General features: G+C 35.0%; 4 protein-coding genes and 1 long non-coding RNA gene across 11 annotated transcripts; 2 read left to right on the forward strand and 3 right to left on the reverse strand.

Moving 5' to 3' along the window:
• Positions 1 to 10,461: 10,461 nt before the first annotated feature.
• On the reverse strand, positions 10,462 to 14,278 carry LOC117908893. 5 transcript variants are annotated; one of them, XR_004650298.1, is made up of 5 exons: positions 13,862 to 14,261; positions 12,577 to 12,700; positions 11,234 to 11,305; positions 11,068 to 11,104; positions 10,462 to 10,951 (listed from the first exon to the last, which is right to left on the reverse strand). XR_004650298.1 is itself a non-coding variant. In XM_034822913.1 (2 exons), the coding sequence occupies exon 1, from the start codon at positions 14,026 to 14,028 to the stop codon at positions 13,876 to 13,878; it is 153 nt and encodes a 50-aa protein (XP_034678804.1). In that variant the 5' UTR covers positions 14,029 to 14,259; the 3' UTR covers positions 10,462 to 10,951; positions 13,862 to 13,875. The 5 variants fall into 5 exon arrangements, 1 of the variants encoding a protein (XP_034678804.1); XR_004650294.1 differs by lacking the exons at positions 11,234 to 11,305; positions 12,577 to 12,700 and having other exon boundaries at positions 13,862 to 14,095; positions 14,198 to 14,278; XR_004650300.1 differs by lacking the exon at positions 12,577 to 12,700.
• Positions 14,279 to 27,667: 13,389 nt separating this feature from the next.
• LOC117922730 (protein S-acyltransferase 11) lies at positions 27,668 to 44,218 on the forward strand. Its single transcript, XM_034840942.1, has 4 exons — positions 27,668 to 28,042; positions 32,644 to 32,866; positions 39,506 to 39,804; positions 43,512 to 44,218. The coding sequence occupies exons 1-4, from the start codon at positions 28,037 to 28,039 to the stop codon at positions 43,992 to 43,994; spliced, it is 1,011 nt and encodes a 336-aa protein (XP_034696833.1). The 5' UTR covers positions 27,668 to 28,036; the 3' UTR covers positions 43,995 to 44,218.
• An 887-nt stretch (positions 44,219 to 45,105) lies between these two features.
• Positions 45,106 to 47,328, forward strand: LOC117922760. The gene is made up of 2 exons (XM_034840974.1): positions 45,106 to 45,295; positions 46,714 to 47,328. Exons 1-2 carry the CDS (start codon positions 45,161 to 45,163, stop codon positions 47,200 to 47,202), a joined length of 624 nt encoding a protein of 207 aa, XP_034696865.1. The 5' UTR covers positions 45,106 to 45,160; the 3' UTR covers positions 47,203 to 47,328.
• Positions 47,329 to 47,666: 338 nt separating this feature from the next.
• On the reverse strand, positions 47,667 to 57,064 carry LOC117922740 (anamorsin homolog). 3 transcript variants are annotated; one of them, XM_034840951.1, is made up of 9 exons: positions 56,951 to 57,064; positions 56,603 to 56,709; positions 52,216 to 52,363; positions 49,381 to 49,547; positions 49,207 to 49,308; positions 48,776 to 48,935; positions 48,536 to 48,672; positions 48,094 to 48,168; positions 47,667 to 48,007 (listed from the first exon to the last, which is right to left on the reverse strand). In XM_034840951.1, the coding sequence occupies exons 2-9, from the start codon at positions 56,603 to 56,605 to the stop codon at positions 47,969 to 47,971; spliced, it is 831 nt and encodes a 276-aa protein (XP_034696842.1). In that variant the 5' UTR covers positions 56,606 to 56,709; positions 56,951 to 57,064; the 3' UTR covers positions 47,667 to 47,968. The 3 variants fall into 3 exon arrangements, with proteins under 3 accessions (XP_034696842.1, XP_034696853.1, XP_034696848.1); XM_034840962.1 differs by having other exon boundaries at positions 56,956 to 57,042; XM_034840957.1 differs by lacking the exons at positions 56,603 to 56,709; positions 56,951 to 57,064 and adding an exon at positions 53,778 to 53,891.
• Positions 57,065 to 58,752: 1,688 nt separating this feature from the next.
• LOC117924626 lies at positions 58,753 to 59,288 on the reverse strand. The gene is made up of 2 exons (XR_004652834.1): positions 58,990 to 59,288; positions 58,753 to 58,896 (listed from the first exon to the last, which is right to left on the reverse strand). It is a non-coding gene; the product is annotated as an uncharacterized LOC117924626 (long non-coding RNA).
• Between the last annotated feature and the right edge of the window lie 1,660 nt (positions 59,289 to 60,948).

Below are 60,948 nucleotides of genomic sequence, written 5' to 3' on the forward strand. Positions count from 1 at the left end.
AATCCGGTAGTGAAAAAGGGAGATATTTTTTAGGTATCCGGGGCTTTAGGAAGGTGGCAGAGGGAGCTTTAGAGGGAGGACCTTTGGTTTGGTTATTTTTGGTGAGAAAGAGCATGATTCTAGTAGGGAGGAGCGTATGAGAGAGGGAGAGGATACTTTTTTCCAGCTGTAGAGAGTTGGAGGGAAGAAAGAGGTTGCCGTTAGGGATATTTTGAGAGATGGGATATTCTGCAGAAAGTAAGGTTGCTTTCAGGAGGCTGCTGATTACTACTCAAAAAGTGCTATTTGATAGCTTATAATTAATCCTTTTAAACACTTTTGAGTAGTAGTTAGAGCCTTTTAACCCAATTAGCATGTTAAGGCTCCTTGCAATCAATTATAATCAAATTGCCTTAAGTTTTGGTGTTTTGATAGCATTTTGACCACCAAAGCATTATGTAATTGAGGAGAGTTATATGGAATCCTTGGCAAGCAATGGGAAGCTAAGAGGAATGAAGAAGCCAAGCTTTGAAGCACTTTTGCCATAAGCAAAGTGGGAATGCAAGGAAAAGCAAAAGAGAAATCAGCCATGGAGCACTCTTGATGACAGTCACTGCAGCCACTTTTGGAGTACTTCCTGGAGTCCAAATTATGCATACAATATGTCATTTGAAAGCTTAGGAAGTCAACAATCCAATGCTTCAAACCGTGTGCAATTTGGATTTGAAATGAGGAAGTTACATCCTTTGGAAGATAACTGCTCCAAGTTGAAGGAAGGAAGGCTTCAGAAAAGTGCTGCGAAATCACCATTTTTGTTGCAAAGTGATTTCGCAGCCTTTTTGCACAGTGCTATGGAGTTCCCCTGAAGCTTCACGCCGCGATGGAAGCCAAGCACCACAAGATGGAAGTCAACTTTGTGAAGGTGTTGAAGCAGCTGGTTGCTATGAAGAAATTTCGCAACCCTTCTTGTGCACCTGCGAAATTTCGCAGACCTCACTTTTCTCCTGCGAAGTGGTCCTGAGTGCTTCCCGATATTTGTAACCGACACTTGGAGATATTTTTCACTAGATTTTTGTTGCCTAAATGCCTAAATTCTCCTTGTAGGTCACCAATGATAGATTTCCTTAGCTTTTAAGTTAGGAATTTGGCAAAATATCATGTAATAGCTGTAATTGCATTTTTGGTTTAAAGAGAGCCCGAGGAGCCTGTTTTGAGGGTGTTCTGGTTGTTGAACCTTTTGTAAGTTTTGAAAAGAAAGAAATACAGAGAGCTTTAGCTCTTTTCTACCTTACCTTCTCACTTTGTATTTTAATATTTTTACCAAGTTATGCACTCTCTGAGGAGCTTTCCCCAGAGAATGAGTAGCTAAGCTTTTTAGTTCCTTGGAGTTAAGGTTGCCGGGAAAGGTTCCAAGTGCTTCAATCAGAAGCTTTGTGGTTTCAGCTATGAATGAAGAGTAAGTGTGTCCCGTGAATGGTTTCTAATGTTTTTAGTTAACTTAAAACACCTTGGAGTCACCTGGGCCAACACTTGGTAAGGCAAGTGATCTCTAACCGTGGAGATGCACTAGTTTACCCCTTGCGAGCCTCTGGTAGGTGACTTGAAGGTAGGATTTTCTAGAATAGCCAACACTTGGTAAGCTTTTGGACTCTTAGGAGACATCCATTAGTTACCTCTTGCGAGCTTTTGACGGGTAATCCAAGGTTAAAGATCACCTTGAATGGTAAAGGCTAGTGAGAGGCTCAAACCATTGCAAGTTGCATCAGTGAGAGAATTAAAGCTGAAATCCAATTGAGGGATGCATTTATGCAGCACCTGTTAGAGAATTGACTTTATGTTAATTCTCTAATATGAGGAATTGAACCAAGTGACCGGAGCTATGCATTTGCATGAGGAATCTCCCCTGTATACCTGAATCTCCAAGGAATGTTTTTCTTCTTAAGTTATTTTCATCACTTGTTGTGTTGTTAATCTAAGTCCAAACCTTTTTCAACCAAAGTTTGTGTTTTATTTCTTAAGCTAACCTTGAAATGGAACAGCACCAATTCACTTTGAATAGGTATCACCTTCAACTTGAGTACCCTTCCCAGTGGAATGATCCTAGAGCCACTATGCTATAGTAGCTTTGTATTTGCTACCCTAGTTCATGGTGTTATAGGTTATAAATATTGTTGATTACTCTCGCCATCAAGGAGCACCAGCTGGACACGAACCAACTGAGACACCAATTAGGCATGAATCAGCTGCGGAGCTGGGATTTTGGAGAGATAGTTTGAGACTGTGAAAGAAATGATAAGAGAGGTTTTAGAGAGACATCTTGAGGGTTGTTGGAGGGAGATTTCTGGAGAAGGCAGCTGCTAGAGAGAAGGTAGTAAGGGTGAAGCTTGGAGAAGGAGGAGAAGAGGGCAGCTGCAGGTAAGTTCGAGGCAATTTTCTTGCTTACTTTGATTCATATTCTTCTCATCTTGGTTTGCTTTACATTACTCATCAGTTTGGGTTCGATTATATGCTGGAATCTCTTGATTTTCTGGGTCATTCCCTTCTTGTTGTTATTGATCTTGCTGATTATCCTTGTGGTTTGGCTTGGAGTTAATGGAGTTATGTTTCTCATATATTTTGTAACTCTAGCTTGAGATCCCCTCACCCGTATTAGCCTATGGATGTCACCTGAAATGAGGCTCTAATACGTTCATGTTTTTACTTCTTTCCTCGTCTATCTTTCCCCTGTTTTTGTTTTGGCTCCTTTTTCTTCCATTTTGTTTCCCTGTTACTGGTACGTTGATGAGGCTGAATATCAGAGCTGGGGGTTCAGTTTATGAGGATTTCTGATTGGCAATACGATGTTCACATATTGAGAGAGCCATGCATTATTATCCTGTACGGTCTGCATCTCCAAAGCATTGTTACTAGAGTGAGTAGATAAGAGGTTATACAGGTTGAAGGGGTGCCCAGTTTTGGTTATTAAAAGGAGAATATGAGATGATGCAACAAGTAAATATGGCTGTTAGTCACAATAGGGCGATGAGAAGCATGTGATGGCAACTTTTTCACCCTACGCTCAAGGCATGATGGTGTGATGTCGTGCCGTTTTGGGGATCACTTCCGTGGTTGTTATTGTAGTTTACTACGGGTTCTCGCGGCAAATAAACGGAGAGGTTCCATTGCCCGAGATGACGTTCGTTTTACCGTTTAAAGCTGCTGCTGTGATTTTCAAGGCTATGGAAGGAATATTGGCATAAAATCATGAGGTTAATGTGATATGGACCATGACTTCACCCTCTGTTCATCAAACATTACCTCTGGATCTATTCTTTCAGGCCCATGAATTTCGCTTAATGCCCTTTCCCAGTAGTGGACTCGATTATCATATCCATCACTCTCAACCCCCTTCTATGTCTACTTTATCCATACATGGCCCCACGGTAGCGATGAGTAAGAGTAGTCTGGTGTTGGTTTTCGATCTGGTGGCTTCATCTGGTGTGGTCTCATCAGCTTTGGCTACTGCTTCTCCTGCAAATGTCGTTATTGGGTTAGTCTCAGATGTAGTTCCTTTTGTGACGAAATGGCCCTAGCCTCTTCAAGACATCACCAAAATAGTGCTTTCTAGCCGGTCGGTAATGAAGTTTGAGAGATGAGTGCGCCAATGTTTCCAATGTTTTCCCGCCTCAAATAGTTGGGTTGCAGTTCTTTGGGCAACCCAGATGTGAAAGAGATGGAAGCAAACGCCTTATCAACAACAATGGATACATCCCATGCCATGCATGCCGCCACCTACTTCTAAGCCCACAGGATCCTTTTCTTTCCCATTGACCATATCCATCATCACGACCATCTTCCTTCCGTCTTCACACCCACTGCTCACCTTTTCACATTCGTTTCATACCCCTCATGTCCACACTGATATTCATCCCTCTTGGTCTCACCACATTTTCTCTCACTAAACCACATCTCATACCTGTCACCCATTTTTCCCTTCCTCGGCACTCTCTCATACCCATAAAATCATTCCTGTTCATGCCCACAATGCCCACATGAGCTCCACTTCAATAACATTCACTATCACAGCCGATTGTGTGTCCTGGCGGATTGCATGCGCGTGCATTGGGTTAAATGTTGTATGGTGAAATATGTCATACGTCTTGGTTCATTGGTGGGTCAGCAAAGGCACGAAGATGTACTGTAAGGAGGTTAAGGTTGAACATGGCATACTGCCAGATGACCAATGGTTATTTGTTTTAGAGACGGTTTGGTCTGAAAAGTATCAAAGTGCAGTCATGGGTGTTTTCGTGTGACGAAGTGATGGGTTGACATAAGCTTTGTAAGTAATATACCAGTCAGTTGAGGCCCCATATGCACTGATTCCATTGGTGAACATGAACGTCTGGTCAGGACAATGAGAAGTTACTGTTGGCAGGGATTTAATGAAGCAGCCATGGGGTCTCACAAGGAAAGACTAAGACCCTTCGCGTACGCATTCGGTATTGAAGAACGTTGCTGACCTGGTACCTTTGCCCCCTCGAGACCGGTCCTAATAGCAATCCAGAAAATGCCAAGGTGTCGAAGTGAACATTCCCATGTGGCGAACTGTTTCGATCCATCATTTAGAACCTTCAAATCCTCGGCTTGGTGAATGGAATGCTACTGCCGCTGTATTTCCGGATCTACCTATTCTAAAGGTCACCGGGGAGCTAGTTGCCATGAATTCTGTGGACTACTTGGGGTATTCCCAAGAAGCTAAGAAGCATGGAATATTTCATAAAAGAAGTGAGAAAGCAAGGGAAGCTTCAATGTACCGAAATGTCATGAATTCTGATCAGCATAACAGAGATGGTTCCAGTCATCAATTAAAGGAATGTATGGATGCCTTAAAGTTATTGCGCATAAATGATGGGTTATTTGTGAATACGTGCTGCTGCTACTGTCGAGAATCAGATTTATGGCGGAAGTTATGGAAATCCTGAGACTGGATATGGAGGAAATCCTCATCCGACTGAATACAGCATGAGTCCATGGATAAGGCAGCCTAGGTTCCTGATCCGAAGTTTCCCAGCCATCAGAATAACAGTGAGTCAGAACTGTTGGAACTTGAAATACTAGAAGCTATTGGTGACATATTGAAGTTAAATCCAAGTTACAAAGCCTCGCCGGATCATAAACCGTTGTTGAAAGAAGCCAGAGTTCCCATCCTTGTGAAAGAATATCCTGAGTGCTCCAGCTTCAATGCAGTCACAGCTGCAGCTACTACTGGCCAAATCCGAAGAAATTGAACCCCTCACCAGATGAAGAGCTCGATCATCATGATGACGATGTAGATGAGTTGGAGCAGCGTTCAGATGGAGAGTTGTGAAAGCTAGGCCTGCAGATATAGTTGTTTCATGGCAGAATAGCGAAAGCTGTAGTGGAGTAAGCTAAGAGACTGCACCAGAAGTTCGGTCCTCAAACGGAACAAATGACGGATGTTAGGGAATTTGAGGTGTAACCAGCAACCAATGGTGAGCAGACCACACTTGAGGCTGATTTTGTTCCTGTCTCCGCTGGCGTCCGTGCTATTGATGATGCTATTCCAGGTTCCATGTTAACTCAGGCAGATGAGGCAGCCATTGGGTAGTGATGGGTCCCGAGTAGAAAAGATTCTTGGCATGGCTTCTACCATCTTCAACAAGAATTCAGTGCCTGGTGCCAAGAGTGCCTTAGCGCCTAGTGGCATTCACATTGGATCACCCGCCATGATCACCAAGGGATTCTCCGAGAAGGAGTTCATATCCACTACAGTTTTGATTCACGAGGGCGTGCAGTTATCTGTTGAAGTAAAGAAAATAGAAATCGATTTCAGGATCAAAGCTCCTAAACTTCATAAAGTTGGTAACATCCCCGGATTTCTCTTTAATAGACCGGGCGTCAGATTTGCAGAAGAGAGTCGAAATTCTCACAACCCAGTTCTCAACGCCGGGATTATATACATGCAACAACTGAGAATCTGACTGTGTTCTGGAGTTATGGAGCAAACCCCGTTTCGCAAAGGAATTCCAGCTTTTCTTACCGAATTGATCTGATGGATGTTTTACCTGAGTGGGTCGCCATTGATTTTTCAACTGCTGCAAGTCAGTATGGTGAGCGACATACGCTTCTATCATGAGAGTGCAATTCAAGTTTGGATATAAAAGAGGCAGATGTGAAGGGGAACCTATGCATGGCCACCCTTGGCCACGTGCCACCTTCCACTCTTTCTTTTTGGTTTTAAAAATAGCTTTCTAAATCCCTTTCTTTAAATAATCCAAGTTCTTCATCCTTAAGAGTCTTAGGTATCAAAAATCTCATTTTCAATAAAAGTGAATTTTGAGTGAAGTGTCATGCGTGCCTTTGATGATTTTGCACTCAATTTAGTGACATGTGAGCTATGTTTATGCTATTTATTGTGCACTAACCCTTTTTCTTGATAGCGCATGATGATTCGTTGCCCAGGTACGCGCTCACTCTCACTCTGGTTAATTCATATGCATTTTTCGACTCTCATACATGCATGATTGATTCGAGTATTCATTGATTTTCACATTGATTGCCACGTCAGCTTCATTTTATTAGTAGAGACCCGTCTTTAGGGACTTAGAGGGGTGCTACGGTCTTTACCGTACCTTCCCGATAAGTAAATCGACCCCCGAACCTGATCCGGTTTTTCACAGACCGCCTTTTCCAAAATAAGGAGTCACACTTAGGGTTTTTCTTTCTTATTTTGTTTACCCTTTAAAAATAAAACAAAAATAAGTGGCGACTCCAAGTCATTTTCAAATAATCAATAAAAATCAATTTTTTCAAAATAATAAATCGAGCTCGCCATCGAGTGGGAAACGCATTGAGCCGAAATACGGGGTCTACAGCTGCTCAAATTTTTACAATTTAATCATGAAATTCATGTTGTTAGAAATTTTTGTTTTTTGTCAATTCATTCATATTTTGCTTATATCAGGTTACATGAAAAAAAAAATATGAATCTCTATTGTTTAGGAGAGATGCTACTCAAATTTTTAAAATTTTAATCATGAAATTCATGTTGTTAGATATTGTTGTTTTTTTGTCAATTCATTCATATTTTGCTTATATCATGTATTGATGTACATGCAGACATGGATACTCGGTTGTTTCCTGCTCGTCCTAACCCTGAGGATACATTTATGCTTACTCTTCAGCATCGACATCGATCATCCACCATTCGTGTTGATTCAGATATAGGTCATGTTTTAACTTGTCAACACAGGTTTCGTCGAGAGTGGGTTTTGGATGATCGTGTTTGGCCATACATTATACAGTCAGGATTTTATGTCTTTCATCTAGTGGGCCATGTTAAGGTTGATTGGCCTTTGATTACTACACTAGTATAGAGATGGCACCCAAAGATGCACACATTCCACATACCAGTTGGTGAGATGACTATCACATTGCAGGACGTAGTCATCTTATTTGGATTACATGTATATAGTCATTTTGTCACTAGTTCTACAGATATTGATTGGCATGCACTCTGTGAGGAGTTATTGAGTGTTCGGCTGATAGAGACTGATATTCGTGGAGCATCCCTTAAAATTCATTTTATTACTACTCATTTCTCTCGCTTACCGCCAAGGGTTTTAGATGAGGTCACATTACAACACCATGCTAGAGCATATATTTTATTGTTAGTTGGTGGTTAATTATTTCCAGGTAAGGGAACCTACCTCCAATTAGCAATTATACCCATGTTAAGAGATTTTGGTAAGACTGCACAATATAGTTGGGGGAATGCAACACTAGCACATCTTTATCGAGAGTTATGTCGAGCTAGCTTAGATAGAGCAGAAACTATTGCAGGACCATTACAGTTGTTGCAAGTATAACTACAAAGTCTTATTAATTATGTAATTTTGTCATAATTATGTGCATTTAAACATAATTTTGTTTCATTTTTAGTTTTGGTCATGGAAGCGATTACATGTGGGTTGTCCTAGTAGATCACCTTCCCATGCCCCGGTGCCTATAGATGAGAGATTCCCTCCAAATGCACTAGAGAGTAGGTGGAGAGTTCCCTTATCTCATACAGACACTCCTCATCATGTGTTGGTCACATACAGAGATGAGTTTGATAGACAGCGATCTGATCAAGTTTAGGTTAAATATTAGTATTCTTTAACAAAATTATTAATATTAATATTATAATTTAAACTTTATTAAATACATATTAAGATTTGAATATATCAGGTATTATGACAGTTTTACATAGATGATATACTAGCATTGCTTCCAGACATTTGTTTAGCTTATCAGGATATTTAGCGAATGATGTCACCACTTTTTTTTTTCTTTTTTTTTTTGTTGAGTGGCATCGTCCTGAGCGTGTATTGCGACAATTTGGACTCATACAGGGTATTCCTTCGACATCCTATATAGATTCTGACCTTCACTCCATAGATCGACGTGGTTGGCCTTAGTTTGATTGGAGGTTGCATCATGGGCGCTAAGTGGCATTATGGAAGGCTATGGGGGACCACATTGTCACTACGGAGCCTATAGAGCCTCATATGGACTACCATGCTCTATACATGACATGGTATCGTCGTATTACACATCGTTTTATTGCACCTATGGATAATTTTGGACCTATGCGGTACCAAGCTACTTCCTTATCTGCCCACTTATTGGTTTGTATCACTTTAATATTAGGTACATATTGTGTATAATATTTATTCCAACAAATAATTATATATCATTTTATGTGACAGATTGAGACTATGACATCGATCATATCCCGAGGAGGTCATGCATTGGAGGACTTTAATAGTGATGCTTGCCACACTGGTATTGTTGATATTATTCGTATGGTCACTGATGTTATGTGCATTATTTGGGAGGATTATTGTATCTCACATGTAGAGCATAAAGGCGGTAGGTCACCAGCTCAGTCGACAGTTGCTCGACTACCACTTGTTCAAGGTCAATCGACATCTTGAGGGAGAGGTAGATATATTAGTTGTCAGTCCATCACCTCGTCAGTATCAACATCATTACAGCCCTTACCTTTTTATCCTCATGATTAGTACAACCACCCATCTCTTTAGAACTACCATCAGTGCAACCTCCTACATCTTCAAACCTACCATCAATGCAACCCCTTACCTCTTTAGACCCACCATCAATACAACCCCCTATTTCTTTAAACTTATCTTCAGTTCAGACCCCTACTTCTTCAGACCCACCATCAGCAAAACCCCTTACCTCTTCGAACCCACCATCAATACAACCCTCTACCTCTTTAGACCTATCTCCATTACAACCTCCTATCTCTTTAGACCCACCATTAGTGTAGTTTGACACATCTACTCAACTAGATTTATCGCCAACCATTCCGAGGGGTAGGCAGGGCTTATGTCGGTCTAGATTGCTACCTCCACCACCACCTCTATTTCCAACTCCATCACAAACAAGTGTTCTTCATGTGTCACATGCAATACCTGCTACAGTTAGAAATGAGAAACCAAAAAAAAAAAGAGTATCAGTTACACATAAGTTCTCTCCTTGTGGAGGCATGTGAGATTATATATGTTTTTTTTTTTCCACTATATTAATGTTTCTGTGTATTTTTTGTGACTTTGATTAAATTACTAAAAATTACATTTTGTAGTAGACTTTTTCTAATTAATTTCATTAACTAATTTTGTCAAAAAATCTATATATGGCAACTGCGGCTTAAGAGTATACTATTATTTCGATAAAGATAAATTTTTCATAATACAAATAATTTAATATCTTAAAAAATAAAAAATTAAATATCTTAAATTAATAAATTATACAATTTTATATATTATTTATATGTTATATAAGTTTATTATTTTAATATTATTAATTTATTAATAAATAAAATATTCATTTATAATGTCTTCTATTTATCAATTTATGTTTGTTGAAATAATACTAGATTTTTAAGTTTAAATATAAATAATTTATTATTTAAGTATATTTTTTTAATTTCAATAATAAATTGTAATTTAATCATTTTTAATTAAAAAATTATTTTTTAATGATATGGCTCCTACGTGGCACCAAAGAGATCAATTTGAATATAAATTTCATAACGTGGTTAGATCCTATATTTTTTTAATAAATGAGTCATTTTGACCCAAAACTCCCACATAAGACTTGTCACGGTTTGGTCGACCACATGTTGCTCAAACAAAACTAAGCAAGAAATATTTCATAATTTTTAATTATTTTAATAATAACTTTTAAAATTGAAACCATATAAATTATGTCCTATTAAAATAAGTATCCTTAAAGAATAGGCACTTGAATTCAACAAATGAAAAATTGATCACATTTATTCTAATTTTCCCTTGATTTTAAAGTTAGAATTGATGTGAGGGGATAGGGATGACTATATTTCTAGGCGTGTACTCCATGCGAAGCTAATATGAACTTATACATGAGGATGAAAGACAATTTCGAATCAGCATCGTATGAACAAGGAAGCTCAGTAATTAATGCAACTATAAATCTCATGGAGAGTTCGATCCTGTCTCAAGATGAACATTGGCAACATGCTTAAGTTTACCCAAACCCAAAATACATATCCCATCAAAATCTCCTCTACAAATTTGCTCCTTTACTACCCCACATCTTGGACTGCAAGGAAATGAGAATGGAAATCATCTCACCACTTTCTGAAGACCTCCCAAGAAATATTTGATACCTAAGACTAATAGTAGGATTGTAGCACCTGATATACCAAATCATACACAACAATATGAACTCAACACTACAACAAGAGTCTAATGTCTCCAAAGACTTTTATTAATTGTTGAACACTGCATGGTACATTCTCATTGATACAAGTGAGCGAGAGTTTCAGAGAGGGAACTCGGTCTATGTAGTGGTTAACATATTCTTGTAGCAATTGCAGAGAAGTACTGCATTTCAACATTTCATCTATGTACCTCCTTGGAAACACCTGAAACAATTAAATCAGATGCACAGTTATGTTTGCCTTTGAAGGGTGCCAAATCACATAGTCGAAAGCAGGTGAGAATCCACATGAGATTTAATACAAATGTAAAAACACATTACCATTTATTCAACTTAGCATTATAGTTGATATTGATTCCTACAATGACAAACAAGAATATCAAAATTAATAATCATTCACTTATTCCCTTTCACAAATTGGTTTAATGACACAACATGAGATGAACCTAACAATATATCAAATCACGAAGAGATAACTAGAACAGACTAGAACAGCTGTCACAGACATAATGCTGATTTTGCTGGAACTTCCATTTGGACAGCACATTTTGTAGTAAATCTGTAGTGATATCAATAGCCAAGAAATTAGTGTAGAAGAAATAACAGGGCGTTTTAAAGTCTAACATTCTGCATAATCCATATCATTATATTCTATTACGCCAGCTTTACCATAGGGCTTGCTCCTCACTATTGCATAATTTTAATCTGAGGATCTTAACACATGGGATATTAGGAAATATCACAGGCCATTGGAAATATGAACAACACTAGAATTAGTTTCTTTGGGACTGCAACTACTTGCTTGAGTGATCATCTAAATGATGCAAGCTCCTTCCAGACACTTCATCTTTCTTGGTTCATATTCATGCTGACTTCAAAGTTCAACCCACCCTCTAAAATATAAGTAGAAAGTGTATCAATTTTCTTCTTCCTTAATAGCTTTTACCCAAAATATAAAAGAGGAGACAAAATTCTCAACCATTTTCTTTTATCTTAGAATTCCAAAAGTGACAGTTTGACCCTTCTCCCCAAAAGATTTATCTATCATTTGTCAAATCTTTTTGCAACCATGGAACATCAAACCAAATCAGGATATTGAGATGGCATCTTTTCTTACATCCCTTGAACTGGTGAAGGGAACATGTAGCTAGTGCATATGAATTTCATCTAAATCATAGATGTTGTTTTCTCTAAACTAGAGCAGAAAAGGTTCAGTGACTTATGGAAACTCCTGTGGCCAAAGTCCCCCACCCCCTCATGTGCACAAAAACACTACCCACGAAAAAGCTAAAAGCTCTAGCAAATATAGTTAAAGACCTTTTCAGTTGGTTTAACTTTTGAAAGCTCAGTTTAAACTCTATCATCTGAATGAGGAACAGGTGGGAAAGAAATAAAGAATGATGGGGGAGACAGCAATATCCTAAAACATTGTTAGAAGGGACATCATTAAATGAATAAAAATGTAAAATAAATAACAGTGGACAGCATGGCTTTTGCCTTCACCTTACATCATTGGCATTTTAAAAATATGTTAACATGACCAGTGGTGGAGCCAGAAAATTAGTTTGCACAAGGGGCATGAGCGGCTCAATAATTTAGGAAATTATTTCAAGTGGAGTGGGGGGAAGGCAAAACTGCTCAGTGTAGCTTAATGGTAACTTATGAGTCCTTTTAGTAGGGTTTCAAATCCCCCATTATGCATATTTCTTATGCCGAATCTTTCCGATCAGACATTTCACTCGGGTGGGTGGAAGTGGCCCTTGGGCCTATCATAACTCTACCACTAAACACAATTGTATTTCATTGGCAAAGTAAGGCATAGCTGATTACTTGAAATGGAGACCTAGGAGTGGCGAGTTGAATGCGGTCCTTATTTTTGGAATTTTTGCTTGAATTGGCTGCTCTCAATACCAAAAGCTTCCCATTGACAGTTGACAACCTAAATCCTTTACCACTGCACCAGAGAATGGCCCAAGTAAGGCAACTGTAAGTTCATTGTCTCAGTTTACATGTTACCACAGTTCTCTTTTGAAGATTTAAATGATTACTAATTTTGAAGATCCATTAAACTTCCTCAGCATAAGAAGTTCTACCTCTTCCAATAATTTTCCTTTTCTTTTCCAAATTACAATACACAAGCAAAGCACATGCACGATTAGTTGTGGTGCTTTGGGGATGGTCACAGTTAAAGGAGGAAGGACGCTTGGGGATGACCTGCCACTGTGGTGGTGGTGGTGGTGGAAAATGAGACAAACAGGCGAGGCAATGATATAGGTGAAGCTACTTCGTCAGTCTTGGTGTTGGCCACTGTCAAGTGCAATGGTGGCAAGAGTGACACTTGGGAGGTGGACGAGAAGGTGTTGGTATTAATGGTGCCAGCTGACAGGAGGCAGTAAATTTTCATGGCTGTCAGTGGCCAGGTAGGTATGATCTTGTGGCAATGGTGCAGTTGTTGATGACCATGGCACTAGAGGTCATGGAACAGGTAGTATAAATTATCTTCTCCAGGTTAAATAATCAATGATGTGGATTAGGCTTTACTAAAATTGCAAAGCTGCAGTTTCAATATGTAAGACCAAATTTGACAATAAGACAAGAACTAATCCCTCAAGTGCCTCTTCATCTAGATAGAAAATGTTCAATACACTTGACTTTAATAATATTCTCTGGGAGTTAAAAAATAAATTCATGTCAGTTTGAGTAAACCAAATTTCAGCTATCAAACCCACAAAAATGGACGACAAGAAAATTGAAAAGCCAAAAGAACAAATGAATACAAATAAAAGGTCCAAAGGCTGATCTAACTCAAAAGGGTATCTCCCTAAAAACCAAACTATGATAATAACTCCAGGAAAATAAATCAAGTCTGAATCAATCCACTAACAACTGACAAACCCAGAAAACAGAAACACTTGAAAGTCCAACCACAGAAACACACATTCACAACAGAAATGTTCAATTAATAGAGAAACAAATGCATTGACCTTCAATTTTTCCTAAAACCCACCATGAAAGGCCTCATGACTCAAGAACCCTATGATAAAATTACTATGGAGGTAGCAACAAAAAAGCACGATTCTGATATGATTTGGGTAAATTTGAAGAAAGAATATACCTCGGATGCATGGATCAAGAGACCTCCTTGGCATGGTGAAAGAAAGCAGCAGAGCAAAGAATAGAAGCAATGAATGCAAAAATTCCCAAACAAATCATCAAAGAAATCCCTGCTACCACTAAATCAATCAAGCCTTGCACACTAGCAACACCAATCATCATCATCATCTCTCCTTCTATACTTCAAAATTCGAAGAGGAAATACAAAACTCTGAAGTGGGTCTTGTGATTGAAGCTTGGATTAAACATTATAGAAGCAAATGAGATCCTTCTATGGTATAAATATCCAAGGGGCTGAGACAGACAAAGCACAAGGAGGCGAAGGTACAAAAGTTACCAGCACATATGTCTTGGGAAGATGAACAGGTAGTCATTTGGCTGCTCCTGGTAGGCCTGGCCCTCCTGCTCCTTAGCCCAAGCCTGTGGGCTTATATTCAAAGGGCAGTAAAAATATAGAATTATGTGTCTTCTTTTAATAAAAGGGATAAAGAAAAAAAATAAATAATTGGTTAATTGGGATGAAATACTCCCCACATTTGTGAATTTTTTCACTCTTATATTTTTATTTGAAAAGTAAAATATTTTGACATAAATGCTCTTTACTATTTCAAATGTGTATAGTATATTAAAAAAATATTATTTTTACCAAAATAATAATAATAATATTAATAAGGGCATTTTTGTCAAAATCGAATAAAAAAATATGAAATGTTAAATTTTTAAAACTGGGTTTCCAAAGATCATTTTAATCAAATAATCCGAAGAAAATTTCCATCCTACCTAAGGTCTACATTATTGAATTTTTGTATCATATCCCATTATTTATATATTGGTTATATTATTCCTCTATTAATCATTTTTTTACTCTTGCTAAATTATTTATATTTCATCATATTTTTTGTATTATGATTTTTTATTCCTTAAATATAATACATCACAATCAATAGATGTGTCACATATGCATTTAAGTTTTATTTCTTTAAACTCATTTTTTTTTATACTCATTTCATTCATTTGTACTTTAATCTCATTTGTTATATTATAGTTTCATTTTTGTAAATTAAGTCCATTTATACACCTTCATCAAATGGTTTAGATTTTTTTCTATATTTTTTCAAGGGTGGAGATTGAGAGTTTAGTATGTACTAAATTAGTACTTTGAAATTTGTTTAAGAATTATTTTCCAAAAATATGTGTAGACAATTAAGATTTTTAAAAATATATATATATATTTTAATTATTTTTACTTTTTTAAAAATTATCTTAAAAATTAATTGTATAAATATTGAGAATAGTATAAAATAAGGTATTATAATTTGAAGTTAATTTTTAAAATACAAAAAATAGATTAGAATATTTCAACTTTTGGATCAAATTTTGTTTTAAAAAATATTATACTATTTTTTTTTAAAATAATTTGGAAAGAAACAAGTCTATCTCCTCGTTTAAAGTGATTTTATCTCTTCTCAGAATGTCCCTATTTCCTTGTGTTTCTTGGGCTTTGCTCACATTTTCTTGTCTAGGGACAAGTATCAAGTCTCACAACTCCCAACTTTATCCTTTCTTTTTTTTAAAAAAATAATAATAATAATAATTTATTAATAAATAAAAAAACAAAAATTTTGATTCATTTGATTATTTATTACATTGAATATCAATAATTTTTTTTTTTAATTTCTCTTTTGAATTTATTACGTTGAAACTTACATTTCAATTTATTTTTTATAATTATCTATAATTATCTATCTATCATTATCTCAAATAAATTCTTTTAACTTGGAATTTATTATAGTAATAATAACAAATCCGCAAAATATTATTTAATATTTGATAAAGATTTTTCATGATAAATTTTTTATCATTATGTTGGATAAAAGTAAAACCTCACAAGTGAATGTGCTATTTATGCTTATCTTAGTTTTAACTTTATTAAACACTATTGTAAAATCGAAATTTATTATAATAATTTTAAATATCAAATTTCTAAAATTTTAATAAGTTAATGTTTAAAAATTAATTTCTAATAGTTAATAATGAATGGTATCATATCTCCCTATCATCCCAATAAAAATGATTTTTTTAATAAGAATTTTGAATTCTCATTTTATTAATTATTAATAATTATTTGAAAAATTAAATTAACAAGTCATAAGGTGAAACCCTAATAATGGGAAGAGATAACATTGCTAAAAGTAATTAATGAGTGAATTATTTTTTATTAATAAAATAATTTAAATTAAATTTAGGAGTTGTCTTTACATATTCATTATTAAAAAAATAGTACAAGGATAATTTATTTGTTTTAAATAATTTATAAATAACTTAAAATTAATTAAAATAATATATAAAATGATAAATTAAAAATAAGATATTAATTAATAAATAATATTTATAAATAAATAAATTAAATATATTATAAGATGATATATTTAAATATAATATAATAATATAAGATTATCTTTTAAGTTTCTTTGAATTATTTATATTTTAATAATTAAGTAATTAACTTAATGGTTTTTTTATTTAATTCTAAATAGAACTTAAAACTAAATAGTGTTTAATAGTATTAAGTATTAAGTTGTTTGTTTTTATAATATTTTATTTCTATTAAATATTTATAAATAAATAAAAACCAACATGTTACATTTTCTATTAAAAAAAAATTAAATATTTAAAATTTTTCTATTCAGTTAAAAAATTATAATAAGTAATGAAAAAGTAAAAAAATAAACAATCTAAAGTCTTAAAACAAATTGCTTTAAGTAAAAAATTAAAAAAAAAAAAGCTAACACCGTAGTTTTTATGCTTATCATATATTTATTTTTTTAATCAATTAAACTTTTAATTGTATCACTATTTTATTTAAACTATTTAAAAATTAAAATTTATTATGATAATTTTACATATAGAAATAGCATGACATTGGTGGACAGAGTTTCAAAGTTGATTGTCCCACCCTACTCACGATTAGTTCTTTATATCAAAATATCATAGGTTTCAAGAAAATTGATCAAATAAAAAATTTTTTAAAAATGAAAAATCATTTTTTCAAAAACTGTATATCCAACTTATAAAAGCTTTGAAATTCAAATACACTATATCATGAAGATAAACACCAAGTCAATCCTTAATTATCAAATATTTTTAATATTAAAGAATCAAATTTACCTATTATCATGATTATAAAAAAAACTAATAATATTATTCATGTAAATACTAAAAAACCAACAAATATCCCAACAATTAATAAAATATCAACCATGATAAAGATTAATTATTATCATGAATGCAAAAAACCAATAATCTTATTCATATGAACCATCAATTTAAAGTTAAATTTTGTAAATAATTATTCAATAGATTAATAACAAATTTGTTTTTAATAAACTCATTTTTCACATAAAATTGATAATATTTTTTTTAATTCCAAAGTGAAAGAAACAAAAAATAATAGATAAATATTATTTATCTTATAAGTAAAAAACAATGTAAAACTAAATTAGTTTTATTAGTTATAATTAATTGAATTAATTTAAAGAAAAATTTGAAGATAAAGAACAAAATATTTTTTAAATCAATATCTAATTTAATATAAAAAATTTAAATATTTAATTTTAAACATAATTTATATTTTTATAAATATTATTGTTGATAAATATCTCAATAATTATAATTATTTTTATATATTAAATTTAGTAAATAAAATTAATCAATTTTATAATATATATTTATAATAATTATTATTGTATAAATATTTTTCATCCCAAAATTCATCTCTTACAGAGATGATGTTAGTTTATATTTTTTTTTTTAAAAAGGAATTTTAGAAATTATATATTGAAAAGATGATTTTTTTTTTTATTTCGAATGAAATAAATCGTCTTTTGAAGAGATGATTTTAAAAGAAAATAATGATTTTTTTTTCTCTTTCGCAAAAACTACAAAAACTATTATAGATTTGAAATTATTTTTTTTCATTAGGGTAGTAGTTTAAGAATTATTTTTTTTAAACTACCGTACTCTAGTAAAATATCCTGTGTAATCCCCCAAGTCTTGACACCTCATGTCCATAGACTAAACTTTTATCAATTAATTTTTAGGCTAAACTTTATGAATATGTCTTTTGAATAAATAATCATATACATATTTGCATACCATTTAAGCAATCAATTTCTCCACTAAAATTTTTGAAGAAGTTTAAACAGTCTAAATTGGTTATGTCCATAGTATCAAATCTATTAACCAAATGGATCTCTTCTTCATTCCTTTTATTTTCATTTCTTTTGTTTTTATAGAGGTTTAGTAAAAATTAATTAAAAGATGCCACCAAAGATGGGTATGCATCCAATGCATTTTCATGTCATATATGTAGGAATGGGTATTTACTTTGTATACTTTTCCCCATTTGAAACTACTTCTAGTGGTTTAAATGAGATTAATTTGCATAAGTGGCAACTTGAAAATAAATAAATAAAAATCATTTTTAAAATTAATTTATTAATTAATTAATTAATTAATCATTTTTTAAAAAATAAAATTTTACAATCTCATCGCGTGGATGAGGTACACAATCCCTCTTTTCTTTCTCTTTTGTTGTATTCTTCATGTAAATACATATATTAGTTTCAAAATTAAACTTCAGTTAAAATGATGAGATATTTGATTAAAAGAACTTAACTATTCTTAAAATTAAAAAAATGACCTCCCTTCATCATTCTTTAGAAAACTAACCTATTTTAGACTTTTTTTTTTTTTTTTTGAGAAATGATTCTCCCGATGTATTTATTTCATGGCTCAATCTATTTATGGGATGTTATTAATGTCCTACTTTTCTATTTTTTATATTAATGTTTAGGCACATTCAAAAATGTCTCACTTAGATACAAACTTATTAGAAATTATGATAAATAGTTTATTCTCTGTCCAAAAAGAGTGGGGAATGGGAAGCTTGCTATAGGTGCAAAAGAGAGATTTCAAGGAGAAAAATTTTGAATCTTAATGACATAATCTCCTCGAGATCACCGGTGCATGGAGTTAATATTTAACATTTACAAGCTTTATTGTTAAGGAGTCAACAATTCAAATAATGTTCTCATGTGCATAATGTGCTTCTACATCAAAGTCAAATAAGGAAATGAAGAAGTAATAATCTTGATTAATGCAACAACTAAAATCACGTACAAGGACAATTATTTGAAGAGAATTCTAAGGTTGATGGTATGAGTGATGTATCTCATGTGAAAATATATCAATCATTTACGACTGATGTGAGTGTAAATCAAGTTTTTTTATCTGTATTTGATCTACCCGAATTTGCTATTTTTTTTTTTAATAGAAAGCTTGTATAATGACATTTAATTTAGAATATTTGATTTTTTTAATTTAAATTAGTGATCTTACTAATAATATTTAATGTATATAACTTTCAAAAGTATTTCAACTTTAATGAGTATCGTAAACTTTATTTGTATTTGAATTTTATTTAGGAAATGTCGGTGGTAAGTTGGAAATAAATGGTCGATTCACTTGAATGTTAGAGCTTGTTTCAAAAGATTAAACTTAAAATAGTTTTAGAAGGTATTTCATAATGTTAGTCATGGAGTATTGATATTTGAGGTCCTTTTCATATTTATTTTTCTTCCCATTTTTTTCCAAATTAAAGGAAAGAGCATTGTTTAAAAATTTAATTTTCTTTTATTCATCTTTTCTACAAAGAATTTAAAAAGATAAGCCACCCCATAAGAGTCTCTTTCCCATATTCGACTTCTGTGTTTTGCTTCTCAATTCAACCTCTATAATCTCCATACTCCAATGACTACAGTACTTTACCATAGCCATTATCAACTAATCTCCTTTCTTGCTATTGCAGTCCTCTACTATTGCCACTACAGACTCATCTCCCTACTCCAATAACCGTAGTCCTCTACCATTGCCACTGCAAACTAATCTCCTTGCTCCAGTGATTGCAATCCTCTGCTATTGCCACTACTATAGTCCTCCACCTTAGTCCTTGTTGCAGTCCTTTGCCATAGCCACTATTGTAGTCCTTCACCATAGCCATTGTTGCAATCGACCTTCGTATAAAAATCTACAGCCCTTCTTGTTTAACTATATTTCTTCTCCTACTATTCTTAGTTGTATTATACCTTGTCCAAGTAATGCATCTTAAATGAGTCTTTTGGCTATTGAATCTCAGAGGTAGGATATTGGCATCTTGTTACATTGAGATTGATTTCGAAGGATGGTAGATCTACTTTAAGGATAGTGTTTGATCACACTTTAGCCACTTCAATCCATTAAGTGCATAAATTCTTCTTTTTTTTCCCCTCTTTTGCTTGTTAGTTTTGGGCTCGGTTTAGTTCTACATTAGTTCTTACCATCTAGTTTTTTTTTCCCAACACATTCTTTGATCTAAGGTGGTGCAAATGTTGAAAATTGAGGTGGGAGGTGAGGTATCTCCATTCTTTGGACATGCTTCTAAATTTGATTTTGTGTATCACATGTTGAGGGAGGGCTCTAATGGCCATATAGATATGTTGGATCTATCATTTTGTCTATATTATAGAATAATTAGATACAAATTCTACTCATAATCTCACATTGATTTTGATTATGTGGCTATGGATTAAAGAAAGATGTATTGAAAATAAACATGAATAATTGCAATAGAAAATGAATGATGACAATTTGTTGAAGAAAAAAAAAGGGAAAATTAAGTTCCTATTTCATGGTTGTTTTCGAAAACAGTTCTAAAAAATAGTTTTATAGAACTAATGTTTATTTGGAATTTTTTTTTTAACTTATTTTCTATATTTTTAAATATGTTCTAAAAATAACTTTTATATAGTGCTTTATTTTTAATTATTTTTCATATTTATATAATTATTTTTTAAAATAATACTCATAAAACAACTAAAAGATGTTTTCTAAAAACATCATTGTGGACCCTATATTTTGGCTTGATGTGTTCCCACTCAATGGTGAAACTCTCTTTTTATTTATTTATGAAAAATTGATTTTTTAGAAAAAAAAATTTGGAGTCGCCACTTATTTTTGTTTTATTTTTTTAAAGGGAAAACAAAATAAGAAAGAAAAACCCTAAATATGACTCCTTATTTGGAAAAGCAGGTTTGTGAAAAACCGAATCGGGGTTTAGGGGATCAGGTTACTTATCGGGAAGGTACAATAAAGACCGTGGTACCCCTCTAAGTCCCTAAAAACGGGTCTCTACTAATAAGATGAAGCAAGCATGACAATTGGTAAGGAAATCAATGGATACCAAAGTGATCACAAATTAGAAGCAAGTCATGATAATGAATAAATGAATAAAGTGAGAGCAATAGCGTACCTTGGTAGCAGGTAATAAAGCGTCATCATGAAATAGAGTTAGTGCGCAATAACAAATACAAAATATATCGCATGCATGTTAAAGATCAAACAATATTCATTAGGCATAACAATTAATAATCAGAAGAGAAATCTCATATGTAAGGCCCGTACCAAAGCCCAATTTATCTTACATGAATTGGTTTCACAAATTTCATTATTTTGAAATTATGAAAAATTCATTCTTACTTATGAAAAATCGAAAGAAACAGAAGATTATTTGAAAATTGGAATGGAATTAAAACTATTCGAGAAAAAACAGGATTTTTGAAATTTATTTGGAAATTGAAGTCTCGAGAATTATTTGAAAATTAGGGTCCTGGGAATTAAATTTAAGAATTGGAATTTTGGGAATTAAATTTGAAAGAAATTGAAAATTTTAAAATTATTTGAAAATTGGAACTATGAAAATTAAATTATGAATATTGGAATCTTGGAATCTTGGAAATTATTTGAAGATGGAATTTTTAAAAATAAATAAAATAATAATAAATAAATAAATAAATAAATGTGAAATTTGGAATTTTAGAAATTGGAAATTAAATTCGGAAATTGGAAATTTGGAATTTCGGAAATTGGGAGTTAAATTTGGAAATCGGAATTTTGAATATTAAATATGAAATAATAATAATAATGAAAATAATGATGATTAAACAAATGAATGTGAAAATTGGAATTTTGGAAATTGGAAATTAAATTCAAATATTGGGAATTAAATTTGGAAATCGAAAATTTGAAAAATTATTTAAAGATGGAATTTTACAAAATAAATAATAATAATAATAATAATAATAATAACAAAAATAATAATGATTAAATAAATAAATGTGAAAATTGGACTTTTGGAAATTGGAATTTAAATTTGGAGATAGAAGAATTATTTAAAGATGGAATTTTAAAAATAAATAAATAAATAATAACGAAAGTAATAATGATTAAATAAATAAATGTAAAAAAATGGGATTTTGGAAATTGAAAATTTAATTTGAAAATCGGAATTTTGAAGAATTGCTTAAAGATGAAATTTTAAATAAATAAATAAATAGAATAATAATAATAACAAAAATAATAATTAAATAAATAAACGTGAATATTAGAATTTTTTAAATGAGAAATTAAATTCGGTAGTCGGAACTTTGAAAAATTGTTTAAAGATGGAATTTTAAAATAAATAAATAAATAGAATAATGATAATAACGAAAATAATGATTAAATAAATGAACATGAATATTAGAATTTTTGAAATTGAAAATTAAATTTGGAAATCGGAATTTTGAAAAATCATTTAAAGATGGAATTTTAAAATAAATAAATAAAATAATAATAATAACTGAAATAATGATTAAATAAATAAACGTGAATATTAGAATTTTTGAAATTGAAAATTAAATTTGGAAGTCGAAACTTTGAAAAATTGTTTAAAGATGGAATTTTAAAATAAATAAACAAATAAATAAATAGAATAATAATAATAACAAAAATAATGATTAAATAAATGAACGTGAATATTAGAATTTTTGAAATTGAAAATTAAATTCAAAAGTCGGAATTTTGAAAAATCGCTTAAAGATAGAATTTTAAAATAAATAAACAAATAAATAAATAGAATAATAACAATAACGGAAATGTTAGAAAAATTAGGCTAATCCAACCTATGGTAATCACCCTAGAGGGGGGGTGAATAGGATGATGGTCTCTTTTTGCAAATTTAAACTATGTGAATGTAAGAGACAATTATATGTAAGTATATAATAAACAATATAAAGACAATTGCATATAAATTAAAAGAGTAGGGAAGAGATAATGCAAACACAAGATTTTATAGTAGTTCGGCGCAACCCGGCCTACATCCACTTTCTTCTAACTTCAATCCCAAGCTTGAGGTTCCACTAATTCAAGACTTCCAAACCAAGCATTCAAGCAATACAATTGAATTATGGTTCCAATTCAGCCTCTTGGACTTTTGGCTCCAAGCACCTTTTATAATTCTCAAGAGATATCCCACTCTTGAACAACCCCTCAAGTGATGCCCCACACTTGAGAAATTTCCTCTCAAAGATTTACAAATAAATGATCTCACAAAATCCTAGTACAAAAATTTTAAGCTCAAATGATACAAGAAAACTAGGATTGAATGGTGCACTAAAAATATGCAAGTTTTAGAACAATGATGCACTCAAAAACACTCTTCCAATGCTCAAATATATTCAAGAAAGGTTTGGGAAGGTTAAGCTTTTTAAACAATGAAGATTGAAACCTTTTTATAGAAGAGAAAAGTCAAACTAGCCGTTTGGGGGTTCGACCGGTCGAGCTAGGGTTCGACCGGTTAACTAGCCATTAGCATTTAATGTTTGGCAGGTGACCGTTGGGCCTCAACTGGACCTCAACCGGTTGAGGTTCAACCTTAATCGGTTAAACAACCGTTCTGGAAGAAAGAGAAAGTTTTTGCACCCTCAACCGGTTGAGCTGGGGGGTCTTCCCAGACCTCGACCGGTTGAGTTGGGGATCGACCCAGACCTCGACCGATTGAGCTTGCGGTCGACCGGTTCCTCATCTGGTTCAACTGGTTGAGCCGTTTTTTGGCTCAACAACCAACTTTTTCAACTTAAAACCTTTTAAAATAAGTTTGAAAAACATTTAACATAAGGTTTTAGTTGAAAACATGAAATCATCCAATTCTTAAAATATTTAAAACAAAATAACTCTTGGATGATTTTGGTGCATAAGTAAAGAATGTAATGCATGAAAATCCTAGTGCACCAACAACCTTACAAAGAGATCTTATGAAGCTTGAGTCTTGAAAAACACTTCTCTTTGAGGAAGTCTTCTTCTTCATGATTTCTCCTTAGCTTGATTTGTCTTTATGATTGCCACTTTGGAAATCATCTTGCTTAATCACACTTGAAATATAGTCATTAGTTCTAAACCTTGTTTTGTTATCATCAAAATCAAGATTAATCAAATCTTGTTTCATAGGAAATTAAATAAATGAATGTGAATATTAGAATTTTTGAAATTGAAAATTAAATTCGGAAGTCGGAATTTTAAAAAATTACTTAAAAGTGGAATTTAAAAAAATGAACTTGAGAATTAGAACTTTAAAAAAAATATTTGAGAAATGAGATTTCTTAAAGAATTAAATTTTGAAATTGGAAGTTTTTGGGAAATTATGTGAGATTGGAAGTGAGAATATGATTATTAAAAAGTCCGAAATTATTTAATGTTAGCCCAAGGGTTCTCCTAATCAGGTTTTGATGATAACAAACCATGGTTAAGTGACTAATTGTTTTAAACTGTTAAGAATCTCAGGCTTAATCTCAAAAATTCATCAAGGACCAAACGAATACGGGATCGAGATCATTTGGAAGACTTGTAATCATAGGAAATGAATGTAAGATGATAGCATGAGTGCACTTAGGATGTTCATACCTTTTCATGCATCTTAGAAAACTCGGTTTATTCTCTAAAACTTGTTTTTCTTTAAAACCCGAGTTTTATCAAATATACCTTAGGCAAATTGATTCAAAATTGACATATTAACTCACCTAAAGACTTTGCCTAAGTATTGGAAAAGAAAGAAATAAAAAAGGATAGGTTTTCGGGGCCAAAAGGCTCAACCGGTCGAGGCTATGGCCAACCGGCTCAACCGGTTGGGGAACCGATCGACCGGTTCCCTTTGTCCGGTCGAGGTCCGGTCGAGGGAGACACAAAATTTTCTCTCTCTCCCAGTAGCTTTCTCTTCCCGGTCGAGCCTCACCCTTATCCGGTCGAGGTCCGGTCGAGGCAACGGTAACCTGTCATGCATTAAATGCACCAACGGCTAGTGATCCGGTCGACCCTTTGCTCGTCCGGTCGAGGCTACTTTTCTGCTGTTTTTGTCTCCCGAGCTTAGAAACCTATAAATTGAGAGCTCCTCTTCATTTATGAGCAAGAGAACTATTGCATTCAAAGCCTACCTACCTGTTCTTGATCAAAAAGCTCTTCATTTCTTTCTAAGTGCATCAAACCATCACTTGCATATTCTTAGTGCACTCTTGCAATTCATCTTAGCCTTCTCTTGTACTTGAGTCATCCTGAAGCTAGGTTGAGAGTTTCATCATTGTGTAAACTAAGTGTGAAAGCCTTCAAGTGGTTCAAATCTTGAAGAGATTGTGTAAGAGCCCATTGGAGCCGGAATCCAAGTGTAAGACGATTGAAAGCTTGATTGAAGCTTCAAGTTAGTGGAACCCTCACTCAGTTAGGAGATTGAGGAGAGTGGACGTAGGCAAGGAAGGGCCGAACCACTATAAACCCGAGTTTGAATTCTCTAACTTTATCTCTTTCCTTTATTTATTTTGTGCATATATTATTGTGTGGAAAAAGATTTTGAAAAACCCAATTCACCCCCCCTTTTGGGTATTTTCCTTAATTAATTCATAGCCTTTGTTTTATCATTTAAGAAAGAAACTAATTTGTTAAAACATGTGAGTGTGTAGAATAAAAAAAAATATGGGTATGCTTAGGATTGCGTGCAAAGGTGGCTTGTCCATGTCTTGCCCATGCCCTTGGGCGAAATGCAAGAGGGCGTGGTGCTACAATAATGATAACCTGTATTGGTTGACCATGGAAAGCATTTTTCATGGTAGAGGTTCTACCATCAATAACCTCCTCACGGAAGCGCTTGCCACTATTGGATGCATCTTCAAGCTTTAGAAAGTTGCTCCTTCCATGCCCCAACCTCACCCCTAACGGAAACATGGTTCCTTGGTACCCACCGGCGAAGAAGCTGAAGCACCATGGAGCGGCCAAATGTGGGTCAGTTGCGGAGTAGGTGGGAGATGGAGGTATGGTAGTGAGAGAAGATGGTTTTTGTGGGTATGAAAGATAGGAAATGATGAGCTGAACGTGGTATGTCTGGAAGATGAGAAATGGGTAGTGAGGGATTCGGTGGGTGTGACGGTGGAGAGATGAGGGTCTGGGTGGTAATGGGCATTGGTGGGTATGAAAGTTGATTAGTTAGATGATTTATGGAGGACGTGTATACGGGTTTGTGCGCAATGGGGACGAATGGGTAGGCATGAATCTGGGATTTTGATGGAAGCCTTGGACGGACTATAAGAAATAGAGCATGCTCTAAAATTAAACTAAACCCTTTTTCATGATGTACTAAACTGACACAAGTTGGTGGAACAAACAATGAGCACTTGGAAGTTAAACAAATATCAAATTCTGAGAAAACAACCCAATATCTCACTCATTTATAGGAGAAATCGAAGAAACTAAAAAAAAAGAACAAAACAAAGCAAGTGTGAAGCAAGCTTAAATTCAACAAGATCTAATCCACAACAAATGATGTTCAAGATCAATAATAGCAAGGAAGGAAAAAAAAACGAGAAATACCAAAGCAAAGACACCCATAACAGCCATACCTAAGCTCCTCCAATGAAGCTCCTTCTGTCTCTCCACCTTTAGCTAGTTTTGCTCAAGCTGCTCAAAACCTCACTACCGGAGCTCACCTTTCTTCTGTAACCTCCCAAGCAAACTCAAAAACCAGCAAGCCTCCTTCACTCATAAAAACCAGCCTGCTCCTCTATTCCTTAGCTCAAAAATCCTCTTTCCTCTTTCTTCAGAATACACCCCCCCCTCTCTCTCCAAAAACCAGTTCTCTAGCTCGTTTTCTTCTCTACCAAGCCTCCAACTGCTCTACTGTGCATCATTCAGTAAATGTGTCACCCTCTCCAACCACCATCATGGGCGAGCTGCTAATGTCTGCCACACGTCGATGCATGGAGTTTCATGGGAGATGTCCCTCACTTCCAATGAAATGCTTTCCAACTCCTTAATAAAAGCAAATAAAAAAACTAAAAACATTTAGTTTGCAAAAATGGGGTCTGCAATCATATTTTGTATTTTTTAAAAATAAAAACCAGTTTTCTATTCTCTAATTCTTAAACGTATATTCTTATCTTTCTGTTCTAAAAAATAAAATAAAAATATTTTTAAAAATAATTACCAAACAAACCTTAAAATACTAGATAAATTGTAAATGATAATAACCGTACCGACTATATAAACACTCTTGCACCAAATATCTGCTGGGAAAGGCTTGTTGTAGGACAAAAAAATCTTATTGAGCTTGGGAAATTTTCTCTCATAGGCTTCCAAGCAGATTCCACAGAAATAGTAAAATATCTTAATTGAAAATAGAAACCAGCTAAAATACAATTTCAAAACAAAAATGTTTTCTTTTTCAAAAGTACTTTAAATAAAATAATCAAACAAACATAAAAAGTCGTATTGCATTTAAAAAATAATGTCTCTTATTTCAAAGAAATGGAAAAGACCTCTAACAATTCTAGCGCAAATTGTCAAGAAAAACTGGAGATAGGGTTGTAATTACATAGCAATTTGCCAATTTCATTCCAAACTTGCAATTTATCAAAAAAAAAAAAAAAATCAAATCAAAAGATTGAAGAATTGCAAAGGGAAGGCAGAAGATACAAGCCGCCCTTATAAATGAGTCTTTTCCTCTGGGTTTTATTTGGTGGGGTTCAGCTCTCTATGAAGAAAACACCCAGAACCTGCAAACTTCAGTTGACCGCAAAACCCAGGTAGAAAAGCTCTAATTGGCAATTGTAGGAAGCCCTGTTCCCCAAACTTGACCCGGGTTGGGTATTTGTGTGAAAAATCAATTAATGGGTGGTTCGCAATTGGGAGTCAAATCTTGGAGATTTGTATGCATTTTTGTAGCTGGATGGAGTTGAAGGGAGCCTTTTGCAGAAATCAATAGAGCCTGATTTTATCGGTCACTATGCAGGTATATGGGGTTTCTTCCTTTTTATTCAAAAGGGGGGGCGGGGGCGGGGGCGGGCGGTGTAAGGCATTGACCAAGAAAATTGGTTGCTGATAGTGTGTTATTGGGAGTGGGAGTTTTATCTTTTAATTTCATCTGCCAACATATTGCCGGATTGCATAGTAGTTTGTAGCTGATTTGTATGTTAATGATTGTAAAGTGGGTGAGCTTCATCATCAAAGAACAGGAACTTATCCATCTAAACTCATTAATTTTTTTTTTCTGTGTTTCTTTGTTCGAAGGTGTGTTACCCCCAATAAATTACTCTTCTGGGTATTCATTTTTCAATCAAGCTGGCGTTAGTGGGGTTGAATCTAGTTGGGAAAATAGTGTTTTATCAGGGACCTTAGATTGTGTTGGCGGTCAACTCTGCCCCAAAGGTTAAAATAATTCAGGGAACTCCATGCATCGTCCATAGTCATTCAGATGATATATGGAGATATATACTGTTATTGAGGGCTTTTTATTGAGTAAAATAATTCATGGAACTCCATGCATCAGCCTTAGTCGTTGAACTAAAGGGAGACAATGGCAGGTTCTGGTTTACTCCAACCTTAACCTAACCCCATCACAAGCTTAGTCATATATCTTCATAGATTAAGTGGGGGAGTAGAATAGAATAAGTTCACCTTTACTCTGAGGTGTCTCTTTGCAATATCATTACCCTGTAATTGTTGAGCTCCTTATGAAACTGCTATTTAACTGCACAGCTTACTAACTTTGTGAGTTGTTGAGTACTCTATGCAAATAAGCAAATTTTATATAGATATTTTTTGGTTATCAGCTGCTGATTAGAATTTAGACACGTTTTACCACCTGTAGACTGACTGCCAAAAACTTTGAGGCAGTAATGCTCCACTTATGGCGGCCAAATTGGATTAGTGCAATGGAAGCCAATGATTAAACCTTGAATAATATTATCCACAGTGTTTTTTGCTGGGCCAAGGTCTAGGAAAGGTTATAAGTACCAGTATTTTTTTTTCGATGGAAGCCAATTCAGAGATGAAGTAAAGGGGAAGGTATTTAAGGTTAGTGGTTACCAGAGCTGGAGCTGGAGAAACCAAGTCGCAGAAGTTTATGGATAGCCACAACATTTTTGTCTTTAAGGTGCTTAGGTAAAGGCTTAGGGAGGAAATAGGTTTAGGGTTATGAAAGTAGGACTTTTAGGTTAGAAAACTGAAGACAACAATGTCTAGTTGTGAGTAGGAAAAGGTGCACATCAATGCAAAAAAAATAGAGAAAAAAGAGGAGTGGGAAGAGTAGTTGGGAGAGCCATGGTTTGCTAATGAAGCTTTGTATGCTTTCTTGGATGTCAAAGGGATTAATGAGGGGGGAAAGCGGAAAGTTGTCAATGCACTGATCAGAGTGCAGATAGCTGACTTTTTTGCTTGCTAAAGGCCATTGTCCAGTAGATGTTGGTGTAAATGGTGAGGAGTTTGGGTGTGGTAGGTTCTTGGAATGAGGTGCTATGGAATCCAAGGGTTAAGCAAGGAAAATTTTGGTTTTTTGGGACAATAGGGTGTTGGGGCTTATTGAAATAGAGGTAATGGTGTTTAATCTCTTGTTAGTTTTAGAGCTATGAGGACAATTTCATGTGGATATTTTCAGGAGTGTATGGGCTGGTTAAAAATTAGGGTGGGGGGAGAGGATTTTTGGGGGGAATTTTGTGATATTGGAGGGCTTTGGAATGACCCTTGGTGTATCAAAGGAGACTTTAGTGTAGTTAAGAATGAATCCCTTTAGAAGCATATCATTACAAGGAAGTATGAGGAAGGGGCATGGTGCTCTAGAGGAGTGAGAGAAGGGTACAAGTGAGGCTATGGAAGGTAATCAAGAGCAGTTAGGAGGTTTTTAATTGTAGACTTGGATTTAAGATGGGATACGGTTGCAAGGTAAAATTTTGGAAGGATAGGTGGTGTGGTATGTATCCTTAGGAGAGGCCTTTCCTATGTTGTTCTTAATATGCACCACCAAAGATGCATGGGTAGCCAACATGTGAGATTGGGAGGGAGGGATTAGAACCCTAAGTTCATAAAGACAGATTCATGACTGGGAGATAGACGAGGTAAAGGCCCTTTTTAAGAGAATGCAAGCATAGATGATTAATAGAGTTATAGAGGATAAAATGGTTTGGTTGTATATGAAGTGTGACAAATTCATAATTAAATCATTATATTCTTCTATATCTAATGAGAGATGGAGGTGTTTTCCTCTTGCATTGTGCGGAATCCATGGATTCCCATGAGGGTTCTTTTTTGCTTGGGAAGCTATATGGGAAAGAAAATTTCCATTGGATCAACTCAGAATGAGGGATTGGAAGATGTTAAGCTGATGCTATCTATACAAAGGAAAAGAAATGGCTCATTACGTCCCCCTTCATTGCTTGAAAGTGGTCATTCTGTGGCAATTAGTTAATGCTCTCTTCGAAGTATAGTGGGTGATGCTCTCTTTAATTAGAGATTTCCTTTTGAGCAAGCATGGATCTTTTGTTGGGAAGAAGAGGAAGAAATCTTGGAGAGCATCTCTTTTATGCCTATTTTAGACCTTAGAAATAAAATGGTGTTTGAAAATGCCGAAAAATTGATCAAACAATTCTTTATGTATGACTTTTTGGAGTGGGCTAGAGTGTACATAGGATATCCTCGTTATCTATAACAAACTTTCTTGATTGGCTAGCCTCTAAGTAAGACAAAAGGGTTGTTTTTTGTGTATCCCTCCGCCATTATTTGGCCTTTTGGCGCCTTTGTATGCTATATACCATTTTATTAAGCATTATTAATATATTTGATCTTTGTCTATCAAAAATAAAATAAAATAACATTTATACCTGAGAGCTCAAAGATTAACTAAAAAGCTCTCAGATTTTCATTAACCAAACACTACTTTTTGTTTTGGATCCAAGAGTTATATTCATAGACTTAAAAACTCTTCAATAAGCAAAGAACTTTGAAAACAAGGCTAAGGGACTCAAATTCCCTAACCTCTTAGTAAGACAAAGGAGTTGTTTTTTGTGTATCCCTCCACCATTATTTGGCCTTTTGGCGCCTTTGTATGCTATATACCATTTTATTAAGCATTATTAATATATTTGATCTTTGTCTATCAAAAATAAAATAAAATAACATTTATACCTGAGAGCTCAAAGATTAACTAAAAAGCTCTCAGATTTTCATTAACCAAACACTACTTTTTGTTTTGGATCCAAGAGTTATATTCATAGACTTGAAAACTCTTCAATAAGCAAAGAACTTTGAAAATGAGGCTAAGGGACTCAAATTCCCTAATGTCAAAAGTTTTGAAACATGGGTTGGTTTGCTAACCAATAAAATGTCTTTTAATTGAACTCAGAACAGAAACCAAAATAAATAGGGCTCTTGGAAAATAGGTGGTTTCATGAAAAATGGAATTTCTTAGAAATAAGAAACTAGGAAGAAGACTTTCTTAATGTTATATATATTTTACAAAATCCAATTACAATGAATCCTATAGCTAAACTCCAACTATTTCTAATATGGAGACTTAGCAAAATAACCTTATATGAATTATGGCTTTCCAAATATCAAAAAAAAAAAAAAAAAAACACTAAAAAATAAATAAATAACTCAATTTTAATGCTATGTATCAAGATGCCTGGAGAGAACTGTTGGCAGCACTTCAATTGTTTGTAGTGCCTTTAGTAGAGAGTGGCCAAAGGTTTCCAAAGGAGGTAGATGTCCATTAAGGCTCACTCATTGGACAAAGATTCTTTTTCTTTCTAGAGACACTGTCCTCTATGTGGATATCTAGATTGGTCAACTAGTTGGCTGACTGTTTAGTTGAGACAAGTTCTATATCCTTAGATTGTGGGACACCCCTTGACTATTTTGAGAGATACAATGGCTGCTTCATGCTTTTTGCTTTCTTCTTTGCCATTTCTATTTTGCCTTTTTCAAGAGAGATCTCTATGTTCACATTCTTTTTCTATCTAATTAACAATTTTTATAAAATAATTTTCTTTAATTATCAGGAAATGCTTTTGAACATGTTGCTCCTTCATTCTCAGTGTCTCTACTATAAATCATAGGTGATCTTTATAAGCTTATCCATGAAGCCTAGTGAAACTGTATAAGAAAAATTGCGAATCATAACTTTCTTAGTGATTAAAAAAACCGTAAAAGAAAATATAAAAGAAATTAAAAGAATTGGAAGCTTGATTGTAAACTAATCCCTAGGAACATACATGAATCGATGTTCACTGTTGTTCGGATAGCTACATGGGATGGGATGAGTATTTTGTATGCCATTTACCATGAACATTGTAAATTGAGGTATTTATGTGAGATAACTATTTGTTTTTATTCATTAATTTGCTATTTTAAGTAATTTAGTTTAGATTAGACATTTTGAGACTCTTTAATCATAAATGTTACTTCAGATTCAAAAGCATTGACTCTAGCGTATATGTGGGTGCATCAATAACAAAAAGGAGAATATAGACTATCAGATTATCTTTTTCTTGCATTTTTATTAAATTTTAGATAATTTTGGTTGTTTCATCAGCTGCTCATGCATTTGTTCCCATTTAGGAGAATTTCGTGACAGTTGTCACTGAGGATCATGAAACAACATGTTGGGGTTGTGGGTTGCGCCTTCTTCTTGCATCTTACACTCCCATTTACAAGTGCGGATGGTGTGGAGCCATAACAAACCCAAACACATGCAAGCGTGAGAGCAAGTGCTTTCAATTGAGACGTTTACGAGATCGATCCTTTGTTTGTATTCTCATCATATTTATGCTCTTCTTGATATGTATGTCCCTTCAACTTCTATATTAATTATTAAAGAACTCTTCCTTAAAAAAAATATTAGCAAATTAATAACTATTTTTGGCTATTTCTCGCTCTAGGTTTATGTCAGTCTGATCTCTGTTTATTTCTTTTGATTATCATTTTATTAAAAAGCAGAATTATTAGTTCCACATCAGCAAATTTGTTTTATTTGTCAAAACTTCCACTATATGTTTGCAAAGTTGTGGTATATATGTAATGGAAACTTCTAGACAGCATGCTGTGTGCATTAGAGAAGCTACTCTTAGATGCTTCCCTTACACTAGTTGGACCATATATAATTGCCTTTTTCTTGGTGGGTTAATTACCGCACCTCCCTTGAGGTAAGCTATATCTACATAGATCCCCCCCACTGCTTTGGAATGTTACACTGACCTCCCTTGGGGTCTTGGTCAAACAGGACCATCTCGTGCTGCCTCAAAATGTTAACTGATGTAACCTATCAAAAAAAAAAAAATGTTAGCTGATGTAATTTGGCAATCTCATCAAAGCAACTTTTAAAAACCATATTTGGTATCCCTATGTAAAAACTCTCATTCTTACTCTTACATCCAGAGATCCCATTCTTTCCAAATAACTAAAATTAATTTTAAATAATGTTTACTTAATGTAAAAAAATCTCAAACAAATCACTAATTAATTTTAAATAATGTTTAATTAATGTTAAATAATCTCAAACAAATCAGTAATTAATCATAACTAATTCAAATCAATACACCTTCTTCTTCATCTTCACCAAACCATAATTCTCAATCTATTCATTTCCTAATTTCTCAAGCCTTAAACCTTGCAATGAAAAACCTTAATTCCTTCCCATCTCTTCGACTCTTCACTACTTCCTTTCACCCTTCATAAAAAAACAAGGAATAAAATGGGAAACGTAGTGAACTCCATGGGGGGCCCATTCCCTTTTCTTTTCCATTTTTCTTCTCCTTCTGCTCCCTTTTCTTCAAAAAATTAAATAAATAAATAAAAATAAACAAGCATAAAGCTGCCATGACAAGTAGGTACAAATGCACACCATGGTCACATGGGCAAAACTCCATTGATAGCCCTCCCGTTGCTTATCTTGTTTGTTTTCAGTGGTTTTTTTTTTTTTTTTTTTTTTCCTCCCAAGTTTTTGTTCATTCTCACTGTTTAATATGGACACAAGAAAATCCATGGATGGTGCAAACAACAAGTGGTAGAGAATAGAGACAAGGATGGGATGTAGAACTTTTTTAAAGAAGCAAAGAAGGAAATTTAGGGTTTCTTTTCATAGGAATGAGATGAACAGTAAAGAAGCAAAAATTGAAAAAATAAATAAGTGAAAAAAGATCTTCAAAATGACGTCATTTTACATCACTTAAAGAAGTGCATTTTATCTTTCTGCATTTTCGTCAATGGTATCAAGGGGAATAACATTTGATAGGAGAGGTCAATCTCATATTCTTTTTTTTTTTTTTTGATAAGTAAATAAAATTAGTATTCAAAGTGCCAAAAAGGGGTGCATCAAAGTACACACAATGTATACAACAACCGCTAATAAGTGCCAAAAAAAGGAAAGGGAAAACAAAAAATACTCCCTTTCTCAAACTGAACTCAACCAATCAATAAAATCAACTAAGGACATAGATGTTTTGCCTATAAACAAATTGATCCAAGATAACAAGTTGCATAAAAACAGAATTTCAACCTTTGAATAGATAACTCCACGTTCTAGAAAGATCTTCTATTTCGCTCTTTCCATATGGTCCAGAAAAGGCATAAAGGCGTTGCTCTCCAAACTTTTCTCCAATTTCTTCCAATAAAAGAGTCATGTCAACCTAAGAGAGTCTCTCTAACCGTGGAATGAATCACCCAATACAGTCCAAACAGGGAGAACAAGAGCTTCCACAACACCCATGCCTTTCCACAATGCAAAAGGATGTGGTCAATTGACTCCTCATGAGAATGACAAAGGAAGCATCTATTGGCCAATGACCAACCCCTCCTTTGTAGTTGGTCTAGTGTCAAAGCTTTCCCCCAAGTTGCCTCCCAAACAAACAAGATTGCCTTAGGAACCCACGCTTTCCACACAACACTTGCTAGGAATGGCTTTAGACTTCCTACCTCAAGGATAGGGTGAAGGGATTTAATAGAGAAGGATCCACTCTTTGTCTCCACCCAATACACCTTGTCCTCCCCTCCCACAACAACCACCTTGTCTTGAAGCCTTATCAAAAAGCACTCCACAATATCAATCTCCCAGTCATTTAGAGTCGTAGAGAAGTTAGGAATCCAAACACCCCTCTCAATGTCATATTCTAAAATTGTGAGGTCCGCATATGGTCTTACCTGAATCGAGGTCTACTTAATTTATCCCTTTTTTCTAGGTCATACACATTGCCTGCACGTGTTAAATATTAAACAAAGATGGAAACTCCAGTGCATGACTGCTTTGCTTTAATATCAGAAAACAATATAGTTTAAAGATAAAAGCTATAATAGATAATGGTTTTTTTAATCTGTCAACTTTTCCTCTAGTTTAGAGCTGGTATATAATTGATTCAATTATTAAATCATGAATTGTCTTTGGTTTAGTAGGTCATATAATGTATACCTTTTTCTTTTTTCTATGAAGGTGTAGTTGTTTTTCTGAAGACGCTGTATTGAGAATTAACCTCACATTTTATTGTATGGCTGCAACATATTTTATTATATTTATAATTTTATTAATTGAATCAATTATATACCAGCTAATCAATTGGGAGGTGGTGTGTACCCAAAAGGAGAGTGGGGGTCTAGGTATTCGGAAAATTGATCTCTTGAATAAGGCCCTGTTGGGTAAATGGATTTGGCAGTTCGCCTTTGAGGAAGAATTCCTTTGGAGGAAGGTGGTTGGGGTGAAGTATGGCCAAGTGGGATTTGGTTGGAGAACAAAGGAGGCCCGCGGAACGTTTGGGGTGGGGGTTTGGAGGGATATCTTGAAGGAGTCATCTTGGTGTTGGGGTAATATAGAGTTCAAAGTGGGAAAGGGGACTAAGGTTAGTTTCTGGATTGACCATTGGTGCGGAAATGAGGTGTTGTCCCAAGCTTTTCCCCATTTGTTTGCTTTGGCAGCCCAAAGGAATGCCTCGGTTAATGAGATGTGGGATTCTAGTCTTGGTCAAGGAGGTTGGAACATAAGACTCTCTAGAAACTCTAATGATTGGGAGTTGGACGCCTTAGGAGAGTTGTTGCATATGTTGAGGGATTTGAGGATTTCTCTTGAAGAGGACTCAATGATATGGAAAGGAGAGGGACACGGCCGCCTTCGGATTAGAGATGCCTACAAGTTGTTGACTGGGCCTAATGTCATTACCTTCCCGAAAAAGAGCATTTGGGTGGACAAGGTCCCAACCAAAGTTGCTTTTTTTGCTTGGGAGGCTTCTTGGGAGAAGGTCCTAACTTTGGACAAACTTCAAAGACGGGGCTGACATCTTCCAAATCGGTGTTTTTTGTGTGGTTGTGAAGAGGAAAATGTAAATCATATTCTTTTACACTGTACAGTTGTAAGGGCTCTCTGGGAGATTGTCTTGGCCTTGTTTGGGGCTAATTGGGTGTTCCCAGAGAAAGTCAAAGAGATGTTAGTCAGTTGGAGGGGCCCTTTTGTGGGGAGAAAGAGGAAAAGGATTTAGACTTCCATCCCGTTGTGTATTTTTTGGACGGTTTGGAAGGAGAGAAATAGATTAGTTTTTTCAGAAACTAAAGAATTCTTTTGTTTGTAACTTGTGGAGTTGGGCTAGGGTGTATATGGGAGAGGAGTCCTCTTCGCTTTTAGGTTTTTTGGAATGGCTTGCCGTTCCCTAAGGGGTGGTGAGTGTTGTTTTTGTTCAGGCTGCTACGTATACTTCCTGTATGCTTTGTGGCTTTTTGCCTCGTAATATATTTTTGCGTGCTTATCTAAAAATAAAAAAATAAAAATTTATTAATCTAAGTCAAGGTTCTTTTTTACTGAAAAATGTATTGTAGCGATTTTAAACTCTTATATCAGTTGGCCCTACGGTACTGGTTGTTTGTTTCTTGTCCACCCGGTTTTTCAAAGTTGTGGGCCTTCTGACTTCTATTGTGATGTTTGACTTGTTTGGTGCTTGACAATGTTTGGGCTTGTCTCCTTTTTATTGCTTTTCTTAGCTGGATATTCTTTGTTCTTGGCTTGATTTAGAGAAATGGAAGTTAGTCAATATACTTTTGATGTTACCGGGGGTTGCATTGGCTTGGTTAATGCACAAACTAAAAACTGGTATAAGCTGATATCATGAAGTCACATGTTGCTTACCACTTTGCCTGGAAACAATTATCTCCCATGTTTGTACATATGAAAAAGAAGATAATTTAATTAAATGGGAAATTCAAGCAACCAGACTTTGATGAGACCTGTGAAGGTGGCGTACCCTGGTTACGTCATCCAATGCGACCTACAGTCAATTAGCACTTATAGATATGATATTCTTCAGGGACAGTTGAGGAGGTTTGGGATGCTATAGCTCAGACATCCAAAAATAGGAATGTTGCTAAGATTTTGTAGCTAAAAGAGATAAGTCTCCATCTCACCTGAGATCCTTATCAAGAAAATGGGAGGAATGGGACTGTTATTATAAAATTTTGGAATAAACTGTTGTTCAGTTGAATGGGAATTTCAAGGAACCTGACTCTGTCACTCTAGTGAGACTCGTGAGGATAGAGATGTACTGGTTACTCTTCATTGTAACCTAAAGTAAATTATGACTAATGGATAGGAGCCTTTTGTTGAGGATGGTTGAGGAGGTTTGGAAGCTTTGACATATTTTAGGATTGATAGTGTTGCTAAAAGTTTTTTGGTTTAAATATCTCTCACCTTAGCTCTTTGCTTAGAAAAGTAGGAGCAATTGGAGAAATATTATTAAAATTTTCAAATAAATTGCCTTGGTGATGTTGCTAGGTTCAGGAAGCTGATACAGGATCAGATATTCTTTGGTTTTTAGTAGGATTGGAACAAACTTTGACCTGGCCTTTGACAAGTTTCTGGTAGAGATACCTCCCTCACTCCCTCAAGAGGATTCTAAGCAGGAGGGGCTGCCAGCCACATAGTAGAGAGGTGTGTAAGTTGAAGGAAAGAGTAGAGCAACTTGAGAGGAGGGAATGATTTGGAGAACTTGACAGTGATAACAATGATCATCTGGCAACTAAGGAGCTTGAAGTTCTCTTTCTAGTGATTTTCAATCATCCTTTGCAATGGAGAATGAAGTTCCCTTTAAATGGGCTCAAAATGTAGTTGTTGTCATTAATGCTCTGTTGGATCTGTTGGCATTGAACATGTCCATTGGAAATTGGGGGGCTCTTTCTTTCCTTTCAAACCTACTTAGACAGTTCTAACACATACATGTTCCCTTACCTACTTAGTGAACCTCTACTCTACTTGTGAATCAAGACCATTAACCAATCCCAACTAGTTAGCAGTACGAAGGCAGAGCCCAAGGAAGATATATGGAGAGAGAGCCGACTCTTGAATGTTGGAGATTAATTACCTTCAAGGAAGATCCATGGTATTTGTGGTAATAGAGTCAACTGTTCCAATTTTGGAAGTTAATCGGTGATAAAAATGCTCTCTTTACTGCCTCAGCAGGAGAGGGTGATAAAGGTGAAGAATCCTACTTTCACCTTATAGAAGCCATATCATTGAGTCAAAGCTCTTCATCCTTTCCTTGGCTTCTGTCATAAGCAGGCATCCATGTCTTGTGGGCAGCTGAGAATAAGGAGTTTATTTGCCTTGTTTATGACAAGTAGTTAATTGTAAGGGTATTATTGTAATTTTACTCCTTTGATAAAAGTTAATATTAGAAAGGAGAGAACCCTAATACCTCCTTGCTGATATGCAGCATTTCTTCTCTTCTGCTTTCCACATCTTTTCTCCCCTCTTATAAGCAAAAACCTATTATAATGAGTTCATGAATGCCCCTGTGCTTTAAATAGGTCTTTTCTGGGTATAATACTCTGCATTTGTTACATTCCTATAGCGTGATAGAGACATATTTGCAGGGTCTGAATAGGATACAACCAACTTCAGCATCAACATACTTTCTTCTTGTATAAAAGCATATCTTCTTGTGATTTCTCATGACAGATTAATAAGAAACATAGATTTCTCGAGAGGGTGAACTGATTTGACCACCACATTGTTCAGGAGATATTGGCTATGATGGATTTTTTTTTTCCTAGTTGCTGTACAGTATTAATTATTTGAGATAAGTAGTTTACACAGTGGTTATTGGAGCAGTTATTGCTTGGTGGATCCATAGGTGTAGCTTTGCAACTAACCTCGTTAGTGTAAGCTTTTAAAATCAAAACTCTTGCCGAGGCAAATTTTAGCAATTTAGTCTGATCAGTTAAGATCCCTTATTATATTTATGGATATTGCTGATTTCTTATTATTTTATACCAGTTTAATGAACCATTGTGTTTAAGAATTTTACTGATTCATTTGTTATTGTGATCCTGAATGTTTGCACCCTCATTTTGCATCAATAAGACATCTCTGTGTGAAACTTAATATTTTCCAGTTTGATCGATCTTTCCATAGTCTGTATCTATCTCTTTGTAATACATTTTCTTGTAAGTGCAGGTGGCGGGGTGTTGACTGTGTACCCAGTTGTTTTTTCCATCAGTTACTTTTATGGGATTATCCACTGCACCATAACAATGATCTTGTCTGTGACTACTCTTTCTACGTTTAGCCTTGCAGCATTTTGTTGCGCTGGCACACCACCAAACATGACATGGGGTAGTTATCCAGTTGTGGGGAAAGGGAGCTTGGAGAACTATACCTTTTGTCACTATTGTTCAAAGCCGAAGTCCCCTAGGACCCATCACTGCCGTTCATGTGGAATGTGTATACTGGACATGGATCATCACTGCCCATTTGTAAGTCTAAATTGTCCTTAATTTACCAATTCTTGTTGCACTGAGGGTGTTATTTAGAATATTCTATTTTCCGCTTACAACATGTTATTATCTATGTTTTGAACTTCCAATTTAGTTCAATAAGTCTGGAGATTGAAGTAGATATCAAGTTAGTGGAAGTGAAACTTTTTCAGCATCAGCTTGCAAATTTTTTCCATTATTTAGAAATTTGTATAGACCTGAAGCAGACTGCCTATATAACCAAAGAAGAGAAAATGAATTGACTACATCATGGTTTTAGAAGTCTGAAGTCCTTCGAGTTTAATAGAAATGAAACTTTCAAAACCACTCGTTGAATAGTTAATTCTACTTAATAATTGAAATTCTTTACCTTGAAGATAACTCTACCATAAAAACTTCTGTGTAATTTGAATTGGTGTGCCTCAGCTAGTGGAAAAATATCTGTACTGTAAATTAGCAAGAGTAAAACTGGAGTATGGTCTGAGTTCTTTATATATATTGGGAATATACAGGGAAGTTTAAGACAATTCAAGCCTAGGCAATCACCTTGAAAGTCTCTGTGTCACATGTTGAGGCACTCCAGGAAATTTTTCTGCTTCTTATGAAAGAGATCTTCGAGCATTGAATAGCCTCCCTCCGAATGAATATGCTTGCATGCATCAGTGTGAAGCAATAGATATATGCTACAGGCTTGGGGAGGTTGGGCAAGGATAGATCTGAACCCCTCCTATTCCATCACACTGTACCCAGCTGGGCCATTCTGGCTAATACCCAATCAGGCCAACTGGGTCATGGCCAATTCACCAAAACTTGCAACTCTAAAAATTGTGACATCAACTGGTTCTAATCAAGGCAGAATCTAATTGGATTCAAGATGGTAGACCAGGTTAGTATGGGTATGCCTTTGCCAACTAAAAATCAATGAGCACTAAGTTGTCACTTTTTTTTTTTTTTTTTACCAGAAACAGAGATAAATTTTTATTGATAAAAGAAAGAGTGAAGGATGAGGGGTCCTCTCAAAATACAAAACCTGATCAAAGTAAGAGTATACTCCTCCACTATGACAAAATATAGTTGGCACTAACTTCTAAGGTTTCAATATTCGCTGACAAAATATGCTAATTCATCAGGAAGTTGATTAAGTTGACACCCAGTAGCATATTAGTTAGAAACCCTGTCTGTTTTGGTTTAACTTGATAGCTAGTAGCTTATTAGTTAGAAACCCTGTCTGTTCTGGATCTAACATGCATCTAGCCAACAGCAGATCTTTTCTTGTGAAAACCACGAGTGTCAAGATCTAACCTAAATGGAGTGGGTTTCGCCAAGGCACTATTTGTGATATGATGGTGATTTCCTTCAAGTGTTTTGGGAATTCATTTAGAGGAAGGGCTGTTTGGAGGATAGCTTGTCTCTCTTTGCTGTGGATTGTGTGGAAAGAGAGGAATGCTAGGATTTTCAAGAACACTTGGAGGTCATCGGATTCATTGTAGGATTCGCTTCATTTTTTTGTTTCTTTTTGGGCTTACTGTACAAACATTTTTAAACCCTACCCTTTGAGTGTAATTCAGCTTAGTTGGCTCTTGATTTGTACATGTTAGGGTTGGGTTATAGGGGCTGTTGTTGGTTTACTTGTATAGGCCTTTTTGTTCTTCTTGTATAGCCTTCTTTGTTTTGAGGAGGTTTGCTTGGTTACTTTTGATCAGGTTTGTTTTTCATGAGGAGGACCTCTCATCCTTCTTTTGTTTTTCTATTAATACATTTGTTTGTTTCCGATAAAAAAAAAAAAAAAAAGATCTAACCTAATGTAGTAATAGTGTGATCTAGCTTAGTTTCCCTATTATGGCCTCTTGTACTATTCTATTTTTGGGATTTTATGTTTTTAGTCATTCCTTCTATTGAAATTTGATTACTACATTAGGATTTCTTATTACATCTTGCAATGTTAATTTAGTGGATATTTTTCTTATATGGTCACTAAGACTATATCCTCACTTGAGTTCATTTAAGGGCCTATATGTAATCACTATGTTCCCTTCTTTTTGAAAAGACATTTAAGGGCCTATATTTAATCACCATGTTCACTATGTTTGGTTAGCAAAGGTGGAGAATGGCAATTTGTAGATGTGGGTGTCTTGTTGTAGTGTAAGCTATCAAAATATGATTTTTGTTTGTAGTGGTAATTTGTCGACAGCAGTGTCTAGTTGTAGCATAAGCTATGCAGATATGTATAGCTTGGTGGTGGACAGACAAGTGGTGACAATTTCATGGGTAAGTGAAGGTGTTCAGGGGATTGGTTTTGAGGGTAATTTGGGTCGCAATTGAAGACCACATTTACAGTGATGAAATCATGGTTGAGTTATACACTTGAAAGGAGCTTGTTGCAGCTATCACTGTTCATGGGTTTGGAATCTCTCTCATGCTTCTTCCTTTTTTCAGTACCAAATATGTTTCCACAACTTGTAAAGGAAATAGACACATATTGCTTATTTGCTGTTTATTTATTTGAAATATGCAATGCCAAAGTTGCTGCATGACAGCTTTTGGTCCTAGGGAATATTACACCATAGAAATAGTGCAATCTGACCATTGACAGTTGATCTATCTCCTGATGTTTCAGTTATGATTTGTATTCTAACACTAGCTGTTCTAGAAAGGGTTGCACTCCCTATTTAAGAGTTCTTGAGCGATACACATTCTATTACAGAATACTTTTGGAGACTTTTTCTGAAATTGCAGCAAGTCCACCCACCCCTCTTTTTTCTTCTTTCTTTTTTTTTCCCTCTTTTCTTTTCCTTTCTCCTCTAATAATATCCACACAACAGTTATCAAGAGGCTTGGAATACTGTTTTGGACCATCCCCCTTGTTGAGAGAGAGAGAAAGAAGAAAGACCTTGATTCTCATTAATGTAATGATCTACTTACAATTGAGAAATATATATATATATACAAGGCTAAGAGTCCTACAAGGCTAAGAGTCCTAACTACCATACATGTGTCCTACCATATATGTGTCCTATATTAACAAGGAAAGGTTATACACTATAAATACATTATATTCAACACCCCTTGTGAAGTTTCCTTATGTTCTCTCCTCTTATACTTTTGCCGTTTCTATGTCATTCAGTCTTGATACCTTAATGCCTTGGCAGAAATTTTGCAATTTTTCTATTAGCTTCATATTGTTCATGTTGTTCAGCTGATTTTAACCCATTCGAGCAGAAAAATAGTTAGCATAAAAGTCAAAATCTAGAATCACCTCAGTCTATGGTTGTCTTACGTCTCTTTTGAGATTCATTTGTTTGGTTTCATGGGTAAAAATCATGCTTAGTAACTAGAATCTAGTTTTTTATCAAATCCTCCGCATGGTTCAAGAATTTAGTATAATCCCATGCATTGAGAAAATTTCTTGTTAAATTAAGTGTGATTATTATTTTCTGCTGAACTGAATTTACACACTTCATTTAGAGTTCAGAGGTTTCTACAGTAGCCTGACAAGAAGCCTAGGCTGCATCATCATTGAGCACAATGCCACAGTAGCATTTCAGGGAAATGGCTTGGCCATTAGCTTCTTGCCATTTTAAAATGTTAGTGATCATCTTAATGCTTGTAGGACTAGTAGCTTTAGAGGATCCACCCTATTTACTATTGTCTAGAATGTAGCACTAGGATTTTCAGCTCACGACTTACACTAGATATTGTGGATGCAGATTGGGAACTGTGTTGGAGCTGCGAACCACCGACACTTCATTGCCTTCCTCATTTCAGCTGTCATCAGTACGACTTATGTTGCAATCATGTCTGTATACACAGGGTTCCACATCTGGCCACCATTAACTTACAGATCTCTTGGCCGTTTGAATGAATCTGGTGCAGATTCAGGTTTCATAGCCATGAAGGAGATTATTATTGCCTTTTTTAGCTCAGCTGTCCATCTATCCCTGCGAGGGCTTGTTCTAGTTTATTTGTTTGTTTCAAGTGTTTCTGTGGAGATTGGTTTAAGTGTGCTGTTGTGGCAGCAACTCAGCTTCATCTATGAGGGGAAGACTTACTTGACACAGTTAAGTTCACAAGGAGATGATGCAGTTGGAGACAGGGATTGCCGGAATCTCCTCCGTTTCTTTGGCTGCCCATATTCTGCTTCCAGATATTTGACGAGTTTTTCAAATTCTATAAAGAGACACGATAAGTAAAATCCGACAGCAGAACTACAATCCCTCTTTTCTTTTTGCCCCCACCCCTGTTATAGTGTACACAGACGGGAAAAACAGACCACTTCCTTTGTTGTTTGTTTCCTTTTTTCTTGCCAATTGAATGGAGAAAGGGAAGGTGAAGTCTGGAATTGGAGTTAGAATACTGCCTGTAAAATATTAATTCTTTTTCCCAATCAAATTAAATATTATGCTCTGTGTTTAAATCTTGAGAATTCACAGGAGAAAAGAAATAAAAGTGGGAAACACTTTTCACAGGTTGGTAGGAAAGCACTAACCAAATCATTTAGTCAGTAATGGTGAGGCAGCTGGTGGATGGGTCTTGCTTGAACTAGATAAAAGGAGGAAATCATACTAGATACCAAATTGGAATGGATGTTTGTTATTAAGTACAGTAATGCCTTGAGCATATTGCATGCAAATTAAAATCTCATACTATGACACAGATTTGTAGATTGCTAATCTCGCTTGAATCTTAATGTTGTCTAGGTTTCTAGACTCAAGTTTTTGTTTTAGCTCTAATGTTGGCATGGTTTTGGTTGGATGGGGCCTTGTAGGCAATGAAAAAATGAAGTGGAACAGATCTGGATTGTACTTCTGGCTGTGTGTTTTCAATAGAAGTGTGATAGAAATCATTGAGGTATGCATTATTTTTTGCTGAAGCTGTGTCTTTGCTTCACTCTTCAGTTCACTTAAAGGCTCTTTTTGAAAATGGAAGATGGCTAATATTTGTGTTTGGCTGATCTTAAGAAGGCATTTTTGAAAGCCTTTACTAACTCAGAACTACTTCATATTTAGTCATGATTTCAGTTCTACTTGTAGTTAAAGTTGAACCCTAAATGGTAATTGCATATGGCTTAAGCATTAAATACCTCCCATGCTGGGTTGTGTTGTATCTCTAAATCCAAACAAACTCAACTTTGGACCCTAAAATGAGGCTGAGCCCAACATAATGGCAGCCCAACCCAAAGTACAGCCATAGCCCAGTGCAAAGTAGGGGTTTAGGAGTGCCCAAAACCCAAAAGAAAAAATGTCAGCATTCACCAACCAGAATTTGAAGATAAGGTCATAACAGCAAACATCCCAACTCAGTCTATTACTTCATTGTTGGGAAAGAGAGAGAGAGAGAGAGAGAGAGAGAGAGAGAGATGGGAAAAGCAATACGTGGGTATGTGGTATCTGCAAGAGAGATAAACCCGGTTCCCAGTACAGCACCAGCAGCTAAGCTTCTCAACCTTCTCAACTTCAGTGCTGCTTCAAAAACAGGAAATGGTTTCCCACTGGTAATCTGACTACTACTCTTCCCATTTCAGACTTCCGTGTTTTTCTCTTCTTTCCCCTTTGATATGTTTCTTGCTTTCCCTAGCTGTAATTCTCTCTCATGCTTATTGTACATATTCTATTATCGATTTCATGCATTTCCACCACCATCGTCATCAGCAACAACAACAAACAAGAAGTTGGTATGACCTTACCCTTTACTCAGCAATTTTGTTATTGGGTTTCTTGGGCATGGTCCCATTATGCAAAAGAAAAGGAGATGTTGCCAGACATTTATGTGTTGTGCATAGATAAGTCCCTCCAACCTTTTAGTTTTAGCTCTTAAAAGTAGTAGAAATCAGATTACTAAGAAGGCATCCCACAACTTTCTCGCTCATATTTGGAAATCTGAATGATTTTGGACAGAAATTAGAGAGTTATTGGAGTAAAACCAGCTTAAGTTATGCACTTTTGAAATTAATAAAGGGATAAAAATTTCATTGAGAACAAAGAATTTTCAGTCAAGTGTCTCTCTCTCTCAGTTGTGGTTAATACTTTCTGAAATGTTTGAATCAGCGGTTTAGAGTTTATGAATTCTTGCAATACTTGTATAGCACCAAAATCTGGAGAACTTGGACCAACTCTTTATGGAAGTGTAGCAAAGCTGATGACCCAGTGCTGTTGGAGCATTTGAACTGAAAAGAAAGAAAAAAGAAACAGAAAAGAAAAAGGTTGTTCTCCTCAGTTATTTTTTAATGAATTAAAGGGGTTTGTGTAAAGAAGTTCACCAAGTATCCTTCCTTTGGAATTATTAATAACTTGTCTGCATCCTCCATACTGTTTACTCCCAAATACAAAATAAGATGTTAGGGTTCTGCAGTGTGGACATGCTTACTGGATTTTGCCCCTGGGAGTTGTTGGATCTGCAAGTGGAGAGACCATCAACAGTTTTCCATGACTATAAATATGAAGTTAAGCTCTAACCATAACCATGAGTATTCGAGTAGAGTCAATTGGCTGTGAGAATGTACCAAACCAGTCAACCAAGTTGTTTTAGGTTTCAAACATCCTAATGAATTTCCCCTACTTGAGACCTTCAATGACAAAAATTTCCCCCAACAAGGCTGCTAGAAGATTAGCTTCTTCTCTCAGTTGAAGAACACTGCTTCTCTCAGTGGAAGAACACTGCTTCTTCTCCTTTAGAAACGAAGGTTGATGAAAGGAATCCAGGAAAAAGTTTTTCCTTTTGGTCTAGGACTCTAATGGTCTGTTTTATCACATGGATGTGTGCATCTAACACACCTTAAGGAGCATATGATGTATACATGCAATTTGCTTTAGTCCTCAATATAAGGCAAGTTTTGGGGTGTGGAATACGACCCCTTCTTCAGTTTTGCTGTCCAGGCCTCGCATTTTGAACCCTGCTTTGTTGGTTTTGCAGGAAAGCTTCAAGTATACAAACAGAAGAAGCCGGGCATGGGGCTCTGGGGCTGCCACAAAATTCAGCACATGCTACTTCCTGGGAATTAATGTTACTCCAAGCACTGGGCTCACACCACCACATGCAAACATTGCAGGGGATGCTTATGCCTCTGGTTTCATGCATAGTTTAGATTTAGCAGAGTTGGAATTGGACCCTGCAACAGCAAAGCTGGCAATCGGGTTTCTAGGACCTTTTCTCTCAGCATTCGCCTTCCTCTTCGTTATCAGAATAGTAATGTCCTGGTACCCAAAACTTCCAGTGGGAAAGTTCCCTTATGTGATCGCTTATGCTCCCACTGAACCACTTCTCATCCCAACCAGAAAGCTCATCCCACCTCTAGGCGGGGTGGATGTAACGCCTGTGGTGTGGTTTGGATTGCTCAGTTTCCTCAATGAAATACTGGTCGGTCCACAAGGCCTTCTTGTCCTCATCTCTCAGCAGGTTTAGCTGAGAGGCTCACCCTTACCCAACTTTATTATTTCACGCTTCCCGATACTCCATACCATTCCAGCATGTTTCGAGTTTTGAGTTCCTATTACTTGCATTCCAATTTTCAGTAATTTCTTCTTCTCATTTATTTACCTGGTTTGATGCCACTGTCAAAGTTCATTACTCACAAATAAAAGGAAGAAAAAATCAAGTAAATTTCAACCTGACCCAAGCATGGACAAATAATTAAAGCCAAAGCATGAGTAACTCTCAAGATTATTTTACAGTCAAAAGCAAGAGTTGCTCTCTGCTTCTTCACGGTGAAGGGGGCAACCTCATACCGTCATCTCACACTAAGAGACTTCACATTGTGATGGGGTGAGTTGACAAACATATGTTCCATTTTCATTTGGTCCCAAAAAAAAAAAAGACTAAATAAACAAATTAGTAATAATAGCATCTTAATCTCATACAAGGTAAGGTAAGATAAAAGGGGAGCAACCAACCAAACCTCGAGTACTCCAAAATATAAGTCTTTTATTCATCATCAAATCCTTCCGGATTCAGAGGCCACATACTTCAGCAAAATTCCTTTTCCCTTCATCGGCAGTGTTTGACACAAACACCACACTGCATCTTGTGTTTGTTTTTCATCAGAATCTAATTGTAATGTTCATGACATCCAACAAACTTAAAATAAACACAACGTAACTTCTGTTAATCATCCAGTAACCAGAATTCAATTATTATTATGGTGACAAAGCCAGCTTTTCCCTCAATGTTTTTAAATGTCAGCCACAAGAAAGTTTCCTGATAGTGACACCTGACAAACAAAGAAAAATGGTTTAGTTTCTATGTTTCATTCATGACTGATTAATTATGTAAAATATAAAACCCTGCCTTCATTACCTTATCCCCCAGTTTGAATGGAGGAAGACCCTTGTAAGGGCATGTACCGCACCGGAAGGCATCTCCTAATCCACACTGCAGGATGTAAAATAAAACATTTAGAACTTTTTTTTTTTTTATTTATCAGAATAGACCATTTAGAACACAGGAAAGGGAAAAAATGATTTGATAAATCCATAGCTAAATTGTATAGAAAAACAAGCAAAAGAATATGCACTTTGTAATGCCAATGTAGAGCAGCCTGCCAAGGCAAAAGGCGACCTCCAGATATTGCCTACTATACAGCAGAAGTCAAACAAAACACTATACTAAATGGGATCAGGTCATTCCTTTACCTTGCTATCTATCTTATCAAATTGCCAACCAATTCAAACATGATCCAAACACTCAAAAAGAGAATCAGTATTTATCTACAGAGAACACAAGTTATGATCGGACATACACTTCCACATGCTGACTGAGGATTGTTCAATTGATCCATAGTCAGACCTAATTTCTCCACTTTCTCCTCTTCCTCGGCCCTCCCACAAGTGCAATTTTTGCAAGCTTTCCTTGTGCTTCCAACTTCACAATCACCATCTGCAAAAGCATCTTTGTTTAATCTATGATGCACAACAGCCAATAAATGCAAAACAGAAGGTTCATATAAAAAAAAAATGGTTTTGGGATCCTGTTATCTTACCAACTGGCAGCTGAGGTTTCTTCAAGTCTTCTTCAGTTAGGAGGCTATCTTCATCAATCAGATCCATATCATCATCAATTTGAAACTTGGGTAAACTTTTTTCAGCCTTCTTGATTGAAAATGATGAACCAATCTTCCAGGAAGGCTTCTTAGCCTTAATCTATACAAAATAGAAAAGGAGGAGGGAAAAAACACACATTCAATTGTGTAATTTCAAACATCACATAGTGGTCTTTAAAACAAAATAGGATGACAATATGCACATGATCCAAAAACTATAACACTTCAACAGAGACCAAAAGGTTCAACCCAAAATGTTTACTGCACAAATTTGAATCATTCATAAAGCTTCCTCATTTTAACCTATCCTAAAATAAACAGTAGGTCAAAATTAGGAAAGTGAATAATTACTAATCAAGACTAGAACTTACCCCAAAAGACTGAGCACCTTCAGATGGGACAACTGGTTTCAGCTGAATAGCTTGTGCTTCTAAAAACCCTGCCATCAATAATTTGCGCTCAAGAGAGGTTTCCTGCAAGAAGACCGAGTTAAGTCTCTTACTACAACAGAGATTTCACCAACTTGCAAATTGTACAATTATTACCCCATCCTTTATCCCTGCAACAGATTGCGAAGTTTTCTGAATTAATACTGTCCCACCAGGCTTCAAAACTCTTGAGATTTCTGCCAGCAACTTATCACAAGGAAATTCAAGTGATCTACAAATAGAGATGACAATATCCAAGGAAGATGACTCCACTGGCAGCTGACCTGTGGTTAGAGTAACATTAAAAGGACTCACAAGCATAAGCACAAGCATAGGCACAAGCATAGGCATAATAAGCATACAGCTGAAAATAAAAAACTGCAGATTGCTGTTTTCGATGTTAGCAAGCAAACAAATCTTATCATGAAAATTGACTAAAGATTTTTCTAAGCACAAGGCTTCTAATGACCAAATTTAATGCATAAGTCCTCATTTTTTTGGTTAGTACACAAACAGCTAATAATGATTACTAAACTAAGATGAATGATCATTTACCTTAAAAATTAATAATCGAAATGATTTGGACCAACTGTTCATGATTTGAAAAGATTTTTTTTTTTTTTTTGATAGGTGAATATGCTTTGAAAAGATGAGACCACAAATAGTGTCTTTCAGCAATTAGAATGACAAATAACTAAATCGTTACAGAATGGTATACCATTGAAAGCAACAGCATACATTTACGATCTCCTAGACAATTAACAAGAATGTCTCAACTATTTCCCTCAAATCTTACTGAAAAATAAAAGTAAAATGCTGCCAAGTGGCTACAGCAAGAATGCTGAAGAAGAAAGTGGTGGTGCCACATCTGTGCCAGTTCCCATGCCAGATTGGGCATTGCCTGCTTCGTTTGATTCTGATAATCCCACCCACAGGTATTGTTATCTTGATTCCTCCTATTAGTGGCTTGTGAGATCTATTCTAGAAACTCATGGTTGGGATCATGGTCGGTTATGAAGGCATAAATGTAGAAAGAATGCTTTGAGACATGATACCCATACCTTTTTCATGCCAGATTACAAAGGATGAGAAGGATGTCAGTCTCCGAATGAAAATAGATGGTTCAGTAAAGCATGGAGAAGGGCAAAGCAACTCCAGTGGGCTTTGATATGCAGACAGTTGGTATGGACATCCATATGGTCTATCCAGCAAGACCAGGTTTAGTAACTTATAGGAAAAATAAGGCGACAGCTGGTAACAGTTAGATTAAAACTTGAAAGGGAAATTGATTGTTAACTGAAAAGTGAATTTTGTAAGAATATTTAGAGATTAAAGGGAAAAGATAAGAGCTTTTAAAAAGGACATGTTCACTTCCAATTTATTTTTAATTGAATTTTCATTTATTATGTTGTATCCCAATACCCATGCCCACTTTTTGGATCCATGTTAGCCAAGTCCCCATATCCTAAAATTTGAGTTGTGAAGGATCAAATGCCTAGATATGTACCCACAGCCGTCACTCATACCTAAACTCATGCAACATAGACTATTGGTGTCATTATGGTCTGCAGTGATCTTGCCTATGGTGGTAGTTTGGAAGCCACCCTAAGGGAAAAAGGTCATCCTCTAGGTCGTTCATTATCAACTCCTTCGCTCTCTAACATAGATTCGCATGGAGATTTTTCTATTCAATGATCCCTGTTGGAAGGTTCACAAACATGATTGGACATGTCAAATTTGAATAACAGGGGGGCAGGACAAGCCAATGTCTGCTTGAATAGCTCAAAACGGCTTCAGATAACTTTAATTGGTCCCATTCCTCTACTAAGAAAGCAAGCTACCTGGTTATCCTCAAGAAGGACAGTTTGAGCAATGATGAAAATTAGGTTAGATATGCTTCAACACCTGTGTTGTAATTGGAGAAAACTTCTAAAGAAGCCATCTCTGCATGGCCTGCAACAAATGTGAGTGAAATGAAGCTGCAGTTTTCCCCTTTTTCACATCCCAGCCATTTCTTAGCTACAGTCATTAGGTGTTAAATATTTGCATTTTGTAGTTTCAGTTCTCTTAGAAGCTAAATGGTTAATGCTAAACCAAATATTGCTTGTTATTCAGAAAGAAAGAAGAAAAAAAAAAATTAAGTATGAACATGGTGTGGAGAGAGAAACAGAGAGAATAAAAAAAACAGATCAATTTATATGTATAAAATACCAAAAAAAAGTGTAGACTTAAAAGATCAATTACATGCATAAAATACCCAAAAAAAAACAGGATGAGTAAAGGTACTAAGCATAAACTTGTGTGAAAATATGCAACAGCTTCCAACTTAATTTGATGGCAACTAGAGCATATAGAAGGAACAGTGAAGAAAAACAGTGAATCTAATTACTATCCATTTCAAATTTAGGCAACACAGCAACCATATGACAGCTATGAATAAATATTTACTACATATATATTTTGATGGCAACTGGCAACAACATGTATTAGAAGGAAGAATGATGAAAAATAGCAAGTCTGATACTATTCCATTTCAAACATCTCTTTAGCATATTACTTAGGAAGTAAACTGCTAGGGTGCTTCCTCCGAAACCTTTAGTTTGGAGGTGCATGCAGAAAACAGGTCAAGTTTAGCACTTCCCCACACCAGGGCTTCCACCATGTAACATATTAACTAAAATTTCATGACATAGGTAAGATTGAAAAGATTCAAAATGAATGTGGTTCTTCATTTTTTTTTATTTTATGGTGTATAATTATTTATTTCATTATTTTGCTTATCACCATCTAGCAATATAAACACAGAGGTTACATATGACATCATTAAGATTGAAAAGATTCAAAATGTGTAATTTTCCTTTTTTTCATAGGCAAATTAAGAGTATATATGGAATAAGGCACCCAGTAACAGCATGCAAGGATGAAATCAAAATGAAAGGAAGATGAAGTTACTTAGGGAAGATGCTTGAGTAATAATTAGTGGATCACACTGATCAACCCCTGCATTATCAAGCTTCCTCACTGCATCTAAAACTGTACTAATGGACAAAACTTCATGATCTGTGAGGGCCAATGTGCTATTTTGCAACATTTTGGTATCCTACAACAATGCCAAACAGAACAATTCAGATGGCATCCATCAAAATATTAAATTATTTGTCATGTAAAATATATCCATGTAAACAAGAAAGCAAGGTATGCTTATTCTTTGTCATGCAAAATTTATCTACATAAACAAGAAAGCATGGTATTGTCATACATAGTGCAGACATTGTGGCATACAAAATGGATAATTGATACAAGATGGCCAAAGACGAAGCAGAAGAACGCATGATGCATACACATTGTGATATACAAAATGGATAATTCAACTTGTATTATTCCATATTAATTAGGATTGCCACATCAATTTGCTAACTTTCCTTGACCTCTCCTCTCAACTACAAATCCTCTTGTGTTTTTCAATTCTTTGATCCCTCATAACTAAAAATCATAATGCTTTGGTTTATAAGAGATTATGGTGTTGTTCTTGATAAATTTAATTGATTTGCAGATCCCATGTATGCTTGATTCCCAGAATATTATTTGAACATGATAGAATTAAAGCTAGCTACTAACCAGAATATGGCTCCTTTTCATGCAAAGGCAGAATATTGGGCAATAAAAAATACAACATATGAGCTGACTTGGTCAAAATCCTTTTTGTAAAAAATTGGCAAACCAGATTCGACTCCGCTCTATTATGACTTTTTTTTTCCTGATAAGTAATCAAACAACCATACATATTGCTAGTAATTCTGCTTTTTCATGACAGGAAAAATTATGTTGGAGTAGATTGTTATTTCATTCACTCACAAATAGAGTTGAAGGAAATTGTTACTTTATTTTTTCATGGATGAGAACCAACTGACTGATATCTGTACCAAAGCCTTCCAAAAGAACCCTTTGATTCTATTTGCAACAAGTTGAGAATTGCTAATATCTAATCTCCAGTTTTAGGGGGAGTGTTGAGATTGTAGGAGAGATTATAAGATAGTATTGCAGGAAAAAGTGCAGAAGAAATTGCAGGAATGTTTTGATATATTTCCTGTTTTTCATACTATTATAGGCTTATAAATATTCTTGTAATTTCATTCAAAATAGACAAAATATGAGATGAATCTACTGCCAATAGGAAATAATGGGAACAGTAGTTAATGCTCCTTCCATGAATCCTACAATGATCAAAGCATCTTTGCAGATCATTTACCTTCATCTTCAGTGGCCTAATGATCATTGAATTACTTAGCATTTTCCCAGAAGAATCTTCCATTTGATACCCATCAACCAGTGTATCAGAGACTCAACTAGAGCAGCAACTTGAGGCTGGTTTGTGTTAGAAACTAACAGTGGCACTGCCGTAAGGGTGGAACAATGGGTTTGTGCAGGTCGTTTAATGTTGGTATGGTTGTGCTAGGATATGTATACTTAGTAGCAGTCAGTACTAATAGTTAGTAGTTGGGCTTGAGGTTTACCTTGAGTTTGGTTGGATTTTAACCCATCCACAAAACATTCCTGCTCTACTGCTGATCTAAGCTGCACCTCTCAATTGATCTCCCCCTTCATTTGAATGTGTTTACATCTCGCTTCTGTAGAAACATTTGCCTATAATGATGGAATACATGCCTAAAAAAACATATTTTTTTATCCCTTGTAGATAAGGAGCTCAACATAATTGAAATGACTGTTTATGGGGATGTGATTTGCCCAGGGAACCAGGACCGTTGTAGAACAATTGCTGAGATGCTTGGGCAATAGAAGTCCATGGCTTGCAAGTTGCCATTTAATGACGAGTCTCTATAGCAGACAATAATTGAACTTTTCCCGCATATTTACTTTGGACGAAATTGAACCAGGATTCCATTGAATTTGTCATTTCTGACTTATGGACACACAAGATATCTTGAATTACATTTTTTAATTGAGAAGTACATTTTGATGCATTTGATTTGCATTATTGTAATTGAAATTTCATCAAATACCTTTCATATCCTTTTCATTTGTTAATTTCACTCACCTCCCTTTCGACTAAAAATAAAGAAGGTGTTTGATGAAATTTCAAACTAATGGTAACTAAATATATTTAGCCCGAACCTCAGGGGAGGTGAGTGAAATCAACTCAAATTCAATTGCTTGCGAAAATTTAGTTGACAGCTACAGAAATTTACTCTGTGAAGCATTATGTGTCATGACTTGCCAATTGCTTACTTCATAAGCACCCTATTCTCATTAGTTCCATGGCGAGAGAATGAGTAATGCCATAAAGGGAACCCCATTGCCAAGTTCCATGGATCCAAGTAGAATGTACCTATCCTCGCCTATGCCCATCTCAATAACATGACTCCCATCTGAAACACATCAACTTTCATTTCCTACTCATCTAGATTTTGGGCTTGCTTCTCATCTGGTCCAACCCCTCACCTTAGGTCATGGTCAAAGAACCTTAGTTCATCTCTGAAATACTATTTTGGCAGAGATATGCTAATGGGTTACAACCAAGTATCAAGAAAAATGAGCAAATGGGAGACAACCATGAAAGCAGTCCATGGTATGTTGTGTTCTACATGCTACTCTGTTTAGATCCCTTTTTTGTCCTAGGAAAATAAAGGAAAGAGACATGAAATTGAAATACTGCATCTCAGTTTTTCATTATATGAGACCAAATAAAATGAGCATGCCTAATGTGACTATTTGGTTCAGTTTAAGCAAGCTCTTTCCCACTCATTTGTTGGGGAAAACCAGCATGTTTAGAAAATTAACACAGAAACTTCAATTTTTTTATCCATTTTCTCAACATCCAACTGGAGGGTTATTGCTTCTCTAATTTAGTTCATTTATTCCTCCTGATACTGATTACTGGTATGAATCGTCCTTTAAAAGAAGTCACTAAGTGAGAAATAAATCATATCAAATTCAAAACCTTAAGTACCCTGTAGGCTTTCCATAAGCACAAATTATCCAACAATCCAAAATATTCCTATGCTTGGAAATATGGCTTGTTTGATTTTGATAGGAACTATTATCAACCTCAAGCATGTAAACTTTGATTGAATGATTCAAATAGAAAGTTAAATACAGACATTTATGTACAAGCTACAAAACATTAAAGCTGATTTCAATACAACAAAGGAGAAAAAATGGAGCCTCTGAGTTTACTTTAGAATTCCTTGATTGGATGAACATTTTTTATGGGATGTGTTTTTGTTACTCTCTCCTACACATTGCTATTTTGGCACCTTTGTAAAACCCTTATGTACTTTGGTGTGTCTTCTTTTTCATTTGGCGCTACTAATAAATGACCTTTTACCTTGATATTTTGGTGTTCATATAGGCACATACATCTAATGACTAAAAATTCTTAAATATTCTCTAAAACACATTAAAACATTCCAAAACATAAACATCCAGCAGTTTCAAAATGCAAACCATCTAAGCTACCTAGTAATCGGGGCCAAGACTGCAGCATTGATAGGCTTGTGTGGTTTCAAAATTGATAAATTCATGAGAGTGCAGTTTCTCCACATATATTGAATAAATTTCAAGCTACATTAGTATAGAGTTATGCAAGAACAAATAGCAAACAAAACAAAGAGATAAGGCTTGGAATGCAAGTAGAATATGATTTAATCTCAAATTCTAAGGGTACGTTAGAGAAAAATAGCATAGGCAAGCCATAAAGATGATCCAGAATATGATGATGAGTTTCCAACATCACTTGGATCAGGTTATGAGAAAAAGCTCAATTGTTTTCAGTCCTGTGAAGGGTTTCCCATTCTAAATTAACAACAAAAAAAAAAAGGAAAAAATTGGGGAGATCAACAGAAATAACACAAAAAATAAATAAAGAAAGAAAAGTAATACGAAGATGAAAGATCGTAAAAATTGAAGCCTCAAGATTCAGTCACTCCTAAAATTTATGGAAATACTTTAAAACCATTTTCAATTGCAAGAACCCAATTCAGAATCTCGATTTTACGCTACATAATGGTGATAGGCTCAGAATTCATGAAATTCAAGGTTGGCTTCGAATTCCAGTCCCACAACCAAAATATTCTAATCTCATGAAATCAAAATTTTAAATGATTTGAGCTTCAAATACCAGATGAGCGTAGCAAATTTTGCTTCATAAAAATCATCATTTTTGTCCAAAACATTAAATACGAAAGAAAACAACAAAATGTTATAATGTAGGGTTTTAATTTCTTTCCACTTACAATAATTTCTCAGGAACCAAACGGAACAAAACGAAAACCCAAATCCCATTGGAAAAGAAACAGATCGATCCAAGAACTTGACTCACCATGTGGATCAAAAACCCTAGTGTTCGTTCGATCTTCGAAGAAACTAACAGAAAACCCCCCGAGTTCTGTAGCCGACTCTCTTTCTCTCTCTCTTTAGTCTTTTCACCTGCAAACAATACATATATATAAATATAAAAAAATAGAAACGTATGCGGGATGACGTGGACGAAGTGAATGCCAGGACGGCACCAGAAGGACCAAAAAATTGGTTACGTGGACACTAAGGTTAAAGGACGACTCGTGGCGATTTAGTGATCTGTGTGAGCTTCGCCGTGTTGCACATTAGGAGACCCCGTGAGAGTGGTCCAAAATGACACGTGTCATGCAAGATGGTGACGAGAAACTACCGGACCTTGGCCGGAGTGGTGGGCGCGTAGCCACGTGGAGGTGGCGACAGGTTGCACTTTGCGGGAAAAAAAAAAATTCAAGAGGAAGAAAATTCCTATTCAAATATAAAAGATTGTAATTTCCCACTATTTTCTCAACATCCAAACGATGAAGTCGATTGATTGAATTGGGAATAGAGATTGGAACATAACGTGGAACACACAGATTGACCGAAACGCAGCGTTTGGAAAAGGAATGGTTGAACATTGTTGTGTCAACAGAGACCTGGGCTTCTTCGGCTGCAAGTAAACCCTAAGGCGGTGTGAGTTGACCCAGGTGGCAAAGGGCTGAGACTGGGCCGGCCCACTTTTGAACAATTCGATAGGTGATAGTGGGCTAATCCTGGTCCGGCCCAATTTTTAACCACTGGGCTGCAACTGCGTTGATCTCTCATCTTAAGCCGGCACAATCTTTGCCTTTCTCATTATGTTCTCAGTTTCTTTGAAGGATATAAACGTCTTGTAACCTATTTAACTCTTTTAGTAATTAAATCATCTTATTTAATAATTAGGTTAAATCTTATGCATGTCTATATGATTAATGTCTCAATCAAAAATATCTATGACTCAATTGATTTATTTAAAAACAAATTTAAAATAAGTCAAATATGGGTTAACTAGTTTAAAAATATAATTAAGTTAATAGTGAGATTATTATATCAATTAATTTGGGTTAAATTCGTATTATGTAGATTGACTCAAAAATTACCCATTTATTAAATGAATTATATAGATCAATACGAATTTGATTCAAACTCATTTATACCCAATCCAAACCCGTGAGAAGTATATTAAGATTCATGTCGTGTTTGCAAATCGTATCAAACTTTATCAACCCTATAGATGAAACCCCTAACAATGATCTAAACCCAACTTCCTTTATGTTTATAAGGGTTCTCTCTTCTTTTACTTTCTTTTTTTTCCTCTTTTGAGACTTATGTTTGGTTAGCAAGTGGTGGTGGTGGGTGTTAGGTGGCGTTTGTTTTTTTGGCTTAATTCTAAATAGAACTTATTTTTGGCTTAATACTAAATAATGATTAATAGTATTAAGTATTAAGTTGTTTGTTTTTTTAATATTTTATTTCTATTAAGTATTAAGTTGTTTGTTTTTTATATACTAAAAACCAATATCTTAATATTTTAATTTATTAAAAAAATACAATTTAACTTATTTCTAAAAAGTTCAAAATAATAAAATTGTTATAATAAATAATTTATCATTATCATTCTTACAAAAAATAATTAATATATTTATTTTTTATATAATTAAAATAAAATATTTAAACTTAATAATATGAAAAATAATGGATTGATAAAACCTAAATCAAATTAAAGAAAAAACATAACAATTCAAGTACATATTTTCAAATATCCGAAGACATCACATTTTATGCTAATATCTAAATATTGCATTTCTTACAATGGTAAAAAGCTAAAAATGACAAGTTAACTAAACACTTGAAAGAGTTCATTTGCGATTTGCTCTCGGAACCGTTGCATGAATTCTTGATCAGATGCTGCAAAAAAACTGCTTGTATTTGAGTTTTGATTTTGATTTGCATTGTCACTTTCCAATTCCACTTCATTGTCATATTCAGAAAATAATCTATCCGCAACTGAGATTTGTCGAAGAAAATTGTGAATGGAGAAGCATGTCATGACAATTTTTGTTTGAGTAGTAAACGAATAAAGTGTCATTCTCTTCAATATTGGGAAACGCGCCTTAACAACACCAAAAGCACGTTCAATGACATTTCTTAATCTTGCATGGCATTGGTTGAATATCTCCTCTTTTCCTACAGCTTTACCACCACTACGAAAATCACTCAACCAATAGCGCACATTACGATATGGTGCCATAAAACCTCGAGTGTGTGTGTATGCTGCATCTACTAAATAATATTTTTCTGAAAAAGAAAAAAAGAAAAAAAAGGATTGAGTTGATTATTATAATGAATAAATACAAATTATATTAAATAAAATGAAAATAAAATATTTACCTGATGGGGGCATTGGAAAATTATGATGGGGGCATTGGAAAATTATGTTGCAGGTTACGGATAGTTTCTGTCAAGACTCTTGAATCATGAGTTGTTCCTTCCCATCCAACAACAATAAACCTAAATATCATGTCAAAATCACAAACTGCCATAACATTTTGAAAACATTCTCCTCTCCCACGACCTCAATAAGATACTTGTTGATTAGTGGGAATACATGCATGGATAAGAGTTCCATCAATTGCACCAACAGCATCCTACATGGTAATAATTCTTTAAAATATAAATAATTATTTTTATATGAGAATAATACAAATATGATATGAATAATTAGAAATAAAAAATAATGTACCTTAAATTGGCTCTTATTTCTTAATTCACTAGGATTAAAACATAAAAATGGCTTCGAATTAACATCAACTACAACTAAAATTTATCCGTAAAAATGTTTAAGGATTGCATAGTCTGAAGTCATTTGTACGTCAACCCCATGTGCCTATTTCAACCAAAACCCAAATCAACAATCAATTGTTTCATGGCCACCAATGGATGGAGAAAGAAAAGAAAGAAAAAGAAAATTAATATTAATTCTCAATGTGCTCAGTTGTATTAAATACTATATTATATGCAAAAATTCCTAACTTGTCAGCAGTTAAATGGAAACTTCAGTTGGTTTGGTATGTCTAAATAGAAAAAGAAAATAATTTTTTCTAACAAAAATATTAAAAAGGATTCTATGTAAAGTGGGAGAAAGTGAAGGGGTGCTTTTGAGGGAAGTAGCAGCTCATAAATGGTGGAAAGAGAGAGCAAATGGTGGGGGCTGTGATTATGTAGGAAAGGAGAGCACAAATACAAAGAGGTGAGAAAAGGGTCTACTATGTATTCATAGTAGACTGTACCCAAAAGTAAGAAAACTTTGGATTTTGCTACTGCACATTAAATTCATCATATCCCTTTCAAGTTTCTGAGCATTTATATCATTTGACTGTGTAACAATTGCACAAGATCTGCACTCTCAAAATTTCAAAGCTTTATAGGGTCATAGCTAACAAGGTAGAGTTGTGTGTGTAGAGTGTAGAGAGGAGGCACAGGCAAAGGCAAAAACATGGAGGTGGTATTACACAAAAATCTGTCACCAAACACAAATAGTTTATCTAAATTCCTGAGAGTGATAAAAACATAAATCTTACAAAAAAAAAAAATGATATTATTATACAAACAATCTTGGTGTTTGGGTTACTGATTGAGCACCACAAACCAGCTCTTGTAAAAGCCTTTCACTTTATACACACGACAAACATTATCATTGAAAATGTATAGGCCATAAATAGATTAAACATGATAAGAAATACCATAAATTTTGCAAGTATAATCCAGCAAACAATTTCAATGCCCCTAATTATGATTTCTCATTTTCAATAGAAACCCCCAGTCACATAAGTTATACTCTGATAGGCCAATGTTTCTTGCCATCTGAACCATTTGATCTGATGTCCATTGTCTGTGTCATTGTTTCAACCTCTACATGACTTTTCTTTTCTTTTTCTTTTTTTTACTTTTATATGATAAGTTAAAGCCCATACAAATTCTAAAAGATAAAGACCCAGCAACCTTGGGGTGATTTAATCAGTTGCTCAAGTTTGTACAATCTTTACCATGTCAATATTCATCTTGGGAAAGATGGCAAAACCATAATTGTTCAACTTGTTAAACCATAATAGAATGAAGGATAAAATTCAGTTTAACATAGACTAGGAGATTGCATTACGACAGTTTAACATGCATTTTATTTTACCCACATGTTTTTCATCTGGTAACGACTCTTGGAGTATTAGAATTGGCTCTGTTTGTTAATGATCGATCAATCTCTACAGTGATCGATATAGACTCTGTTGGACATTCATAATGTGCCATGAAGCACTTCAGTATCTGAAGAAAGGGGGACCAGGGAAGAGCCCA

Source organism: Vitis riparia, chromosome 1, assembly GCF_004353265.1.
Source record: "Vitis riparia cultivar Riparia Gloire de Montpellier isolate 1030 chromosome 1, EGFV_Vit.rip_1.0, whole genome shotgun sequence".
NCBI classification, from domain to species: domain Eukaryota; kingdom Viridiplantae; phylum Streptophyta; class Magnoliopsida; order Vitales; family Vitaceae; genus Vitis; species Vitis riparia.

What these genes read in the sequence shown, in the direction of transcription:
- LOC117922760 (XM_034840974.1), top strand. Translation starts at nt 45,161, where the DNA reads ATGGGAAAAGCAATACGTGGGTATGTGGTATCTGCAAGAGAGATAAAC. An exon ending in CAGGAAATGGTTTCCCACTG is followed by an intron (nt 45,296 to 46,713) that starts GTAATCTGACTA and finishes TTGGTTTTGCAG; the next exon opens with GAAAGCTTCAAGTATACAAA.
- LOC117922740 (XM_034840951.1), bottom strand. An exon ending in TTGCAGGGATAAAGGATGGG is followed by an intron (nt 49,309 to 49,380) that starts GTAATAATTGTA and finishes GTCTTCTTGCAG; the next exon opens with GAAACCTCTCTTGAGCGCAA. An exon ending in CATTCAAACTGGGGGATAAG is followed by an intron (nt 48,008 to 48,093) that starts GTAATGAAGGCA and finishes TTTGTTTGTCAG; the next exon opens with GTGTCACTATCAGGAAACTT.
- LOC117922730 (XM_034840942.1), top strand. An exon ending in ATTTATGCTCTTCTTGATAT is followed by an intron (nt 32,867 to 39,505) that starts GTATGTCCCTTC and finishes TTGTAAGTGCAG; the next exon opens with GTGGCGGGGTGTTGACTGTG. An exon ending in TGGATCATCACTGCCCATTT is followed by an intron (nt 39,805 to 43,511) that starts GTAAGTCTAAAT and finishes TTGTGGATGCAG; the next exon opens with ATTGGGAACTGTGTTGGAGC.
- LOC117908893 (XM_034822913.1), bottom strand. Translation starts at nt 14,028, where the DNA reads ATGATGATGATGATTGGTGTTGCTAGTGTGCAAGGCTTGATTGATTTA.